Source organism: Podarcis liolepis (genome assembly GCF_965112155.1).
Source record: "Podarcis liolepis genome assembly, chromosome: 3".
Classification (NCBI taxonomy): domain Eukaryota; kingdom Metazoa; phylum Chordata; class Lepidosauria; order Squamata; family Lacertidae; genus Podarcis; species Podarcis liolepis.
In genome coordinates this window covers 94,306,870-94,378,958 of record NC_139557.1, presented here as the reverse complement: position 1 = coordinate 94,378,958, position 72,089 = coordinate 94,306,870, and the positions used below count along the sequence as shown (strand labels likewise).

Sequence of the window (72,089 nt, the reverse complement as noted above, 5' to 3'; positions counted from 1 at the left end):
CTGTGCTCACACCTGTTTTAAGATTTGTTATGGTTAGAAAAGAAAGCTGTAGGGATTCACTCTGTTTCTTCCTTGTAGACCCCAGCGGAATATACCATTAAACTGCAGGGAGGAGAGAGAAAGCCGTCAGTGCACTTAAATATACTTATGTCAAATCCATCCCATTCTTCCTGGCTTCTTTCCTCAATCTAGCCACCATCCCCAAGGGCTGGAGAACATTACAACCCATTCACTTTATATGAATGGGCACAAACAGACTTTTTCACCATTTCAATATGTCTACATTTGCAGGCATATCCTGTAGGCCAACTGAAACAGCCTTAATTTCAATTTGCTGTCTCCCACAGGGCTATGCCATTCCCCCCGAATGTGGAAAAAAGAAACCCCTCAATAGCCACCCCCCCACCTCCCCTCTCGGGTTAACGTTCTGATCAGGAAGTAAAATTTTGCTGAAGATTAATGGACTGCAGTTTTGATGCTTATAACAGGGGCACATGATATTTATTAAACAAGCAATGAACACATTGGCTCCAAAATATTGTCGTTTGCAGAGGTTTTCAGAAGGAACGGACAACAGCTCATTGGAACCACAAGCAGAACTGTTTTAGACTGCAAATGGATGCACACTTACCCAAGAGTAAGCTCCATTGAACTTGGTAGGGCTTACTTCTGAGTAGACATATTATATGATTGCAATAATTCCTTAATGCTGGTTTGGCTTGCTTTTCATTAGGACCGAAAAGGACAATAAACAGCATAAGTACCGGTGTGTGTGTGTGTGTGTGTGTGTGCGCACACACACACACACACACACACACACACACACACACACACACACTCTGCCCAAGTCAGGGATGATGGGAGTTGTAGTCCAACATCATCTTGAGGCAGCACATGGCGCATGCTTGCACTATGATGAGATGTATTGTATTTGCATTTCTATTTTCTATGTCTAGTGACAGACTAATTAAACCAAGTCAGCATATGCAAATGTTATACAAATATGTTTTCTCTTTTTTTGGTGACATGTTTCCTTCCCTTCCCTTCCCTTCCAATTTATCAATAGATCTATCAATCTACCTCGGCTTTACAGAAGCTAAGTTATGCCTTATGTGTCTTGTTTGTTATTATGTAAGTTTTGTTTATTTGAACAATCTCTTTTTAAATATCTATTTTTACTGATACTTATCCAAAGATATACAAAAGTACATACCCAATAAAAGGTATATTTTTAGAATACACCAGAATAAAAGAAATACTTTTAAAATCTAAAAAGGTACAGAAGAAAAAAAGAGAGAAAAGGAAAAGGGAAAGAGAGGGAGAGAGAGAGAGAGAGAGGGAGAGAGAGAGGGAGGAAACTAAAAAAAGATAAAGAGACTTCTGGTTCTCTGTCCATCAGCTAAATATAATATTCACTCATTAAAATCCAACTTTTCTATTTTACATAAGCTAATATTTTTTCAGTCTTCAAATCCAGATTCATTTTCTCTTTCTTGCAAAAAGCCCCTAGGAAGTTTCCAATTCTATTATTATTATTATTATTATTATTATTATTATTATTATTATTTATATCCTGCCCATCTGGGTGGCTCAATGTCAATAATTATTTCTTCTCTAATTAAACACATTAACTTTGCCACCTCAGCTAAGTCCAATAATTATTTGAACTATCTCAATGAGACGACACAAAAAACCCACCAAAGCTTTAAGCTGGCCCTGTAAATAAGGGGTATACAAAGGTCTCAGGCAACGTGGAGAGCTAAGATCTGCTCTGTATTTTTCCCACAATAATGCTTTCTAAGAATCATGAGAACCAGAGGATAGTCAGCCCCAGAGCTGTGAGCCACCTTGAGAGTCCCAAATAACAGAAAGGCAGGCTATGAACATGCAGTTTCATTTAAGGACACCTACTTCCCATGTGACTATCATCTTACAGGGAGAAGCAGCAGGATGAGATGCCTTTGGTCATGTGTGCCCCAGTTGCTTAGAAGACTCAGAGGCTCCTTGTTGGGTCAGATTAGGCGTTTCTCTGAGTTTATGACCTCCAGCTTCATGGTCAATAGGCAGAGTATACTCTGTAAAACTGTGGATGTGAAGGCATGTCTGCTTGGGGCAGTGGGGACTGAGAAAGAGAACAGAAACATCTTTGAACACAGGGGCATCAAACCTAAATATGAAGAATCCCAGTCAGCAGTGATGATAGATTTTGGAATCCTAGAGCAGCAGAATATATTTCAGCAAAAGTTTGGATTGAGAAGATCGCCCTATCACCTTTTCCTGAATATTTTCCTGGGTGATAGGTGTTCTTCTCTAGGGTTGCCACATTGGGGGGGGGGGGCAAAGGTGTTGAGCACACGGGTGTTTTGTAGCACATAGATTTCCCAAACAGGCTTCTTATTGCAGCAAGGGAGAAGAATTTGAACAAGGAAGATTGCTGGCTCCAGAATCTGCATTCCAGTTGGGTTGCAGATGTGAAACCCTGATGCTATCCATGGCCAATAGGGACCTTGTTGTGTGCAGCTCTTTCTGTATCAGGGCTGCCTAGTACATACTATACCTTTTGAGAAACAGAAGCAGCAGATCCTATGTTAAAATTGCTGGAGGTGGACAAGGAGTACTAGGAAAGCAATAGGGGCCATTGCTAATATTAGCCAGCTGTTGTGCTAATTGCTAGTCTACCTTGCAAACAGTGAGACAAAAGCCATTAATTTTCAAATAGGAAGCATACCCAAAAAAAACAAAGAAAGGTGTGGATGAGTAAGGAGTAATTACTGGGCTTTCTGTCTCACAAGCAAGTTGCTGTACAGTCAGCCAGAGCAGGTGATTCTGAAACCTGATATCTCAACAGCTGCAGACAGGGCAGCACATTGACAAAATATAGCCTGCCCAGGATGATCTACCCATGAAAACTCTCTCTGCATTTTGCTCCACGTGATGTGGAGCATGTTGCGGACTAGGCTACCACCAAGATGATGGAAAGAGCTAGGAAGAGATAGTCCCAGGTTTGTATGTTGATTCCAATCTTGGATCCTCAATGTACTCAGGCTTCCTGTAGCTTCTCTGGAGAGGAGCCTTCAGACTGGCAGCTTGTGGCCAAACCCGGAAGACTGAGAACCATAAAACCATGTCTCTGTAGCTTCAGGTACAGGGTCACAAGCCATTTAGCAGTGGTACGGTTAGAACTTTTGAAATCTAGGGCCTGCCCTGGCGTTTTACCCTGGTTCTGGCTTCGGTTTAACCATCAAGCCAAACCAAAAACCCAGGCCAACTGCCTTGACAATATAGGCCAGGTCATCTTAAAGACCTTAGTACCTTGTCAAGTTTACGAATGTCACGTATATTTCATTAACTGCAGGGCCAGCCTCACCCTTAGGCAGAGCGCGGCAGCTGATGTTGGTAGTTAGTGCAGCAAATGGTTGTTATCACCGCTGTGGTGGTGGTGGTGGGGGGGTAACATTTGCTTTGTGCCTCAGGCATCAAAAAATCTGGGTCAGGCCTACTTTTTTTGCTGCCGTCTCATTGGGCTCCTCTGGGGCCTTGCCATTACTACACAATGACTTTGGTACTTTTGAAACCCAAATTGGGGATTCCCTGTTTCTTTTTAAGACTTGTTTTACAGCAGGGATAACCACCACTGCCCCCTTGGCTGCCAATTGGTCCTATGGGACCTGCTAAAGGTCACAGTAAATAGCCCCTCATAAATTCACAGTGCACCAAAGACTCTTCTTGCTCAATTTATATTTGCACTGAATCAGCCTCCCCAACCCTGTTCATAGAAACCTGTCTTATACTGAGTCAGACCTTCATTGAGAGCAGAATTGCTTTCCACTTGTCATCTAGATACCAGGCATTTGGGTCGGCTCTAGTGTTCCCTGGATAAGGAACAGAGTCATTGTTGCTGCTACTACAGCAAACTGTAGAAGACTTACATGAACTTCCTCATAATTTGGAGTAGATGTTCCACACCCTTAATCCTGATATGTTTCTCTAACCATGGGAAGTGGAGTTGTGTGCTGGTATCAGCATATAATAAGTTAAATGCAAACGTTGCCATGCACATAGAATACATGCTTGCAAAGGGACATACAGGAAGGTAAGTTATGGGGCACATCCCTCAGTTAGACAGGTGGGCTTAGCGGCTAAACTTATGTGTGGCATTCTTTTGAGTTTTAGTAACCATGCGTTCAATCCTCAGTGGGGGCTTAACTTCTGTCCTTTATCTTTCAAAGACAGATAAATTAGACTTTATTGAGTTGCACCATGTGTGTTGGGCTTTCGGGGGGGGGGGGCTGAAATGAACAGAGGTTTTGCCTACTCCATATGGACATTAAAGATCCCATGGCACTTTTTGTAAGAGTGAAGTTGGTCCTTGGCCAACATTTCTCTCTTCCACTCACTAAGTTACCATTCTGGGATCCAGACAGGCTTGCATTGCAGTGGGGCTGTACAGCATATTGCCTGTGAAAGTACTTGGAGGTAAAAATAAATAAATAAAGCCTCCCAGTTGTAAAGCACAGAGCCAAAGAGCCTTACTTGACTATCGGTGTCAACAGTTTGACACGATAGCTCAAGGACTGCCTCTCTTCATATAAAGCAACCCAGACTGTGCATTCATCACCTGAGGCCCTTCTCTGTGTGCCTCCTCCGTGTGAGGCCCAGAGGATGGCAACACAGGTGGGCCTTTTTTGCAGTGGCTCCAAGTTTGTGGAATGCTCTCCCCAGGGAGGTTCATCTGGTGCCTTCACTACATATATTTAGGTGCCAGGCAGAAACATTCCTCCTCAACCATTCTTCAGCCTTTTAAATGTGTTTGTGGGAGGAGGGTTAATGTTTTGTTGTTAACTATTTATTTGCAATTTTATCTTGTATTTTTATCTTATGAACCACCCTGAGATCTGAGATCTTCTGATGAAGGGTGGTATATCAATCCAAATTATTATTATTATTATTATTATTATTATTATTATTATCTCAGCAACCAATGAGCGGATGCCATTAGCGTTGAGAGGTGGACAAGGACAGAGGATACACACACACAAACACACACAGACATATATATAAAGGTAAAGGGACCCCTGACCGTTAAGTCCAGTCGCGGACGACTCTGGGGTTGCGAGGCTGTCATCTCTGTCATCTTGCTTTACTGGCTGAGGGAGCGAGTTTTTGTTCGCAGATACCTTCCAGGTCATGTGGCCAGCATGGCTAAGCCACTTCTGGCGAACCAGAGCAATGCACAGAAATGCCATTTACCTTCCTGTCAGAGCGGTACCTATTTATCTATTTGCACTTTGAGGTGCTTTCAAACTGCTAGGTTGGCAGGAGCAGGGACCGAGCAATGGGAGCTAACCCCATCGCGGGGATTCAAACCACTGACCTTCTGATTGGCAAGTCCTAGGCTCTGTGGTTTAGACCTTAGTGCCACCCACATGTCGATATATATATGTCTATATAATTTGTATTAAATTTTCTGTTTTACAATACTGAATACTCATTTAAACGTCCTTAAAATATCAGTGACTCCCCTTCTTCTCTTTCCATGGCTCATTTTGCATACCATAAATCCCTGCATACTTTACATAAACTAAACCATTCAGTATTCCATTATTACATCCATCAAAGCTTATTTACACTGTTGAATTTATCTTAATGCTGCCAAGGTTTTAAAGTGTACACAATTCCCCCCCCCCCATTTATTCAATAAACATTTTCCAATCTTCTCTAAACGTAAGTTCTTCTTGTTCTCTTATCCTATATGTTAAGCCTGCAAGCTGCGCATATTCCACCAACAAGGACATAGGGGACTGATGAGTATTGCAAGGCATTTAGAGATGGCACAGGGACTGGTAGATGACCATTGTTCCGATATGGAGCTGCTGATGGTCCAGCAATGCTCTTTGTAGACCATGACATCTATGCCTATGCTGGATGACTTGACAGCCAGCAGTCACATATCTGGGCCATGATGGCCTGTCAGCCATGTGTCTGTGCTGCCATCTTGCCATGGCCTAGTATGAGTGCTGGGTCCCTCTCCCATTTGGTTGCCAGTAGCCTCTCTACACATGGACATCACCAGATGGGCAACATCGAAATCAGATTGATTATATTCTCTGCAGCCAAAGATGGAGAAGCTCTATACAGTCAGCAAAAACAAGACCTGGAGCTGACTGTGGCTCAGATCATCAGCTTCTTATAGCAAAATTCAAGCTTAAACTGAAGAAAGTAGGAAAAACCACTGGGCCAGTAAGATACAATCTAAACCAAATCCCTTATGAATACACAGTGGAAGTGAGGAACAGGTTTAAGGATTTAGATTTGCTGGACAGAGTGCCTGAAGAACTATGGGTGGAGGCTCGCAACATTATACAGGAGGCAGCAACGAAAACCATCCCAATGAAAAAGAAATGCAAGAAAGCAAAGTGGCTGTCCAAAGAGGCCTTACAAATAGCGGGGGAGAGAAGGCAAGCAAAATGCGAGGGAGATAGTGAAAGATACAGGAAATTGAATGCAGATTACCAAAAAATAGCCAGGAGAGACAAGAAGGCCTTCTTAAACAAGCAATGCAAAGAAATAGAGGAAAACAACAGAATGGGAAGAACCAGAGATATGTTCAAGAAAATTGGAGATATGAAAGGAACATTTCATACAAAGATTACCATAATAAAGGACAAAAGTGGTAAGGACCTAACAGAAGCAGAAGACATCAAGAAGAGGTGGCAATAATACACAGAGGAATTATACCAGAAAGATATGGATGGCTCGTACACCCCAGGTAGTGTGGTTGCTGACCTTGAGCCAGACATCCTGGAGAGTGAAGTCAAATGGGCCCTAGAAAGCATAGCAAATAACAAGGCCAGTGGAAGTGATGGTATTCCAGCTGAACTATTTAAAATTTTAAAAGATGATGCCATTAAGGTGCTACACTCAATATGCCAGCAAGTTTGGAAAACTCAGCAGTGGCCAGAGGATTGGAGAAGATCAGTCTACATCCCAATCCCAAAGAAGGGCAGTGCCAAAGAAAGCTCCAACTACCACACAATTGCACTCATTTCACATGCTAGCAAGGTTATGCTTAAAATTCTACAAGGCAGGCTCAAGCAGTATGCGGACTGAGAACTCCCAGAAGTGCAAGCTGGATTTAGAAGAGGCAGAGGAACCAGAGACCAAATTGCAAACATGCGCTGGATTATGGAGAAAGCTAGAGAGTTCCAGAAAGACATCTACTTCTGCTTCATTGACTATGCAAAAGCCTTTGACTGTGTTGACCCCAGCAAACTATGGCAAGTTCTTGAAGAAATGGGAGTGCCTGATCACCTCATCTGTCTCCTGAGAAATCTTTATGTGGAACAAGAAGCTACAGTTAGAACTGGATATGGAACAACTGACTGGTTCAAAATTGGGAAAGGAGTACGGCAAGGCTGCTTATTTAACTTATATGCAGAATTCATCATGTGAAAGGCTGGGCTGGGTGAATCCCTAGCCGGAATTAAGATCGCCAGAAGAAATATCAACAACCTCAGATATGCAGATGACACAACCTTGATGGCAGAAAGTGAGGAGGAATTAAAGAACCTTTTATTGAGGGTGAAAGAGGAGAGCACAAAATATGGTCTGAAGCTCAACATCAAAAAAACAAAGATCATGGCAACTGGTCCCATCACCTCCTGGCAAATAGAAGGGGCAGAAATGGAGGCAGTGAGAGATTTTACTTTCTTGGGCTCCATGATCACTGCAGATGGTGACAGCAGCCACCAAATTAAAAGACGCCTGCTTCTTGGGAGAAAAGCAATGACAAACCTAGACAGCATCTTAAAAAGCAGAGACATCACCTTATCAACAAAGGTCCGTATAGTGAAAGCTATGGTTTTCCCAGTAGTGATGTATGGAAGTGAAAGCTGGACTATAAAGAAGGTTGATCACCGTAGATTGATGCTTTTGAATTATGGTGCTGGAGGAGACTCTTGAGAGTCCCATGGACTGCAAGAAGATCAAACCTATCCATTCTGAAGGAAATCAGCCCTGAGTGCTCACTGGAAGGACAGATCGCGAAGCTGAGGCTCCAATACTTTGGCCACCTCATGAGAAGAGAAGACTCCCTGGAAAAGGCCCTGATGTTGGGAAAGATGGAGGGCACAAGGGGAAGGGGACGACAGAGGATGAGATGGTTGGATAGTGTTCTCGAGGCTACCGGCATGAGTTTGAGCAGACTGCGGGAGGCAGTGGAGGACAGAAGTGCCTGGCGTGCTCTGGTCCATGGGGTCACGAAGAGTCAGACACGACTAAACGATTAAACAACAACAACAGCCTCTCAACTCCACCGTGGTTGCAGCTACATGAAATGGGCTCAGTTAAACACAAAAAGGAAATATTTCATTATGTAAAATCTGAAGGTGTATTTTGAGCAAGCCCTCCAGTTTAGCTACACATTGCTCTCATTGGGCGAAGACATCAATTTCAGTTTCTCATTTTTTTCAATCTGAAATTTAGCTCTCTACGTCAGTTTGCATTTTTAAAAAAAATCTGCATGAAAATTCATCAGCATTTTAGTGTCACTTTCTTCCAACACACACACGCTTTTGTATGCTTAATAGACACATTATTGCAAAGCAGCATTCCATAGTAGAATGCATTTTTGCACGACATTTCACTAATATATGCACATATGCACACTTAACCCTAGTATATGCATTTTTGTACACATTACTTGCCAGAAGAACTATGTTGCAATATTCAGAGAAGTGCAAATTTCAAACGCCGGCTCTGTTTTGGTTCACATAAAGCTTTATGTAGCAGCTAGACTGGTGACTGGGAGCGGGCGCCAAGACCACATAACACCGGTCTTGAAAGACCTGCATTGGCTCCCAGTACGTTTCCAAGCACAATTCAAAGTGTTGGTGCTGACCTTTAAAGCCTTAAACGGCCTCGGTCCAGTATACCTGAAGGAGCGTCTCCACCCTCATTGTTCTGCCCGGACACTGAAGTCCAGCACCGAGGGCCTTCTGGCGGTTCCCTCGCTGCGAGAAGTCAAGATACAGGGAACCAGGCAGAGGGCCTTCTCGGTAGTGGCACCCGCCCTGTGGAACGCCCTTACACCAAATGTCAAAGAGAAAAACAACTACCAGACTTTTAGAAGACATCTGAAGGCAGCCCTGTTTAGGGGAGCTTTTAATGTTTAACAGAATATTTTATTTTAATATTTTGTTGGAAGCCGCCCAGAGTGGCTGGGGAAACCTAGCCAGATGGGTGGGGTATAAATAATAAATTATTATTATTATTATTATTATTATTATTATTATTATTATGTGTGAAATCGGTAAGTTTGTGTTTAAATGCAAACTGAATTGAATTTCTCTCCCATCTCAAGGAAGCAGATGGACTGGGCTTCTCATTTCTTGTCTGAATATGGGCAGAGGAAGTGTCTACAGCAAGAACAGTATTTATTCGCTGCAGCTGTAAATCCAGTGTCACTCTTTGTAAAGCAATGTATTCACTGAATTGGTCCTCAGGAAAATTGACTAGACCCACCACCTTAAAAATTTTCAGAACCGGCATCCAACTTTTTTCACTTCAGCCTGCATTTTCATTTGTTACTGTTTGTGTTTGTGCTGGCATTTTCTTTTCTATGTCTGGGATGACAACACTGTCAAAGAGGAGAGGATGCCTGACCTCTTCAGAGTTATGAAGGAGTAGGTCTGACATATCCCACTGATCACGTAGGCAAGGGTTAGAAATATGGCATGTATTGAAATTCCTTCTTCTAATACAGAAATGAAAGGTGAAGGAGATTTGACCCTCTTTGTAACGGCAACGAAGTTGGCTCTCCTCCCAAAAGGAAGAAATAAAATACTGCAAAGCAGGAGTGATGGGCCTGGAGTGACTCACTTTAGGAAAGGTCATAAACCACATATGAATTCTGACCCCATTATGAACATAGGAAGATGACTTATACCCAGTCAAGTTATTTGTCTGTCTCACCCATTATTATTCTCCCTGGCCTTTTTAATTGGAAAGATCAGGGACTAAACTTCTGTATGGAAAGTGGGTGCTCTGTCAGTGAGCTATGGTCCTTTCCCTTCCCATGTCTGAAGACCAATCCATCAGGCAACTGATTTCTTAAAATTGCTTTAAAGTTTTCTTTGAAAAATTGGAAAAGTTGAGCCTTCATCTCTACTATGGTACTATGGTAGAGTTCCATTAAGCTGCTAAACCATATTATAAGGTGTGGCCTTATATGAGGAAATCTTCCTCCGTAGAAATAAAAAAATAAAATAAAAACCCATCCATGTAGAAAGCTAGATGTAAGGAAGAAAAGTTCTACTACTGATGTGCTCATTTTATATATGTGAGTGTGCTCCCCCTTCCTTCCTTCCTACCTTCCTTAAAAAAATGGGCTGCTGACTTGAACATACCTGGAAAATATGACACCCCTTTCCAGGTACCCCCACTGAGGGAGATTTGGAGAGTGGCAACAAGGGAGAGAGAGCCCCCTATGAGGCCAGCCTGAAACTGATGTTGACATCCTTTCTGCACCAGGTTAAGAAGTAACTCTTATCCCAGTCTGTTTCCCCCCTCTCTCTTCCTCTGTTTTTGTTTTCTCAGTAGAGGCCCCCGCCCTGTGGAATGCCCTCCCATCGGATGTCAAAGAAATAAACAACTATATGACATTTAGAAGACATCTGAAGGCAGACCTGTTTAGGGAAGTTTTTAATGACTGATGTTTCAGTGTATTTTTAATCTTCTGTTGGAAGCTGCCTAGAGTGGCTGGGGAGGCCCAGCCAGATGGGTGGGGTAGAGATAATGAATTATTATTATTATTATTATTATTATTATTATTATTATTATCACGGTTAGATTTGATGGGGTTTTTTAATTGTATATGCAAATTACTTAGAGCAGTGGTTCCCAACCTGTTTTTGGCCATGCCCCGCCTAAGCATCTCTAAAATCCTGATGCTGCCCCCCATGACACATAATCCTTATTATTCAGAAAGTGTACTCCTATTAAAGTGGAGGAAGCCTAAACGGCCATTAACTTGGTTCAACTCATTCTCGAATTGCCCCCCTTAAAAATCAAATTGCCCCCCTGTGGTGCGTGTGCCCCATGTTAGGAACCACGGACTTAGATGCATTCTGTATTAGGTGACCAATGGATAGAATAGAGGTCATGGCATGTGGGGAGGAGTTTTTAACCCTTTCACCCTCCTTGGCAGAAAGGAGTATAAGAAGAGCTGCCTGTTCAAGTCTAGCTTTTCTCAGCCAAGGTCTTCATGAACTCTTGCGTGTCCCAATATCATTGATTGGCTTTTGGTTCTGTCTTGTTCCATGACGTTCCCTCGTGGTTCAGACCTGATTTCCTCTTTGGTTCTTGCGACTGGCTTGTCTCACAGTTCCCGGCTCACTTTGGACGGCTGCCCAATGCCCAGTCCTGTCACAAGTTAAAAATCAATTTGGAGAGGGTGGGAATTCCACCAGGACTGCAGGACTGAAGAAAGGATTAGCGCCCTCCTCCATATACTCTGCAGTCTCAACTCTGATTGCCTCCCCCATACTAGTCTCCTGTTGATTATTTCTTTTCAAAAAGCAAGACACATGAAATGTGAAGTTTCTCACATCATTAGTTTGGCTGCAAGAGCTAGCCTTATATTATCGCATGGTATATACTGTAGCAGATACCACAGCATTTTTGGGACATGCTGAATTAATCCCCGTGATCTTTATGGTGGGGGGAAGGTGTGTGCACTGGAAATGTCTCTCAGGTTTCTGACCTGATGATCCTAGACCTCCCAAGGAAGTTTAAACATATGCCTCACTGAGCTATGTGGGTATGAATAATTGCTCATTAACCACATGATACGTAAAGATAGTAAGTGGAATTGCATTATTATCTGTAATATGGTTTGAGAGTTCCGCAGTGCTTGGAAGTAGGTTACATATGTTCACCAAATTCCCCAAACATTATGCTGGTGTTCTAAGCATCTTCATAGGGGTGCTGGAGGAATGCCATCTTTGTGAATTCTGATATGAACTAATTCCAATCTGTACCTGCTGGAGGAATGTGAGGATCGGAACTTAGCTATCCACCTAGGCCAGTGGTGTCCAAACCTTTTTCAAAGAGGGCCAGATTTGATGAAGTGAAGGGCTGTGAGGGCCGACCAAAGTTGTTGACCTTTTTTTAGGATTGAAGTTGGTTTTTTTTAGGATTTTACCCCAGGAAATAAACTGCCACAGGGGCCAGACTTCGGATATGCCTGACCTAGGCCATATTCACACCATACATTTCAATTTAAGTAGGGATGGCTCTCTCCCCAAAAATCTGGGAACTGTAGTTTGCTAAAGATGCTGAGAGGTGTTAGGAGATTCCTATTCCCCCCTCAGACCTATAATTTACACAATAAATTCACCTTCTCAGGCAACCCCTGATGTTCCTGAATGCAGCCCCTAATCAAAGAGGAAGCTCTTTCCTATGTACCACTGTCGAGGAATATGCATTATGTGCTGATGTGAGAAGGGCAAAACCTGTGGTGGCATCCCAGCTATGCAATGCCATCCATTCAGAAGTGTACTTCATCAAAAGAGAACTGATATGGACTGCCAATGTTTTAAGACCATCTAAAATGACATTTGCTTGGCACCTGCTTTATATAATATAGGCAGGTGGTTAAAAATCTATTCCCCCAATCAACACATTGCGGCTGATTTTCTGAGCTGCTTTGGAACTGCTATTATTACGCTATGCATTGCTTTGTACTGGATTCTCTCTTTTACTGAATTTGTATGTAGCCGTTTTACTACATTTTTAATTAAAAGTTTAAAAAAGAAGTGTACTTGATGCCAATGCTTATATATGTTTTTGATGCCAAATAATGACATATCTGTTTGCCCAGGCATTTTCAGGGTTGTACAGTGCAATGCTATGTCTACGCAGAAATAATCCCTCTTGAATTCAGTGGGACTTACATCTACAGGATTGCAGTCTCTATGTGTTAATGGCTTAGGGTGAGAAGCCTGCCCTGTGGTTTGAACTGCTCTTGCCGTTTAAATTGGTTTTACGCTTTAGGATTGTTTTTATTCCTGTGCGATTTAATGTAATTTGTGCGCTGTACTCAGCCCTGGGATCCATTGTGATGAAGAGCAGGGTATAAATGCCCTTTAAAAATATCGAACAAACAAACAGAGCTATTTTAGCATCTCAGTTATAGCATAACAGCAGGCCAGCTCTCTTGAAAAGAGGATAATGTTTCCGCTATCGCGGCGAATGTTGATTAATTTACTTTCATTCAAGTGGAACCTAAGAATCCAACTTAAACTTTAGTTTGGGTCATAGGAAATATCATGCTGTTTGACCTTCGCGTTTTGCTCGGTGGAGCAGGCTAGAAAGGAGGAGGAGCCATGTAGCAAATAGCAAAGCCAGATTTTTCAAAGCATAAAAGAAAGGGGAAGGGGGAAAAAAGCAAAATCAAGAACAAAGGAAACAGCTGTTACAACTGCAAGAAGCTGCACTTACACTTTGAGAAAGTGAATGAAACCAATTACCTGCAGGAGTCTTCAAGTTGTAAACTGGTGTAATGTTTTCTCGGAACACATGTTCCTTCCAAACCACAGGATGATTCCAATTCAGTGACAGGCTTCCTGAAGAGAGTCTGTTTTTCTCAGAGGTGTTCTTTAGAAGTCCTTAAAGATGTCTCCTATAGCTTGCTCTTTCCATGCAAGTGAGTCAGATTTTGCACTCTTCCCCCCTTCAAATCCATCTGATCGGAAAATACCCATCAATCCCCACAACCCAATTTTTGGGGCCAATTCTTACATCATAGAGATGGCCAGAACCTCAGAAGGCTTGTTTTCTACTGCAAACTATTGAAGCCTCCAATTATTTTACTTTATTGGTTGTATAGATCGCACCAGCTCAAGGGATTAGGGGGCATAACAATTTGCTAATTATTCGACCTAATCCCTCCCTATCAGTGTCTTCCAAAAAAACCACAATGATTTGAATAAATAATATAGTCGGATGCGGGTGGGTTAAACCACAGAGCCTAGGACTTGCCGATCAGAAGGTTGGTGGTTCAAATCCCCGTGACGGGGTGAGCTCCCGTTGTTCAGTCCCTGCTCCTGCCAATCTAGCAGTTCGAAAGCACGTCAAAGTGCAAATAGATAAATAGGTACCGCTCTGGCGGGAAGGTAAACGGCGTTTCCGTGCGCTGCTCTGGTTCGCCAGAAGCGGATTAGTCATGCTGGCCACATGATCTGGAAGCTGTACGCCGGCTCCCTCAGCCAATAAAGCGAGATGAGCGCCGCAGCCCCAGAGTCGGTCATGACTGGACCTAATGGTCAGGGGTCCCTTTACCTTTACCTTGGATCTCAAACGTTTTGACTCCCGAACAAATCGGCTCCCGAATGATTGAAACCTGGAAGTGAGTGTTATGTTTCTCAAACTGGAAGCCAAGCATCTGGTGCGGCTTCCGATTGGCTGCAGAGCTTCCTGCAGCCAATCAGAATCTGCGCTTTGGTTTCCTAATGTTTTGGAAGTTGAATGGACTTCTGGAACGGATTCCATTCGACTTCCAAGGTACAACTGCACTTGAAACTTTGAACCAAAAATGCTACTCACATTAGCTCTGCTAGTCAATTAGGATCATTGCATTGAGGAAGCAACAGTCATCAAGATACATGAATTCTAGAGAAATGGGTAAATTGGAGCCACACTCAGTCACACTTAAAAGGCAGGGCTTTGGATCAAGTGTGGTGCAATGCTGAGCGTGTCAAGCTAGGACCTGGGTGACCAGGATTTTAATCCTCACTCAACCCTGAAGCTCACAGGGGATCTTGGGCAAGTCATGATCACTCGGCCTAACCCACCTCACAGGGTTGCTGTGAGGATAAAATGGGGAGGGGAGAACTCTCAAAGCTTCCTTCTTGGGGGCAGGGGAAAGGTGATATGTAAATCTAATTAAGTTAATAAATAATACAGACCCATTGAAATAAATGGGCCTTAAGTTAGTTGTGGAGTATGACTCCACTCGTTATTCAATCTGGTGTGTGTTGTGGGGGAACAGCATGAACATTTATGCATTCTTAGAAATGTGGACCAGTGTTCTCGAAGCTACAAACATGAATCTGACCAAACTGCGGGAGGCAGTGGAAGACAGGAGTGCCTGGCGTGCTCTGGTCCATGGGGTCACAAAGAGTCGGACACAACTAAACGACTAAACAACAAGAAGAAATGTGGACAGGTTGTAAATTTGGTACTATTTTTTGGGGGGGGTGTGTGTGTGTGTCTGTGTGTGTGTGAATATTAAGAAACTTTTGTTGCAGTCATTGTTTGGCAGTGGAGGGAAAGATAGAGGAATGTATATATTTCCTGCAATGCTTTGCCATCCCAGCATCATGAAGACAATGCACAGAACCATTTGTCTTGCTGAATCAGTGGGGATTAAACACACCAAACTGTGTTGATGAATGCATTCGCTAGCTATTATGATTCCTCGATGAGTTGCGCAATATAAGAAGCAACATGAGGTTTGCGAAACAGCCAGAGAAGTAATTAATCCAGGATACTTTATCGTTTCCATAAAACAATATGAAAGCACTATAAACCGTTGCTTTATATAATGCAATAGCATAAACAAACTCAGAGTAAAATGAGAAGAATGCGGATTGACAAGGTCCAGCGAGCTCATTGCTGGCTGTGAAACTGGATGCTTTTTCTACCGTTCTGATGAAGCTTGTACTTGTTTGTTTATTATTGATGTGTGCGGGACGAGGAGGGGGAAGTCCTGTTGCAGAAATCCTTGTTAGAAGATTTGTTAGTAGAATGCTGCTCATTGTTGAGACTGACTGGCAGCAACTCTTTGGGATTTCAGACGGGGGTCTCTCCCAACCCGACCTGAAGATGCTGGGGATGAAACTGGGATGCTTCACCACTGAGCTATGGCTCCCTTCCTGAATCTATTGTCCCCTTCCTGATAGTAGTCCTTTCCTGGGTGAATAATAACTTCAGGAGGGGTATTTTTTGTTTGGGGACACAGCACAAGTGGAAAAGGTTAAACCGGTACCCTCTCTATGTACTGTGGTCCCAATCCCTTCCACCCCTGCTACTTAGAAAACAGCACATGAGAACACTTGAGAAATATGATGATGCTCTTCATGTCTTGTCTGGTTTGGACCTGAGTCAGCTGATGTCTGGCCACACATCTCACATCTTGAAACTATGTCTGATGAGAAAGAAAATATAATGTAATGCTATATAATTTCTATCACCATCAATACGCTCCATGGATGCTGAATCTGGAAACCTTCCCAGGTTTCTCCTGCTACAGGTGCTAAAACACCCCCACCCTAGTGGCACTACTAATTTGGATGAGGGAGTTTCCAGGGATCTGGACACCACACAGAAACTTTGTTCTAAAGCAGTCTTGGGTTTCCAGATGTTGTCAGACTACCACTCCCATCATCCTTGAATGCTGCCCCTGCCCCGGCAGATGATGGGAGAGTTGTAGTCCAACAAAATCTGGGGACCAAGGTTGGGAAAGGCTCTCCTATAGCAGGGTGTAGAACCATTTTTCAGCCCAAAAGCCACATGCCTGGGTGACTTTCTGGGGGACCGGAAGTCAAAGCAGGCAGAGCCGACTAGTTTCTAGTCTCGCTCACTCACCTATCCCTCTTCAGCCTCCATCCAGGCAAGAAAGAAGCACAGACCCCCTGAAGTGTCCCGATTTAATCGGGACATCTCGAATTGACAGAAGCTGCGCCGGCTTCTGATTCCAATCTGGGATGTCCCAATTTTCCCGAAGGGCGCTGCAGGCTGTGCTGCGCCTGGAGAGGCAGGGTCCCATAGCAGGAGGCCAAATACAGCAAAAGTAAGAGAGGGGAGGGAAGGAGGGGGTGAGCGGGCAGGAGAAGAAGCAGGGAGGGGGGGCGAGCAATGGAGATGGAGTTGGTGCCCCAAACCTTTGTCACAAAACGCTGGAGGGTATGGAAGCATGATCGGAGTACAAAGGCATATTCCAGGCAGGCAAAAACACTCAAGGAGGGTGCAGAGCAGGACTGATGATGAAGGATGTAACTCAGGAGGGGACTTGTCCTGGGTAAAGCCCTGAAGGCCAGAAAGAGAAGCCCAGGCTTGACATTCCCCACCGGTGCCTGACAACCCTTTCAGGTATCTCTCTCGCTAGCTAATCTGCAGGTAGCCTCTTGAGACAGTTCAGGCCAGGAAGTCATTTTCATGTGGTAGGATTATGCAGGTGGTGTGAGCTGAAAGGGACCATTATTATTGTCCGGTCCTTTGTGTAGCTTCCTATTCTTGGTCTGTCCATTCCCACCCTACCCCCCCCCCCTGCTCCCATGACACCCTACATATTTGAGATGTCATCACTCAGCCAGATGTTGGAAGCCCCAGCCATCTAAATCCAATTGGCTATTTGGAACTAAATCAGGGTTCCAAGGGTCGCAACTCATGATGTGGAGGTTACCAGAATTAGGGATTATTCGTACCGAATTGTGCGTTTTTCTATTAATAGGTGTGCCTTGTTAATGTCGCAGGTGTTGGTGGGAAGTGTCCTTTGAAGCATTACCTAATCACCCTCTTTGCAAATCCCTGTAATCCGGCCCTCATAAAATGTACATGGATTATTGATTGAGAGGCCCTCGGGGATCGCTAAAACAAGGTTCAGCTCAAATGCCTGTGTGGAGCAGGAGGTGCGCTGCAGATTCGCTCCCTGGAATGTCTGCCAGGTGTCTGCCGTTTCGACTCCAAAGGAAAGGATAGCAGGAGGGAGGGGGTGAGGGGGGTCGTTCCCATCCAGGAGGACCAGACTGCCACAGAGGAGGGAGGCAAAAGACTTCAGGAACACGAGCATGAGCTCAAGGCACCGAATGTGGAAAGGTTATAGGGCTGGCTTCTTTCTCTCCATGGGATCGTTTCACGCGCAGCCATAAAATGAAAGAACAGGAAGATAGATAGATATATATCCCTCTCCCAATTACACCACATGACATGCATTTATGTCTCTGGCACATTTATGAGGAGCGAGGCTTCGCTGTGAGAGCAACTGCATAGGCATGTTGGGATCAATGGAGGGGCGGCAGAGGTAGGAAGCAGCTGAATTCACTGGATACCATAAAACTCTACAAGATACATGCACGATAGGCAAAAGAAAGGAGGCTTAAGTTTAGCAGGACACTCATGACTGCAGCTGCAAGATATTACGCTAATAACAGGAGGAGACTAAGAAGGCTCCCCAAGTCATAAATGTCTATAATTTGTATAGTCAAGGCAGTGCGATGAGTGCCCTCCAGGGTAGAGCACATGGCGGAGAAAATAGCTCCCAAGTGAGTTAATGTGAAACAGTAGATATCCTCTAAATTAGTTGCTTCTATTTTTATTTTTGCAATGGGAACATTTTTGTACAGAAAAATATGATACAGTGGAACCTCGGTTGTCAAACATAATCCATTCTGGAAGACCGTTCGACTTCCAAAACGTTCGACAACTGAGGCGCAATTGCCGGTCGGCAAAATCCATTGAAAAAAAATGGAGAAACACACCTCAGAAGCCATTCAACTTCAGAGGCGCGTTTGAAAACGGAAGCATTCATTTCTGAGTTGTCAGCATTCGAAAGCTGAAACGTTCGACTTCCTAAGCGTTCAACAACTGAGGTTCCACTGTACATAGCATCATAGCAGCCAACCCCTAGAGGCCACTGCTATTCAAATGGTGTCCACTCACTACTTCACGTGATTGATTATGTGTGGCGTGGCTAACTTGCCCCCCCCATATTTTATTCAAGTTGGCACCCCTGCATACCATTCTCTTTTGTAGCAGCCGCATTGCTCTTAATATTCCTTGTATAGTATTCTGTATATGGTTTTTCAAAGGCCAACAAGCAAAATACTAGACATGTATATTCAGAAGTAAGTCCAATTGAATTCAGTGGGAATTGAATACCTCATATTCATCATCTTACTATAGCACTCAAATTTTAAGAGCTTTCTGAGTTGTTCTAAGGGAAAACAGAGGCATGACAGGGTTAAGGGTTTTTTCCCCAGGTCAGAGACAGAGCTGCCAGATGGAGAGTTATGAGCTTCAAAACCACTGAGGCGGCCACCGAGGTGTGTAAGCATAGCAGAAGGGACATTCCTCTGTGTCCACTGAGCAGCCATCAAGGGGGAGAGGGGGCTACACACTTTGCCCAGAGGGAGACGTGCAGCTGCGACTGAAGAAGGCTTGGAGAGAGATAGTCTGCAATGGCTGGGGAAGAAATGCAACTTTCTGAACTGAAGCCTGTAAATGCCAGCAGATTCGCATGGTAAGCTGATGGGGCTGGAAGTCAGGAATGCAACAGGGGCCAAATTTGGAGTGAGGGAATCTTGGGGGCAGGGGGTGAAACTCACTACCAGCACCGGAGCTGGCTTGGATAACCCACATTTCCCACAAGGCCCCAGAATGATTTTACCTAATGATGTACTGACAGTCTTGAAAAAAATGGGGCCACTGCTTTTCTTCCAGTAGCCCCTGCCAGAGCAATAATGCATCACCACATTATGCTGCTGTAATGGCTTTTAAGGGAAGGGGTGGCACCAGTGTGGCTGCTATGAAAAGCTCCTGCAATTTGGCGTGCAGGTGAGCATCATCACCTCTCTTGTGCTGCCCCGCTGACTTCTACTGACAAATCCAATTTCTTTCACGATACCTTTGTCATTACACATCCAATCATTTTTTCCTGGCTGCCAACATCTGCTTTGTGTTGCCCTGAATAAGCATCATAATCACCGTCATTATTTATAGTAATGTGCTAAACTGTAAGAATAACCCATAAAGTATTGAAAGGGTTACCAAACACCTTCTGTAGTTCGAACAAATCCTTAGCTTAATATAGGCAGATGTTTAATAATGTACCTGCGTCATGATTATTAGAAAGAATTTGTCCAAAGGGCCTCCAGAAAGATGCATTTGCGAGTCAGGCAATAAAGTTGAAGATTTGAACTATAAAGGAGCATTTTCAAGTGTATCACTGACTCTGCATGCAGATTTGTGTCCTTAATCCTTGTGTTTCATAATACTTCAGTTGGCCCAATAAAATGGTGTCACATTAATATCCAGAACACCTCATTATCCTATTTTTTTCTCATGAGAACCCCATAAAACCAAGCAAGCAGTTTCCCCATGACCAAACACCACAATTGAAGCACTGTAAATATATAGGGGCACTTGGCTTGAAGGGAAATATAAAGGATATGAAAGTGTTTGATCTGCTCACACTTTTCGTTATTGTAATTCTCTAGAGAAGCCAAACAAGTTGCCATAAAGTGTGCAAAAGTTGTTAAGGCTGAGCTGAAAATTCTCAGAGGAAGAAATTTGGCTTGGTGTTTGTGTGTTTGTGTGTAAATTCTGTCCCCAGACCATCATGGGGAGGGGGAATGATTGCTATCTCCCCCTCCCAAAGCCCCCTGACAGCAACTCTAAGTGATCATAGAATCATAGGAATCTCAGCAGAAACATCCATGACAGATGGCCATCCAACCTCTTTCTAAAAACCTCCAAGGAAGGAGAGTCCATCCCCTCTTGTGGGAGTCTGTTCCACTGCTGAACAACTCTTACTGTCAGAAAGTTTTTCCGAATGTTTAGTGGGAATCTCCTTTCTTGCAACTTGACAGAGCCATCTTTTCCATAGATTGTAGTCGTGCATCGTGCCAGGGCGCTGGCCCCCCAGGGACACCTCAGCAAGTAGGGGAGCTGCGCAGTTTTGTCGGCAGCCTCCCCTTTCCCTGCACACCTGCTAGCTGCGCCCCATCAACCATAAGGCTGGCGGGTGTGCAGCTTCCCTCCCAAGCATCCTCGGGAGAAGAGTGATCCCCACAGAGGCTTAGGATGGAAGCTGTTCCCCTATCAACCATATGGCTGGCGGGCACACAGTTCCCCTCCCAAGCCTCTGTGGGGATCGTTCTCCTCCTGAGGAGGCTAGGGATGGGCGCAACTTCACTCCCAAGCCTCTGCGGGGATTGCTTTCCCACAGCAGCATGGGGGAGAGTTGCGCCCCCCCACAGATAGCTGGCAGTGTGCAGCTACGGCCACCCCAACACTATCCGTGTAATTTGGGGGCACTGGGTGGATATTTGCACTCCAGCGCCACATCTGCTAAAGATGGCCCTGCAACTTGAAACCATTAGTTCAAGTCCTACCCTCCAGAGCAGGAGAAAACAAGCATGCTCTCTCCTCCATGTTACAGCCCTTAAGATATCTTGAAGATGGCTATCTTATCTCCTCTGAGTCTCCTCTTTTTCAGGCTAAACATACCTAGCTCCTTTAAGTGCTCCTCATAAGGCTTAGTTTCCAGACCCTGGACCATCTTGGCTGCCCTCCTCTGCACACATCCTTCTCTGCACACATCCTCCTCTGCACACATCCAGCTGGTCAACATCCTTCTTAAATTGTGGTGCCAAAATTGGACACAGTATTACAGGTGTGGTATGACTAAGGCAGAATAGAGCGGTACTATTACCTCCCTTGATCTGGACACTATACTTCTGTTGATGCAGCCTAGAATAGCATTAGCTTTTTTGGCTGCTGCATCATACTGTTGACTCTTGTTAAACTTGTGGTTCACCAAGACCCCTAGATCCTTTTCATATGTACTGCTACATGTGTTCTCCATGCTATATTTGTGCACCTGGTTCTTCCTGCCTAAGTGCAGAACCTTACATTTGTCCCTATTGAAATTCATTTTGTTAGCTTGCAGTCAGTTCTCCAATCTGTTAAGGTCATTTTGAATTCTGATTCTGTCTTCTGCAGCATTAGCTACCCCTCCCAGTTTGGTGTCATCTGCAAATTTGATAAGCATCCCCTCAATTCCTTCACCCAAGTCATTTATAAAGATGTTGAACAACAACAGACCCAGGACAGAACCTCTAGACACCCCACTTGTCACTTTTTTCCAGGATGACAAGGAACCATTAATGAGTACTCTTTGGGTATGGTCAACCAGCTACAAATCTATCTAACAGTTACCTTGTTCAACTGAGACTGAGATGGTGCAGTCTAAGATGCCAACCACTTCTTCTAAGTTAAGGGGGTTCACGGAAGCCACCACCCACTCCAAACATCTAGAGCTAGCATTGCCAAATGCATAAATATTCTGGTGCTGCAGTCGCCCATTCTAAAGTTTATTTTGTCCTTTCCCCAGCATTCATGGGATGTTTCTTGGATACAGCCGGATGTTATTCGAGTAGGATGGAGAATACCCAGGTTCAAAATCCCCATTCAGACTTTATTGCTGGTTGCTTTATTCTTATAATGGATTTTAGGTTAGGGCTTTAATTCTGCTTTTAACATTGAGAGCAGCCCTGGGATCTCCAGGAAAGGATGGATGCCAGGGTGGGAAGAAGAAGGAGGAGGAGAACAACCACCACCACAACAACAATAACAGCATCAGTGGGTAACTTTTGGCCAGTCGCCATCGCTCACCGTTACCTAATTTACGTGGTTGTAGTTAGGATAGACTGGGATCAGATACACTTCCCAGAGAAAACTCTTTCTTCTTTTATCTTTTCACTAGGAGGAAAGGAATGATTTTTTATTTCTTTTGCCAAATCTATACTCTTCTGTTCCATTTACAACGATTTTACTTGTTTTATAATTGCTATGGTTTCATCTGCTTTTAAAATGGTATTTTCCCTTGCTGTAACCCGCTATGGGATCTTATGGTGAAAGGTGGGGTGAGCAATCTTAAAAATAAATAAATAAGTACTATAAACAAATAGGCGGTGAGCAGCCACAGTTCCTCACCTCGTTTCCTGATGCCATCTCAGAAGGCTTCACTTGATGCTTCCAACATCCTAATTAAGGGCATATCGGTGTCCCTTTGGGAGTAAGTCAGTTAACACACACCATACGGCATGTCACTCGCAAACCATTCGCCCCGAGAATGAGAAGAGGCTGGTGAATTCCCTAGGAAAGACTCAAATGTACCTGTTAATGGGCAAAGCGTTAAGATGAGTGGGGACCCCTCAGTTAATGATCTTAAGCTTCCAGGAAATGTCAGAACCAAAGACCTGTTTATTTATCTAATGCCCTTTCCGGTATCACATTAAGACTCCCTTCCCATTTGAAAGCACTCATAAGCAACAGAAAGTAGTTGCAACTAAATGACTTAGCTCTCAACTGCAATGTTATAAGCATTTGGGAGGGGGCTAAGAGGGAAGGGAGGAAAGCGGAAAGGAAATGTAGTAAAATTAAAAGGTGCCACCAGCTTTCTGTGAATGCTGTATTCATTGATCTCTAGATTTGGGTTGAATGAAAATGGCCTCCAAAAGTTCTCCACATTATTTGAAGCATTCAAGGTGGGGCAGGTGGAATTTTGTCAGATATTCTGGTGAAATGAAACAGGGAGAGAATCTCAGACATTTCCCCCTGGAAAATTCTCCTCTGGGAAATTCAGGCTCATGTATTGTTGGATTAAGCTTTATTTTCAGTTCATATTGGTGGATGAAAGAAGCCAGGGCTGATATAGGGGAACCGGGAAGAGTGAAGGGCCACCTCTGTTGCTTCCTTGAACAATATTAACATGAGATTAAACGATATTAAGACTGGTCCCACAGCTGGTGAACTTGGGCAGACCATTTCACTGAATGTTCTCCAGGAGAAATCCTCCCTACAGTTCAGGAGAATATCGAAAAAATTACCCCAGAGGAATTGCTTCTTGTTGGATGTGCCTGAAAGGAGGGTGGAGAGATGTATGTTGTGTGTGTAAGATCCTTTGATTTTTATCCTGACTGCAATGTAAAAAGGTGAAAGTCTACTCACTTTTGCAGCTGCCCCTGCCCACTTCCAATATGTGGCCCCCAGAAAGTTGTCCACAAGGACTCGAAAAGATTTCCCACCCTTTCTATAGAAGAAGGGTGGATTCTAAATTTTTAAAATAAAATAAAATAAATGATAAAACCAGTTCAAACTGGTATGCATAGGATTAGCAAATATAGCATAAGACAGGGACCGTGTACAGTGGTACCTCAGGTTAAGAACTTAATTCGTTCCGGAGGTCCGTTCTTAACCTGAAACTGTTCTTAACCTTAGGTACCACTTTAGCTAATGGGGCCTCCTGCTGCCGCTGCGCCGCCATCACACAATTTCTGTTCTCATCCTGAAGCAAAGTTCTTAACCTGAGGTACTAGTTCTGGGTTAGCAGAGTCTGTAACCTGAAGCATCTGTAACCTGAAGCGTCTGTAACATGAGGTACCACTGTACTTTTAATAGTTGTGTTGGTGGTGGTGGGGGGGGACCCAACATTAGGCAAAAAACCCCTCCAATGCACCACTTTAAAAACATCCAGGCTTCTTATCCTCCATCACATCTGATGACCTCATTGAAATGGACACCGAACATTAAAATGCCCTCAGTCAAACAATGCATCTCAGTTGAAACACAGACACACAGTTTGGTGAGAGTTCCAGCTTATTTACTTACAATTAATTATTATTATTTAGGTTTACACTCACAGAATAATGGGTTTCAGATATGAAGGAGGGAGGGGGTAAACAGGCTTTGTTTAATTGAGTGGGGACTGGTTTGTATGTGTGTGCGTGAGCTGGGTGTGTGTGTGTGTGTGTGTGTGTGTGTGTGTGTGTGTGGATTTCATCTTTACTATGGATGTGGCAAGGATTTGGTTTCCTCACTTGTTTCTTTAGCCTTAACCAATTCAAACACACTAATCTTTATTGTCCTGAGAGTGCAGCACACAGTAAAAACCGAGGCTCTGATCCAACACCAACAAGAATCGCAATACAAAGCCTTCGATTAGCAACAGTGAAACAGAATTATGCCTCTTTAAATTGCTTAAAAATAATAATACAAGAAACAATTCTTCCAGGGTAACATTTCAACTATTTATATGCTGCCAAAATCAAGTAACTGATATTCCACAGGTACCCAGTGTAAATTATAGGTAAAATGTAAACTGGAATGTCAACATCAATAATATTTTTCTTTTTCACTGATCAAGAGCTACAGTGCACTATTGTTCAGGATGTGCTTGTGTGCTTCTCTTGGGCATGTGGTTGGCCACTGTGAGAACAGGATACTGGCCCTTGAATATCTGAGAAAATTCTGTTTGCAGGTTGAAACTCTTGTGCCCAGAGTTATGTACACTTAGGCTGAGGTATGCACACTTTCCTGTGAGTAAATCCCATTGAACACAGTGGAGCTTACCTGTGAGTTGATATCCACAAGCTTGAACTGCAGAGGTTATTAATAGTGTTTTAATCCGATTGTTGTCAGTGCACATGGCACTTTACAGAATTCCCTTGGCAAAAAAATAAATAAGTGTTTAGGTCTATCACCCAAAGCAGCATATAATCCCTGCCCTTAAAACATGTCAAACACCTCAGAATTATTAATTTTCCCTATTTCAGGGAAAAACTTGTTACTGAACCTCACACTGAAACATAAGCTGGCACAGAACCCAATAAAAGAATAAAGAGGTGATCAAAAGTTTATTGACCTGCTAATAGTAAAACTACAGTAATTAACTGCAGATGGCAGAGGATCTATAAAGTTAGCCAACATGCTTTGGGACATTAAGGCTGCAACCCTATACCCATTCTTACCTGGGAGTAAGTCCCCTTGAGGTCCATGAGGCTTACATCTGAGTAGACATTATAAGCTTGCACTGTAAGGGATGTATGCGTTTAATTACAATTTTACTGTTTCAGTTAATATGCTGTTTTCATTTTATTATATAATATACCACTGAGGTATTGTTTTATTATAATTCAACTATGGTTTTACAGCAGATACCATTTGCCCACTTCTGCAGTCCTGGAACTGAAACAACCCCCTGCCCCAGTTCTCACAAGCAAAACCAGAAGACAAATATTCTCCCAACAGAGTGAATATTTGGTCTTCAGCATTGATCTCTGCTGTCTGAAATGGAAACGTAGGAATGTAAGAACACAAGAAGAGGCCAAAGGGTGATTTTTCACAGTATCATATTGTTGCAGGGGCCAACCAGATACCTAGGTGAAGCCCCCAAGCAGGACCTGAGCCCAAGAGCCCTCTCCCCTCCCGTGGTCTTCAGCTACTGGTATTTCAGAAGCATTGCTGCCCCTCACCATGGAGAACAGAGTATAGATATCACAGCTAGTAGCCACTGATAGTCTTACCCTCCATGAATTTGTCCAATCCTCTTTCAAAACCATCAAAGATGGTGGCCACCACTGCTTCTTGTGGGAACAGAATTCTGCAGTGCCGTGTTTTGTCAGTCCTGAATTTTACACCCCAAATCTATCTATTTATTTACTTCATCTTTCAACAGAAATCTCTCAGTTTACAAGTCCCAGCAAAAAAGCAATCAATATAAGAAATGCAATAGGAAAGCCACATTCAAAACTAAACAACGCTACTGCTAAAAGTCACAATCAATCACCACCATCATGACTACAGGATTCTGGTTAGAGGGTTTTGCAATGACCAGGCTGATTGCCGAAGAATTGGTGCTTTTGAATTATGGTGCTGGAGGAGACTCTTGAGAGTCCCATGGACTGCAAGAAGATCAAACCTATCCATTCTGAAGGAAATCAGCCCTGAGTGCTCACTGGAAGGACAGATCCTGAAGCTGAGGCTCCAATACTTTGGCCACCTCATGAGAAGAGAAGACTCCTTGGAAAAGACCCTGATGTTGGGAAAGATGGAGGGCACAAGGAGAAGGGGACGACAGAGGACGAGATGGTTGGACAGTGTTCTCAAAGCTACCAGCATGAGTTTGACCAAACTGCGGGAGGCAGTGGAAGACAGGAATGCCTGGCGTGCTCTGGTCCATGGGGTCATGAAGAGTCGGAGACGACTAAATGACTAAACAACAATAACAAGTACACATCTGGCCACTATAGTGCCCTCCAGATGTAGCTGGACTCCCACTCCCACTGGCTCCAGCAAGTATGGCCGTTGGTCCGGGATGATGGGAGTTGTAGTCCAACCAAGTTCAGGAGGGCTCCTCATTGCCTACATTTAACTAGCAGCTTGTTCCCCTTTCTGATCTTCCTTTCACACCCACTTGATCTCGTGCTCTTCCTTCTTTTATCTCCTTTGCCTAGGAAAGTAGGAAACAATGAAATGAGAGCTTGCCTTGGTTAGCTTCAGTTAAAAACCGATATAAATGATTTGGTGAAAAATGATACTTTGGAGTTGTGGAATCCACCCATGCGGACATTCTTGGTGTGTGTGTGTGTGTGTGTGTGTGTGTGTGTGTGTGTGTGTGTGTGGTGAAATACCCTTCCTGAACAAATATGTTTGAATGTGGGGTGGAAACAGGGCAATCTCATTCATACTTGCAAGAACATTCACACAAATGGTTCAGCACTTCCCCTCCCCCCCAAAAAAACTGGCAAAAAATGTGTCAACATTATTATGATGAGCAGCAGAATAAAAGTGTACTAAATAAAGCACGTCGAATTTATCTGGACAAAACGCTTGTGCTCAATTCAACATCAAAATGAATTATTTGTTTTCACATCACAGGGGGATTTTCTTTAAGTACGGATTAGCAATGGGCTGTGTAAAAACTGACCACCTGAATCATTCTTAGGTTGTCATTGCTGTGACAGTGGGAATCCTGGCTAACCCGGGGATAACACTTTGCTCTTTGGGAGTTGGTTTGTTGCTGCTGCTGCATGCTCTCAATAGGCAAGATCCAATACGCTCCCAAGCAAACCCTAGACTGACCTTTGACTCTTCCTCTGAAATATGACCATAAAAATAATGAGTCTGTAAACTGCTTTTGGCAATTATATCATTCCTGGAATGAAAGGACATTGTCATTAGCATGCGGCTTATGGACACCAGCTTGCTGGGCTTGGCTTGCAGCCAAGCTGGGAAAGGGAGCTGGATTTAAAAAACTGACACAGGTTCAATGGGATAATTAGGCAGGTTTTGTTTGAGTTTGTTGATCTAAATGTGCAAGAGATTAGCCTTTCCCCTTTCAGCTCTGGGTAATGATCACAGCTAACAGGTGGCAAGCTAATGGCAGAACATGAAAATAATACTTTGTTTCCTGGTACCTTTCTTTGTTGTTTTTCCACAGGGGATTTCTTCAACATCTTCCAACCAACAGACAGCATTTGGCCGTCCCCTTCATGTCCTTACTTCCTTCTTGCTTTTGGATAATTTCTTTTTCCTATCTGTAAAAAAGAAAAACACCATCCATACCATTCATTTCAATTTGCAGTTTTTAAAAACACACGCTCCAAAATATACCCCCAAATGACAAAGGTTTACAAGATGGTCCAAGGACTGCCTTTAATAGTTTAAACAGGTGTGAGGAACCTTTGGCCCTCCAGATGTTGCTACAGCTACAGTTCTCATTATCCCCAACCACTGGCCATGCTTGCTGGGGCTGATGGGAGTTGTAGTTCAGCAACATCTGGAGGGCCACAGGTTCCCAATGCCTGTTTTGAAAGTTCCCTCTACAAACGCAGATTGCAGCTGCTCTAAGCAGCAAGAATGGCCAGTTGCTACTGGGACTGGACACAACCAGGTAGGGCTAGGAGAGAGCCTTGTCTGAAATCTCAGAGAGCTGCTGCCAATCAGTACAGACAATACTGACCTAGATAGACCAATGGTCTGACTTAGTAGAAGGCAGCTTCCTATGCCACAAATGCCACTGGAGTGATGGGACATGTCAATATACACCATCTTTCCCAGGGATATTGTACAAAAATACATTGTTTGTATGTTTGTTTAATTTTAAAATTTTTCTGTTTTACAATTTAGAATATTAATTTAAACAACCTTAAAATATCAATGACTTCCCTTCTTCTCCTCCCATGGTTCATTTTGCATAGCATAAATCTCTGCATATTTTATATAAACTAAACCATTCAGTATTCCATCATTACTTCCATCAAAGATTATTTACACTGTTGAATTTATCCTAATGCTGCCAACGTTTTCAATTGTACGCAGTTCCCCCCATATATTCAATAAGCATTTCCCAATCTTCTTTAAAAGAATGTTCTTCTTAGTTCTCTTATTTTGTAAGTTAGATCAGCAAGCTGTGCATATTCCATCAGTTTAAGTTGCCCTTCTGCTTTGGTTGGGACCTTGTTCGTTTTCCATTTTTGGGCTAACAAAACATGGGCTGCCATAGTGGCATACATAAATAGCCTTTTTTGACACCTGGGAATTTCCATCTGAATTATCCCCAACAAAAAGGACTCAGCTTTTTGGTTTTGGAAAGGTGCTTTTAAACATTTTTTTCAATTCATTATCAATTACTTCCCAATAATCTTTTACCCTTTTACAGGTCCACCACATATGAAAGAACGTAGAAAAAGATAGATAGTTTAAATCAACCTTCACCAGCCTTCCAGAGTGCCTTCCATATGTTTTGGACTACAGCTCCCATCAACCCCAGCCAGCCCAGCACTGGGCTGGTGAAGATTGATTTAAATATTCTGATGGTTTGAAGACTCTGGTATTTAATCCCAAAGGCTTGACAGTTCAGTCATCATTTATGGGCTATGCAGTCAAATTCCACTCAGCCAACAGTTGTTTGCCATCCCGCTTGCAGCTTACTTTCAAAGACCTGAGAACCATTATATCACCATCACCCTGGAGCCTTCAGGCCCCTAAGCTAAACATGACCAGCTCTTCAACCTTTCTTGCTATCTCTTATCGTTGCTGCTCTTGTTTGGGATGCTCAGCAGCTTCTCAAATTGCACGGGCCAATGTTGTGCGCAGCGCTCCGGCTTCTGGGCCGTCGCCAAGTCCTGTGGAATAATATATTCCCAATACTTAGATAACATGTGCTTCTGATGAAGCCCTCATAAAGATCGCTTTCTTTTTAGAGCAATAATTTTTGTGTCGCGGTTGCCAAAGGCCTTTGCAATTCTTACCGCGCTTAAAGCCACAAAGAAAACCTGTAGGTAGATTAGGAGGAGAGAAGAACCCCTTTCAGGCATTCTTTGAATGTGTGAAGGGGGAGGGAGGGAGAAGATTGCACTGACCTCCACACATTCATCTGAAGGTCGGGACAAAGCCTACATCACCTTTCCCCAACCTGGTGCCTTACCAATTGCTGGAAACTGCAGGAGATGAGCCACTGCCATGATCCAGAAGGTTTTTCTTAGATGCTTTGGACTGCAATTCTCATCACCCCTGACCATTGGCCATGCTGGCTGGGACTTGGAGTACACACAGGGTTCTCTTAAGAATGTAAGAAGGTGCAGCAATCCTAAACTGAGTGATGAGATTTCACCCACCACTGGTAGCCATATCTATATGTGTTCACTCACCACACATAAAAGAAGTCCTGTGACACTTTCAAAAGTATATGGCCACATCAACCTAGTTGGCTTAGTCTGCCCCATTACTCACCTCAGCACTCAGAGAACAATAACTTACATGCCAATAGTGATTTTAATTCATTTGAATTTTTCACTCTTTTGACAAGGCAAGTATATCCTGGTGTTAAACCACAGGATTTTGGGTTTCTTAAAGTAGTTCGTGCCTTCCATTATGTTCTCAGGTATTTTTTGCTCACCATGCAATTGTCAAAAGCAAAAGTAATAACCAGATAGAGATATGAAATAGGGGGACTTCCAGCTAAATATAATGTGATGGACATGGCTTGAATGTATACTGTTGGAGTTATTCCAAGGCTATGTTATGTGAAGAAACAGGAATAGCTGATTCTTAAACAATGTCTACAGTTACCAAAAATCACAACATGGGAAGATAACTGACTCGTGTTGCTTTGTTTCAGTCCCATAGGATTCTCCCACAAAGAGAAATTAATACCATCAATTCTGAATTATGCTTTTAAAACTCCCACGGTTTAGAATGAGTGGTAAATAAGCTTAGAATGAAGGTTCAAAAGCACCTTCATGGTGAGAGAAAATAGTGTGAAGAAGGTGCTGTTAAGATCTGAAGGCGGAAAGAGGGAGAAAAAAACGTGCCACATCTTATGGGCTATTTCCACCTCAGGGCTTTCACCAAGAGCCTAAGAGATGGAGGAGAAATTTGACCTGGTCTGCATTTAAAGGTGAGCCTACCTTTGGCAAACTGCAGGTTTGGAGGTGAGGCAGATCACTGGTGCCACTGGGTGCTTGGGGAGGGAGTGGGATATTTCTTTGGTGAGGAAGTGTTAACGTCCCTTCCTGCACACTACTGTTCCGATCCTGCTGTTGAAGGTTGGGAAAAGATTCGTGTCTCCATCAATGAAGCATTCAGCACCATGTGCCATTGGCCTCTAGAATCCTGGATAACCCTCCTGCCTCCATTAATGGAGAACGGCAATGACTAAATTGCCGGATGGGAATTTGAACACACAAGTGGTGCAGCTGAATATGCTGGTGAGTCCACAACCAGCAGCTGTGGTTGAATGCACTGGTTGAGGAGCTTTGACATAACACATGGAGAGTGAAGGCATGAGACAGATGAGTACCCAGATGTGTATTTTACAGATGTTTTTCCCTATGGGTCTTGCTGATGAATGGAGGATCCCAGCTGCTCCCTGACAATGAATACACAGGTACCTTTCAATTTCGAATGTGTATTAATGTACAGCTTCTTCCACTATCTGGGGCTACGGTGAGTGGTTGCTGCTCACATGTAATTAACTGTGCACAATAATAGCTTAGAAGCAACCAAAGCCATTAATCTGCTCAGATCTGTTCAGATAAAGAGGGGATTTATTAATCTAGAATCTTCTCACTTTCTATCCAATACACATAGCCCCTCTTTTTAAAGAAGGCTTTGCCTGCTCGAAAACCTAAAACCATAAATATCTTCCACTGGGAACTCTAACAATGGTTTGAGATTTGGTCCAGGAAATAAATAAGCACCAGGTGTTGCAAGCAGCTTGTTTTAGAGGCCTCTATAAGAGATTCCGAAAAATCCTTATGGTGTCTCTGATAATATATTGCTTAATAATGTCGTCAGCTCCCTACACTTCCCCTTTAGAGGAAAATGATGGATGGTGATTTTATGTTACATAATGAAGTCATCCAATGATCTCCGTACTCTATAGAGGATTTTAAAGCAGCCCTACAAGGACACCAATGCAAAAGAGGCAATAAAGAGGGAAAACAGTAAATACTAGCTGATTGGATCCAATTGTCATACTCAGGAGGCGACCCACTGAAATCAACTAGCTTAATTCCATTTATTTCAATGGGTCTACTTCAGAGCATTTTTGTGTGTGTATTGCTACAACCCTGTGTGTTTTAGAACTGCAAGGCTGCAATATGGAGATTTTTGCATGTGAAATGTGAAGTTTTCCATGGAACTGGCAATAGGGGGGAGGGGGGCTATAAATAATTCTACTAAAAAGATGCAATCTCTTCCTCATAGAGGAAGAGCAATTTAATTCCAAGAAATGAAAAGACTGAGCACATGTGTACAGTCAAATTAGATGCACTTACGCTCAGCGAATGTGTTATACTGAATGTGTTGGCAGGGGGAGGGGGGCTGCAGGCGTGATCCTGTTCTTTCCCATATACACATCAACTGTTCTACAATATAATATGCGTACAAGACAAGAGTAATCTCGAATCAGAATAAAAATAAGCATGGAAAAGCAAATGACAGCTTTTTGATCCAAGATAGTATCAAAAATCCCAGCTTTTTTCAGGGACACAGAAAATTAAAAACATGATTTGGTGGACATTAAGCTTGATTTTCTCTCTCTCTCTTTTTTTTTCTTTTCGAAAATTCTTTTTATTTTATTCCTGACATATACACCAACATAAAAAACCACAAACAATCCAAAAAGGATAAAAAAGAAAGAGAGAGAAAAAGAAATAAAGCAAAATACAAAGGCACAAAAAAGTCACATAACAAAAACGTTTGATTCATACAGTTTTGTTGAACTGACTTCCCTCCACCACGGTTTGAGCTGTATCCCAATGTTTTCTTCTCCAGAATCTTTTTACCACTTTTATCTCTACATCGCCGGTTTTATATTACCCCTACTGTAATTTTAATATTTTCTAAATTTGTTTCCATGTATGTAATGAATTTGTTCCAATCATTAAAAAATTTGGTGTTTTTCTGATACCTGATCTTCTGTGTCATTTTTGCTAACTCTATATACTCGAATAACTTAATTTGCCATTCTCTGATAGTTGGGATTTTGGGTGTTTTCCAGTTCTGCGCTAACAATATTCTGGCTGCTACCGTTGCATATTGAAACATGGTTTGATCTTCCTTCTTAATCTCATCTCCGACCATTCCTAAAAGAAAGGCTTCAGGTTTTTTAGGGAAGTTATATTTCAAAACCTTTTTTAATTCATCGTAAATGAGACCCCAAAACCTTTTCACTATTTCACATGTCCACCACATATGGTGGAAATCACCCTCCTTCTTTTTACATTTCCAGCAGGTTTTGTCCCCTGTTCTATACATCTTTTCTAGTTTCACTTGAGTGATGTACCAACGATACATCATCTTTTCCATATTCTCTCGGAGTCCAGCACATGCTGTGAATTTCATATCTTTATTCCAAAGTTTCTCCCATCTATCATAATCCAAATTGTATCCCAATTTTCTCAGTGAAATCAACAGGGCTTTGAGGCTGCAATGTTGTCCCCACTTACCTGGAGCTACATTCTAGTGAAGTCAATGGGACTGACCTCTGAGGATTGTGCAGCAAATTGCTTGACCTTAATTATGGAATCCTCCAAAGTTAGTTCTGCAGAGCCAGTTAAATGCATAGGACTGTACCAATTGTTGGGCACAGGTATAATAAATTTCCCGAATGTTTAATCTTTGGGCCAAATGAAATGTGATGTTAATTCCATGAACAAGTGCTTTTTTGCAGGGCTTTTTTTTCCAGCCGGAACTCACTGGAACTCAGTTTACAGCACCTCTCAGGTGTCCGCCACTGCCATTAAAAGAGAACTCCTGGTGAGTTCTGGCACCTCTTTTTTAGGAAAATAGCACTGCTTTTTTGTTTGTTTGCAATGCCAATGGAGGCTTAGCTCCTGAAGCAAATAGTAGTTGTAGAGGAGGGAAAGGGGTATAATTCCACTGTCTCTCACCTGTATTCCCAGTGCTGCTTTTCCTCACCCTTCCTGATAGATACACACTAACACACTCTGCATATGACTTACATTTGTGCAATTAATATCACCTTTATTTTGGCCAGTCCACCCATCTCTAGACTTTCTTTCAAATAAATTTAAATAGGATTGCACCATGAGGCTGCAATGCTAAATATGCTTTTCTTGGAGTAAGACCCATTGAATTTAGTAGGATTTACTGCAGGATGAAAACACATAAGAATGCACTTTGGAACACTCAGGTGTTGCGCATACTTAACAAAAATCTGTTTCTTCTTCATGACAGAGTAACTGAAGGTTGTGTTTAAAAGAGCCCTGGAGTTTAAAGCAGGAATTAGACACCCATTAAATGGTTTAGTAATTATTTTATTTTATTTGCTTATTTTCGTCAAAGGAGCCCAGACTGTTTCAATTCAGATTCTTTAGTTCATGGGTCTTTTGGTACCATTGTGTCTCTCTGGTTGACTAATCTGGTGGGGAGTACATTTATTTGAAAAAACAATGCTTGAACATCCAACCATTGGACCTGATGCCTATAAAATATTTTCGTTAGGTCTGGAGCCTCTCAGGGGTAAACTTACAGGTGCTAAAGACAGAACAGCTGCAACAAGTGATGGATTTAGGGAATGGGGCTGCATTTTAAAAACCAAGATGACCAAATGATACATTTTACAATCAAAGGCTCAGCTTATGTTAAAGATTAGAATGCCTTTATAAATGTTTCTCTTCTTCCCTTGGGGCTTTTAAAAATCAGCAAAAGGGCAGCTAACTCAAGACTAATGACCAAAGGATGTGTCTATTACTTGCAAATTTCAGACTCACCGAAAGTGACAGGATAAACTGATTAACATATACATGTATATGTATATTGACCAAACTCATAATAAATGAGAGCTTCAAGCTAATGATATGAGATTATTTTTTCTGAAAATTATTTCTAGCATTTACATTGCACTCTTCAATGCCTAATCAAAGCAACATATATTATATGTTACATTTTATTATATATATTATAACATATACTATATTATTATTATGCTACATTATTGTTATATTCTTCTTCTTATATTGTTATGCGCCACCCCAATCTCCAAAGCAGTGCAAGATTCCAGGAGTCCAGGCACTTACTTGGGGTTCGTGTTTCCTTTGCAAATGGAAACACAGCAGAAACTGTGGTGTCTTTATCAAATATATGGTCTATTTACACATATATACAATCTGAGCCTATGATGCTGGGGCTTCCAGCTTTACACTTCAAGAGCGACCCGCTTCTCCCACGGCCACAGTCCTCAATTCATCCTGTCAGCCCACATGGTGCTCTGATCCCCCATCCGCAGCTTGCCATGTTTAACAGGCTGACACTTTTCAGCTGGGTCTCATTTTTCTGGAGAAAATCTGCAGCCAAAATGACAATTATGTTTACTGTATAAAGGGGTTAAGCCTCACAGAGAGATTAATTCCTAGAGATAACATCTCTGTGATGTCATTTCCTGGGGAACTTAGACAAAGGATTTTAAGCCCTACTATTTCCTCCTGACCTCTTTTTCGTTTGCCTGTTGATGGGGATGGGCATGTTGTTTGCTCTCTCCAGAAAGCAAGCAGTATCTTAAGTATGTAGAAAGTAACTTATAAGTATCACTGCACTGCCTGCTTCACTGTTTCTATGCTAAATCCTGACAAGACTTACATGTGAGTAAACATTTCATGATTGTAATAAAGGAAACTTTGTTTGAATTATGTGTATGTTTGATCATTTCTGCTGTAAATTTTTGTAAGTGTCAATAATGTTTATTAGTACTACGATGGTTTGTAATTTACTTAGATAGTTTCCCAATGAAGTATGTTTAGAAAGCATAGAAACATTTATTAATAACCATGTATTCACTAGAAACCAACAGTTGCTGGTCTCTCGGCTGAGCTAATGGAGAGGCTTGCAGACCAATCTCTCCCTCTGCCATCTATTCCCTGCTATAAACATCAGAAGGACACCCATCACTCTCTGCTTGTGCTCCCTTCTTGGGCATATTGGTCTACTGTCTGTAAGGAAAATGATGAGTGATGTATGTGGTTGGGTTGACTCAGCATGTCTGTTCTTATGTTTGTAAGAATTATCTCCGTGCAGTTTAATGGCAGAACTTAAAGAGAGAAACAGCTATTTATTTATTTATTTTGGAGGAGTGGGGAAGAACCACATTAGTAACATCAGTCAAGCTAAGAAAATGGTCCGCACAAATCTGGATATTGGACTGTTAGCATTTTTCCCCCCATTTTGAGAAAAATCACATGGCTTGCCTAATTTATTTCTGATTTTTCTTCTTCTATAAATAACTTTTGTCAAGAAAGCAAAGTCCAACTGTATATTTATCATGTTGGGTTTTTAACCCCCCCCCCCCACCAAAAATGCACATAGTAATGTCCTTATATCATATTCTTCCAAAATTCTTTTATGTACTTTATAAACACTATTAATCATGCAGAGCACATGTTGGTGGTGTTAGCTGAAGCACGCAACTTGGGTTTGGAAAGTTTGGAGTCATAATGCTTTTGATTGTAAAGTCAACATCTCTGCATTTACCCTATCAAAACAAATGGCTAACTGGCCTCCTTTTTTATTTATTTAAATGCACCCCCCCCCCACACACACAGAGAGAAAGTAGTTTTTTCCAGGAGACCCCATGTGTTGGCTGAATCTGATATCAGCAAAAGGAAACATGGAGCAACATGCATAACATCAGAAAAAGCTGAATGGGAAGGATCAGGAAAAGTATTTCCTTAGACTACTTCAGGATTATTTGATAGATGTATTTCATTGACTCTTGCCAGCCACCTTAAGAGTGCAGATACATTAAATAAATGCTAAACAAATAATAATACATATATAAGGAAATGTCAGAAGAATGAAGAAGACAAATGGACCCATGCCAAACTACAGAACAGAAAGCATTTCTTTTGTACAGGATAATTCTGAGAATCCACAAGCAGTCTTAAGAACCCCTCTCATCACATCCATTCTCTTTCTGCCTTTCTCTTCTGGAATTACTATTATTGATTTATATACTACTTGCATTCCAAAACGACTTCTAATCAGTTATAAAATATCCACACACAATAAAACAATTACATCAAAACATAAAATATATGCCAGAATAAGCCCACTATAAAGCATAATTCAGAGGGATGCACGGCCAAACAGGTGTGCCTTCAAGAGCTGGCAGAACGCCGATACTGATAGAACCTCCCATGTTTCAGCATGGAGGGCATTCCACGACACTGGTATTGCCAGTGACAAAGCCCACTTCTGTGATGCCACAAGTCAGTAGTAGTAGCAGCAGTAGTAGTAGTAGTAAAAATAATAAAAACAATAAATATTATTTATTACTTTTACCCTGCCCATCTGGCCGGGCCTCCCCAGCCACCCTGGGCAGCTCCCAACAGAATATGAAAAACATGATAAAACATCAAACATTAAAAACTTCCCTAAACAGTGCTGCCTTCAGATGTCTTCTAAAGTCAAATAGTTGTTTATTGCCTTGACATCTGATGGGTGGGTGTTCCACAGGGTGGGCTAAAAAGTGTGTCACCAACATGAAAAGTTTGGAAAGCTCTGCTCTAAACAACGTTTCTCTTTCTGTATGCTCCCTTTCAGACTGCGGACAAGGGAACAAGTATCTGAATATTCTTCTTATAAATAGTCACAACCCTCCCTGGCCCTGCTTCGCAGCCTCCTTGAGTGTTCTTGCTTGGCTAGAATGTGCCCTGGAACTTGGACAAAGCCTCTTGCTTGAATGTGGAATGGGGTGGGCGGGTGGTGCCATTTTGTCACCTCAGGTAGCAAAATGTCATATCCCCCAACATTTCTCTGATGAAAATAAGGACGTCCTATTCCATCATCATATTAACAATAATTTTATTATTTATACCCCACCCATCTGGCTGGGTTGCCCCAGCCACTCTGGGTGGCTTCCTACATATATAAAAACATAATAAAACATTAAGCATTAAAATACTTCCCTTTCCAGGACTGCCTTCAGATGTCTTCTAAAGGTTTTATAGTTACTTATTTCCTTGGCTTGGGGGGGGGGGTCACACAACTCTATACCCTCCAACATTTCTCCGATGAAAATAGCCATATCCTCCCAACATTTCTTTGATGAAAATAGGGACATCCTAAGGAAAAGTGGGACATTCAGAGATCAAATCAGAAACCGGAACGGCTTCTGTAAATCCAGGACTGTCCCTGGGAAATAGGGACACTTGGAGGTCTGAAATGTATTGGGTCTACCTGACTCTATCTGCTACAACACACTCCTTCTTTCTTCAATGCAAACTTCCACACCTAAGCACTTCTTGTCAGAATGCTTTTACGATTCTAAAGTGCCACTGCATAGGAAGAAGAGATGTATCACAAGAATATCGTTTCTGCACATACGGCAGAGATATGTTTGCCCTCACTCCCCTCTTAACAAAGATGACTCAGGAATTTTAGTTGCTCCCCAAAGGAAGTCATTTGAGGCCTAACAGTCTGCAGGGAAGGCAGGAAGCTTGGCCTCATAAGACTGCTCCTCTCCCAGCTACTCCTCCTTGGAAGTTTGCAGCTCCCTCCCTCCCTGTATGCTGTGTGGGCTTTGGTGTGTCTTGTTGAAGGGGCTGAGTCGTAATTTTTGAGGGAGAAATCCTTGAGTTGCCATAGGGTTGTCCTGTTTTTCTCCTACTGCTGGGACTAATTCAATGGGCAGTCTGGGAGTTGTGTGGTCTGGTAGTCATGGTGGACATTGAGCATGGGCAGGTAAGGCAGTGGGTGAGGAAACTAAGGCATTATTAGGTTAAGGGCATCTTTCAGGGATCAGCCAGTGATTTATACCTGGTGGGACTTGTGGATGCTCTTTAGGCCTGACAATTTAGGCAAACGCTGTGCAGTATGACCTGAGTGCATGTGTTGATTTCATAACTGACACTTCTAGCAAGCAGGAGGTTCTCCCCATAGCTGCCAACCGTCCCTTATTTGGCGGGAAAGTCCCTTATCCCAGCGCCATGTCCCACTGCTGTCCCTTATTGATGATGTCCTTTTAATTTCCCGGGTTTCAAAGGAAGCAGCTCCTCTCTCTCCCTCCCTGCCGGCCAGGGAGGAGGGATGCTCCAGCTGTGTTGCTTGGCTGCGTTGCTCACCCAATAAGGAGTCTAAGAACGACGGGGGGTGGGGGTGGAGGTTGCATGCCTTGTGCCGATCAAATCGGCCGTGTTGCCTGGGAACTCGCCTTTGCTCAGTGCTTCCCAGCGGAGAGGTGACGGTGGTTTTCCTTGCTGCATCCCCTTTGCCGGGTTGCTGCGCTGTGGGAACCACCACTTGAGGCTTCGTTTGGCTGCTGGCTGGGCTTTCTGCCTTTGGCTCAGAGGGGCTCAGAAGCTGAACATACCTGTGCTGGGAAAATCCCTTATTTTGGCTGCTGGTCCCTTATTTTCGAGGCTGCTGGTCCCTTATTTTAAAATCTGTAAGTTGACAGCTATGGTTGTCCCCCCAACCCCACCCTGAGCTGGGAAGCCACAGGCTGAGACTGCATCACATGCCTCGAAGGCTGGAGAGATGCTTCTCTACTAGGATTAGCTAAATCCTTTCCTGCCTCTACTTCTTTGAATTGGTTAATTGGGTTAATGTAGATTGGCAACTCTTCCCACTTGTTATATTCTAATAAATATAACCAGTGCTTTTTTCTGGGGGGGATGGAGGGGTACGCATTCCCCTAAATATTTTGTGAATCTAAGTTTGGCCTCATTGAGGGCCAGTATTTCAATACAGTGGTACCTCAGGTTAAGAACTTAATTCATTCTGTAGGTCCGTTCTTAACCTGAAACTGTTCTTAGCCTGAAGCACCACTTTAGCTAATGGGGCCTCCCGCTGCCGCTGCGCCGCCGGAGCACGATTTCTGTTCTCATCCTGAAGCAAAGTTCTTAACCTGGGGTACTATTTCTGGGTTAGCTGAGTCTGTAACCTGAAGCGTCTGTAACCCGAGGTACCCCTGTACAGTGGAACCTCGTGTTATGGATGGGATCTGTTCTGGAGGCCCGTCTTTAACACGGAACAGACGCAAGCCGAAGTGCTGGGTCTGCGCTCCTGCGGGGCGTGATTTAGCACTTCTGTGCATGTGTGAGTGGCAAAACCCAGAAGTAACCTGTTCCGGTATTTCCAGGTTACTGCGGGACGCTACACAAAAACACATATCCTGAAGCGGATGCAACATGAGGTATGACTGTACAAATAGAAAAAATGAGAGTACCCCTAAACATTTTTTTAAAGAAAAAAAGCACTGAATATAACCTTATTCCAATGCTATCTCGCATGAGTCTTCTTTTCAGGTGCAATATTGACATCAGTCTCAACAGACCATTCGCTTACAAACCGGCATCGTAGAATCCAATGAACTGTCTGTACTCAGCTGTATCTTCAGCTGAATTAATATGAGGAATATAAAAAGTGGAAAGTAGCACAGCTTGCTCTATTCCTAAGATCAGGGACAGCAGGCCATATGGGAACCTTTCATGAGTTTGCCTTCTATCTTCCCCTCCCAAGATTATTGTCTTCCTTGCACAAAGAGCTTTGCAGGGATGAGATATGCTAAATGCACAACAAGGATTTGTTATGCAAACGTGCAATGCGAAGGCAGGCGGAAGCAGAAGGTACGCGTGTAACAAGGCGGGATCGTCATCTAGAGGAATACAATCAAAGTAAATCTAGGATCCGTAAACAGCATATAATTAGCCAGTGTTTTTCTATTTGCTTCCTTTAATATGCAATTGGGGGAAATGCAATAAAATGTCAAGGACTCAATTAAACAGATGGTTCTACGCTGCTTATTTGTCTCCACTGTATTGTTTGCGTCAATTAAAGACAAAGCGCCTTGATGGAAAGTGACTCACAGATTCCTGTAAAGCAGTTTTCTTAAGAGAGCATGTGGGGAGGGGTGGGGAGGGGGGAGCTGAAGGAAGAGGCCTCATATCATGAGCTTTTATTAGGAGTATTATTATGTCTCATTAATTAATCTGGGCATTGCTCTAGTGACGTCTTGGGCTCATTTCACAGGAAAAAATTAGCCTCGATCGCCAAGTTAAAGAGACAATTACAGGAAGGCCAAATTATGCCTACATTTCATTCCCTTGAAGGCAATGGGCCAAGTTCATGTCAAATCCATAATAACTGGACTATCCCCCACTAAAAACAGCTCCTGTGGACCTACGTCACAAGTCATTTGTAATGTACGCAGAGGATGTATTGATCTTCCTTGAGCTTCCTTTCTCATAAACTCATAACAGCAGAAGATGGGAGTTGTAAGCAAGCTACTTCTGTTTATGTACAGGCAATGCATCAACCCCCTTTGGGAAAAAATCTAATAAGTCACAATTAACAAACAAAAAAGGCTGTATGGCCTTTAAAATTTATTTTCCCCGTTCCAAGTGGTAGTTAATTCACAAAATATCAAAGGAGCTGCTTTGTCACTGCAGAAGGCCAGCGAGTGTACTCAAGGTTTATTTTTATCTGCCGTTCACATTGTCACGTTTGCCTGGCTTGTTCTCCGTTAAGGAGTTTATGTTTATTCCCTCTCACCCCCCCCCTCCTTTCTAAATAAAAAAGCATACTTGACTGTTTCAGGCAAGTCAACTGTTTTGCATATAAGGTTTCCAGATCTGCACTGGATCTGACAACGCTGTATGTGCAAAGAACAAATCTCTTTTCAGGCCTGATCAGAAACAGAAGCTGCCATGCCTATGTTTCTTGTTTCCTTACAGTACAACCGTATGGCATGCTTACTCAGAAGGAAGCCTAATGAGACTTACTTCTGGGTAAGTGTGAACTGGCATTTCTGTAACATTTCTGGCTGCATTCTTGAAGACTGACAACACACTCCAAAACTTCGGATAACCCCAGCCAGCATTTTCATGTAGATGTTAAACAGCATAAGGGATAAAATCAAACCCAAGGCTCTTATGGGGCTGAAGAGCACTCTCCAAAAACCAACCTCTGGAAACAACCATCCAAGTAGGACTGGAACCACCACAAAGCAGTGTCACCAACCCATAATATGGACAGCTGCTACCATGGTTGATGCCATTGAAAGCCACTGAGAGACTGAAATAATTAACAGAGACAAATTTCCCCTGTCTCTCCTGTCAGAGGTCATCATACAGGGTGACCAAAGCAGTTTCTGGGCCAAAACTGGGCCAAAACCCCAACTGAAGTGGATCTAGAAAATGGTCTGAAGAACGACCACATCTGGCTTGAAACAGGGAGAAGATGACTGTCTCTGCTTCCTTTCATAAATGGTGACTGAGATCATGCAGTCATCCAAACAACTTTTGGAATATTTGCATAGGCATGCCATATTGCTACTTGGACCCATGGCAGAGCACACACAAAACTTGCCATCAGGAGAAGGAAGGAAGAAGAAAAATAGGCAGCCACACAATTGGTAGTGAGGCAGGTTGTCCCTTATTCAAGGCTGAACTTAGCTCAGTACAGTTTCCACAGTTTGTTCCCACCCACTTCACTTTTCCTGATCAGCTGTAAATTAGGAAGTATAAGAATAATCTCCAGGCCTGACTCAAGGTGAACACAGAGACACAGAGGCCTTTAAAAACCAAACTGCTTATGGCTCCTAGCAGCTGGCAGACAACCTCCCTTTATTCACTTTCCCTTCCCAATTCAGGAATAAATATTGTCCCTGTAGAGCTGGCTTGCTGTTCTCACCCTGTCAAGATTACACTGTTCAGCTCAGGCAACAAATTGAACCTCTTTTTTTTTTTTAATTTGTATTATTTTCCCTCCAGTATCCCATTTGCCTCTTTCCACTGCCAAGAGTTCGTACTTCCTATTATAACACTGAGAACAACTTAGCTACATGGATCTGATTCAAGTTCAGTCCCCCAGAGGTGCAGCAAGCTGAAAATGAACTCCATCCTCATGTAAATTTTCGATGAAGCTGCACATTGATTTTGTTATTGCTGGCCACCCAGATCACATTTGTTGGATCGCAGCGATAGAACTGGTCCATTACGTTCGGTATCGTTTACAGCTACTCTGTGCACTAACTATCCTCGGTTTTTTTGTCTTTGGGGAAATGGAGGCAGGATATTTGCCATAAAATTACCACCGTTTGAAATTCCCCCTTGCCACGCTCTCTCAGAGACCTAGAGGCATGGCCCAGCTGAAATTAAGCACTTTTAAATCTCACTAGCTTTAAGGTACATAGGAACCTAGGAAGATGCCTTTTACAGAGTCAGACCTTTTGCTCACCTAGCCCAGTACTGCCTACGGTGACTGGCAGCAGCTCTCCAGGGGATCAGACAGAGGGCATTCTCAGCCCTATCTGGGGGATGCCAAGGATTGAATCTGGAACCTTCTGCATGCAAATTCTTGAAGATGAATATGGAGCAGTAAAAGACACGGAGTTGGACCCAGTCTGGATTCCTAACCCCACCTACCAGGGAGTAAGGTAAAGGTAAAGGGACCCCTGACCATTAGGTCCAGTCATGACTGACTCTGGGGTTGCAGCGCTCATCTCGCTTTATTGGCCGAGGGAGCCGGCGTACAGCTTCCGGATCATGTGGCCAGCATGACTAAGCCGGTTCTGGCAAACCAGAGCAGCACACGGAAACGCCATTTACCTTCCTGTCGGAGCGGTACCTATTTATCTATTTGCACTTTGACGTGCTTTCGAACTGCTAGGTTGGCAGGAGCAGGGACCAAGCAACGGGAGCTCACCCCGTCGCAGGGATTCGAACCGCCGACCTTCTGATCGGCAAATCCTAGGCTGTGTGGTTTAACCCACAGTGCCACCCGCGTCCCCTACCAGGGAGTAAGCCCCATTAAATTCAGCAGGGCTTCTTTCCAAGCTGGTGTGCATAGAATAGCACACTTTAGTTGGTTGCATTTATGTTCATGCTGAAATCAATGGGATTACGTTAAGTTGCAAGTAAGTTGCCCCATTGATGGGACCCAGTGACAGCTAGCTGAATCCAACCCATTATTTGCCTACTGCTGGCATGGCTTTAGGTGGTGTACATAACTAGTCTCTTGAATTTTTTTCCACCCTGTCTATAGGCAGAGAAATGGCTGAGAGATTATTTCACCAGATTTCTCTAGTGGGAGGAGAAATTCTCCACTTGTTTCTTGAGGGTAATTGGCAATGATAAGGGCAGCAACTCTTCATTTCCCCCCTATAGATTTTCATTGACTGTGTTGGCAGCCCAGCCACACCGTTCTGCATCCTCCCCAATGCCACAGATCCAGCCTTATTCCAAGGCACTGTGGGGAAAGGTGCACAATAATAATGATTTCAAATTAAAAAATGATTTTAAAATGGCAGCTTATATTCAGAGTAAATTCTGCAAGGGGCACCCTCCTCAACCCCGGGACATTCTCAGAATTTTTCTCAAGGGAGAAAAAAGTCTTCTCTGCAATTTCAGCTCAATTCTAGTTCTAGCTCTTACTCTGTTGACTTGCCTTCAAGAAATGACGCAAGACACATGTTTTGTATTATGCTTACTATTTACAGTGCAAACATATAAGGACCTGAGAAACTGACAGATTCTCCAATCCCTCTTATTTATCTGTTTAATGTGTTTATATCCTACCTTTCTCTCCGTGGAGCTTGAACAGGCTTACATTTCCCCTTCTCATTTAATCCCCACAAAAACCTTGTGAGGTAGCTTAGGCTCAGTGAGGCAGTGCGACTGGCTCAAGGTCCATTGAGCTTTATGGCTGAGTGGGGATTCAAACCCTGGTCTCCCAGGTCCTAACCTGATGCTCTAACCACTTTACCACACTGGCTCTACCTATTAGTAGGTGCAGTGACTGAGTGTAGTGGGCCTTTGTCATTTGCCTTTGCCTGCGTTCTGATGAAATCAGCGCCGCTTTTAGAATGCGATTTGCAGTCCGCTGGCCGACAGGGTGCCCAGTGGAGAAAGTGTTTATAAGCAGGGCAGCTGCCGAGCTTCGCGAGTTGACAGCCGAATCCTCTGTCCCAGGTTTCCTCTCGAGCCCCTTTGCATTCTTTACGGTCCCCTTGCTGAGAGGCTGAGCGATGGAGGAGGTGTTTACAGGCAGAGGTGACGCAGAACCTGCACATGCTCTCGGCCCTGTCCCACAGTTGTAAAAGTCATCAAGTAATCCCATGCTTCCTTGCAGCAGGAGATGTCAGGTGATATGATGAAGATGCTGACTGGTATGCACTTCTCCAAAAGACCAGGAAGAACATCTGTCACCAACATTTCGACTTCAGCTGCCGCCGCACCTGGTTGCTCTCTCTGCAAGTTCCTGTTGTATTCGCCTGCCATATGCTCAGACATCCGGCCGTTGCTTTATAATTTCTCTGCTCCTTATTGTGGTCAAGTCATTTGCCCAAGGAAAGCAGAAAAAGCACTTAAGTGAATTATCAAGTGCCGCCCGGTGTATTGTGCGCAGCAGTTCTCATGGGTTCGTATTAACGTTTTGCATACCGTATTTTTTGCACCATAACACTCACTTTTCCTCCTAGAAAGTAAGAAGAAATGTCTGTGCGTGTTATGGAGGAAATGCCTACGGGTGGCATGCCTACGGATTTTCCTCCTCTAAAAACTAGGTGCGTGTTATAGAGCGAAAAATACGGTAATTTCACATAAGGATGTCCGGCCAATGGCCCATCTAGTCCAGCATCGGCTTCTCACAGTGGAAGCCTGCGTGAAACCTGCGAGCAGGACCCAAGCACAAGGATAATAGAATTGTGGAGTTAGAAGGGACCACAAGGATCTTATAGTCCAACCCCCAAAGAGTGCTCTCTCTCCCCTTCTGTGGCTTCCAGTATTCAGAAGCATCAGCGCCTCCAACTATTCCCCAACTACTTGGTGACAGAAATGGAGAAGCAACGTACATTCCTGAGATGTCTCCATATCATGTCAGATCATTCATGAGGATTGAATGAAATCTCTTACTGACTTATAGTTGAAAGCAGCACCAATCCCCCATTCCTGTTAACGAAGGAATGGATGCACCAGCCCTTTAAAGCCCACTATTGTGCAGACGGCTTCTGTTTCCTAAGTCCTAATGGAGGACATATTCATCAAGCATTTACGAAACACTTCCCAGGAAGAAACTGCTAAATGGCGATAGGAGACAATGATTTGTTTTTTCAAAGGCATTGTTAAGCACCATTCCCGTTTAATAATAACCTATAAATATTGCAGATGAAAGTGTCGTATTTTTGAAACCATTATTGTTTCCCATTGTCTGAACTCTGGAATGACTGCATGTGAATCATCACTGGCTTATTTGTTCATTCATTACCCAGAGGAAAACAACAGCCCCATATCTCCATATCTTGGGCACAATAAGCTGACACATAATCAAAATAAAGGATGCTAAAGCCATTCAAAGGGTTCTCGTTCCATAGAAACTGCTCTTTTCTCAAAATGCTGTTGATTTATTTTTTTTAATGCAGAATGGCCAATCGTGGGACACCAAATATAGCAAATGAATGACAAATGTAGCAGAGAATTCAGAAAGGACACAAGGGAAAAATGAACTGATTTGCTTGTTCTTTGGGAAGTAGCATGTTATATGACACAATACACTATAAGAATGTCTGAATCCTATGACAAAGGATGAATCATGAGGATAATGAGAATAACGTGGGAAAGAAGTGACCAAGAAATACGCTAGTTAGAAGCAATGTGAAAGGCCATTAAATGAGAAGCCAACACACAGTGGACAAGCAGATTGTTGAAAGACATGGTCTGGACCTTCTGAGAGTAAAAAGTTGATATTTGCCATCTGATACAGCAGCCACTGAGCATATTTCTACACTTCTGTTAAAAATTGTGCTTTTTTTTACATTTAGTGAAACTATGTTTTCTGTGAGGCTGGTGATTCTTCCACCAGCTCTAAAGCTGCTTTTATCATACACTTTTTTAAAATGGATAGACAGTGGGTAGCCATTGGCAGATGGAAAGCAGGAATGGGGAATCCAAATGTTGTTGGACTACAACTCCCATCAAGCCAGACCATTGGCTATGCCAGCTGGGGATGATGGGAGCTGAAGTCCAGCAACATCTGGAGGACCACCAGTTGATGTAGAGCTTTGAATTATGGGTATTCAAAGCAGAAACTATTGTTACTGCCAGTACAGCTTATATATCTACGGGGTATGTGTTTATCTCCAATCCCTCCCCACAAATAATCATGCACTGGATCACAATACATTTGGCGAGGCCAAATTGAAAGTGGGGGGAATGAGCACTTTTCTGGAAATGATTTGGCAGTGACAAAAATGCAACACATTCCCTTTGTTGATTTTTTTTTTTTTTTTTTTTTGGTGGGGATGTTGCTCTGAAAGGGGCAGATATGTCATGCACATTTGTAATGAGGATGACCAGTGATCCAGTAATGTGATCAGTTCATGAAAGTTTGCCTGCTCTCTTATTAGTTTTCATTTGCCCTTAGTGGTGGCATTAGGCATCCAAAGGGGATTCACTATTTTGTATTGTGATGTCATAACATGTGTTATGGAATCGCTGATTGGCCAGATGCACTGAAAGATGAAGAAAGAAGCAATAACTTTAAAAACTGTGCCTAAGCAGGGGAAATGAACAGCAAAGAACAGGCATGGGGCAGGGAATGAACATTAAATGAGAGTTTGGACATGTTTCAGCTCCCATGGAAGTTATCTTTTCAAAACAATAATAGAAATGGGTGAAAATTTGTCACAGCAAACATTAGTGTATATAAGAGGTGCTCAAGGGATGATACTTGTTTTGGATTTTCTTTTCCTTTGGCCTGTGTTCTTTGTTTATGAAAAGGACCTGGCTGCTAAAGTTATTTCATGGCATGTGGCATCTGTCTGAGTAGCTTTCTACAGAAACCTACAAAAACAAGGACTTGTATCTGGTTCTGTCATGGTTAGCGCCTGAGATTTATTATGTTAATAATATCCTAGATTTCCCATAAAGGTAACAGAAGAAGTACTCATTTTTATAGCTTTGGATAAGTCACTTGCATGGCTCATGATTTAGGCAAGTAATAAAACTCTTTATGAAATTTATTTGGAAAAAATAGTAGCTTTTGCACGTGCTCAGTAGCTGTTTTCCAAGTTCAATGCCTTGTCCTTTTTCATCTTGTTCCCTTCAAACTCTTTGGAATTTGCCAATCAGATTTCCATCTATTTAATCTTCAAGGAATTTTATGGAGAAGAAGAACAACGCACGCATATATAAGAAACTTGAAATAGTAATCCTATGCATTCAACATCTCACCCCATTCCCTGGTTTGAGGTTTTAAAGGGTTTTAAATGGATCATGTCAGGCGCGTTTCGCACCTCAGAGCAAATGAGCTTTCGTACATTGCTGAAAGTAGGAATTATAAATACTGGAGGTGCTAAGAAGGCCTTATGATGCACTGGTTGACTGACCAAACCACTAATGGTCCCTCATCATGCTGGAAAATAGTGACCACAGGGTTCTGTCCTGGACCCGTTGTTGTTCAACGTCTTTACAAATGACTTGTATGAAGGGGATGCTCATCAAATGTTCAGATGACATCAAACTGGGAGGGGAAGTTAATGCGACAGAAGACAGAATCAGGATTCAAGATGACCTTAAGGGATTGGAGAGCAGGGCCAAAATGAACAAAATGAATTTCAATAGGGACAAATGTAAGAACCAGCTGCACAAATATAAGATGGGGAACAGTTGGCTTGCCAGTGGTCCATGTAAAAAGGATCTAGGGGACTTAATAGACCACAAGCTCAACATAAATCAACAATGTGATGCAGCAGCAAAAAAGCTAATGCTATTCTAGGCTGCATGAACAGAAGTACAGCATACCAGTCAAGGGAAGTAATAGTCCTGCTGTATTCTGCCCTGGTCAGACCACACCTGAAGTACTGTGTCGTGTTCTGGGCACATTTTAAGAAGGACATTGACAAGCTGGAATGTGTGCAGAGGGGACCTATTATGATTAATGGATCCATCTTAGTCATAGTGATTGTTTTCAATAGGTCTGCTCTGAGTAAAGGCTAGTTTAATATTACCCAGCATTTGGATGGAATTGTCTGATTGTCTTGTGGCTTATGCCATGATACATTTCTTACTCTTTCAGGTGCCACAAGACAATTTCTGATATCTATCTAATGTTTCCATTGGTCTTAATTAGAAATACTCACACTGGAAAAACATATCTCCTGGATTCATAATCACCCTGAAGTAAACTGAGAGCATTTTATGTATAGTCATTGAGAGAGTGTTAGTATCCCCCAAAGCAAAACAAAGTAACCAAAAAGTGCCTATTTCCCTTTTCACATGTTGGCAGGATAAAGCCCACTGGTATTGCGCTGGGCATATTGAAGGGTTTTACAATGGTGCAATCACATATGCTTGCTCTGTTATGGGCTCTGCCACACCATGTGATCAAGGAATAAAGGTACTTGTGAAAAGAGGGACACCTACTGGCCATGTTTCAGAACATACTTATTGCTATCTATCAGAGGCCACCAGATTCTCAAAATACAAGCTGACCTTGTCAAGGGAAGTGAACACACTTGTTGGTGGAGGCCTGTTATTTTTAAAGAGCCTTTTCAATAATTATCTGTGCTTGGCCATGAAACAGCAAAAGACTAGACCATGGCAAGCAGTCAGGGGCCTTCAGAGAGGTGGTGTCCCAGGTTCACTGGTCTAACCTCCTCTTGGCACCAGCTAAAGATCTTATTTTCTCAGGCTCTTAAACCTGAAGGATAATATTTTAATGATGTTTTATCGGTATGCCTGGTGTACAGTTTCATAACACTGTCTACCACCTTGGAAAAAATTGTAATAGTTCTATAGAAGGTTGCCCACAAATTTGCCTTCCAACTTCCAAATAGACTACTTGCATGGGATATCCAAGAGACCCACATATATTTTTGAAAATTTGTTGGTTGCCTAGTATTCCTCCTGCAGGAATGTTAAAGCAGCTCCCATCATCCTATCATCCTTGACCATTGGCCATGCTGGCTGGGGCCGATGGGAATTGTAGTCCAACAACACCTGCCGCAACACAGGTTGCCCATCCCTGTTTCAAAGCATACTGTTTCAAAGCATTCCCACAGAGAGGGAAGTTTGCTTTTCACTGCATTTGCTTCTCTGCTCTCCATGCCCAAGGGCAGAGGGGCTAATAAGGAGTCTGTTTTGGAGCTGGGTGGGTTGCAGACCAAGGGAGGTTTTTGAACTGCTGGATACCAAACCTTCCTCTTCCCCAACTTGCCCCCGGGGTGTGTGAGTACAGGAACTCTGAAGCTGACATACTTACAGTGATACCTCGGGTTACAAACACCTCGGCTTACAAACACTTCGGGTTACAGACTCTGCTAACCCGAAAGTAGTACCTCGGGTTAAGAACTTTACCTCAGGATGAGAACAGAAATCGTGAGGCAGGTGGCGCAGCAGCAGCAGGAGGCCCCATTAGCTCAAGTGGTGCCTCAGGTTAAGAACGGTTTCAGGTTAAGAACGGACCTCCGGAACGAATTAAGTTTGTAACCAGAGGTACCACTGTATTTCCCCTACAGGGGAAATAACACACTTCCAGGGTTAGACTGATGTGAGAAAACACTTGCTGCCTATCTCCTCAGAAAATGGAGGCCTTCTGGAGCTTCTGTTGTAGTTATACACAAGGTTTACACCTCATAGTGCTTCCCCGACGAGAGCAAGCCTTCGTTGCTAAAGCATAACAGACAGGCATTGGTAGCTGCTTTGCCCTTCCTCCACAAAACTATTTTAAGCAGAACAGACAAGAAATCTAGGAGGATGGAGTGAATTGCCGTGTGTCACACCCACCCCACCACCATCTTAGAAACAGCACTCGAAACAGAATCCACCCAGGGGAGCAGAATGGTTATATTTAAAACACAGCCACTTTCAAACCGTATTGTATCTCTCTCTACGTGCCAGAAATGGTAATGAGCTAATGACTTGCAGCCCCTTTCCGCCACCAACTAGTCGAGCTGATGCAGTTGGATGTGAATCCATTTGGACCCATGGAACGGGCTTTGCTCCAGCCAGTTTTCAGGTCAGCGAGCAGAAACCTAGAGACATAAATGTCAAACTCTCTTGCAGGGCAGGTATGTCATCATATGAGTTTGTCCTCTTTGGTTTTTGTTAAATTAAATCAGAAAAAGGCACTAAAAAGGAAGCAGAGAAGCTTATTGAAGTTTTCATGGAGGAGAGGGCTATTGATGGCTGCTTGCCACAATGGCTATGTTCTGCCTCCATAGTTGGAAATACTAATTGCCAGGAACCACTGGAAGGAGAGAGTGCTCTTGTGCTCAGGTCTGGATTCTGGCTTCCCCACAGGCATTTCAGACCAGGATGCTCGATTAGGTGGGCCATTGGCCTGATCCAGCAGGCTCTTCTTATGTCAGGCACAACAGAGCTTTCTTTACTATATCAGTTAAATATTTGTTGAATATCCCCGAACGTATCGTTGATGACTCTCTTAAATTGCCCAGATGTGACAAGCAGGCATTTGGGATAACACGGATGCATTGTGAATTTTGCAAAAGAGGGTGAGAGTGATATCCAATCTGGGTGTCCCACAGGTGCATGAAGCTTTCACTCACACAAACGGGACTCTCCTTCCTCTCTTTTCCCCTGCAGACCCCATCACTTCTCCTCCAGAGGGTCAGAGATCTTCTGGAGCAGATTGATGTAAATAAAAATTAAATGAGAGAAGCTGACAGAATTAGCCTTTCTGCACTGACTTTATCAACACAGAAAACCCTGTAAAGTTGGCATTGGTGGTTCCAATTGGTGGTTTTTCTAATTTCAGTGGTGACCTATGCAAGGCCAAAATTTGGCATCTCCCCATGTGTTGCTTTCCGTTTTGCTCAATTCACTGTGTAATAGTTGCAACACTGTGTTGCTCCCATAGGTACTGCCTATCACCTTCCTCCTCCTTTGTCTCTGTGTTTCCCTTGCAGAACTCAGCGAGGGGGAGAATGGGGATGAAACTTGAATTGATTGGCTCTGCTTGTCATTGTTTCTGGCTCCACCTGTCATTGACTCTGGCTCCCCCTACTGTTGGTCTCCCTTCCTTCCACCCTACCATTCCTAATGGGCACCAGCTCTAGGTTGTAGTAGCCATTATATAGAAGCACATCCCATTGGACATAATGGAAATTCTTTCCAAATGACGGCTACGGTTCAACACAGAGCTAAACATATTTGAGCTCCCTGACTGCCTTGGGCTTCAGCGTGCCCAACTCTGTGTCAGATTTAAGTGCAAGGGTCTCTTCTTCTTCTTGGGGGAAGATTTTGGAATACATTTGGCCCTGTATTGCCACCGCTTTTCTAATCCAGCCAGCCAATTTCTCCAATTTCATCTTGGGGTGTTTCCTTTCATCTAAAGCTAAAGTCATCTAACCAAAAAGTATAAGGTTGCTCTTTGTGCATGGAAAAACCAACAGCTCCATGTGGTGAGCCCAGGGTAGCTGTCAATTATGATATAGCAAAAGCCTTGGCACTTAAGGAACACAGAAAAAAACCCGAGGCCATATTTAGCCTTGGCAAAGCGGGTGCCATTCCCAGTGGGAGTTATAGCTGCTGACTTTAGAACTGGATTTGGCTCATGGAACTCACAGGGTGGTCGGGTAATTAAATTCAATGGCGGTTCAGTTTGTTTCTTGAACGCTTAGCAATGTGTCATTTGCTTCTTCCTCAAAGAAGAAATGTGTTGCATAAACAAACTGGTGCATTTTTTATTACCAAGCCTTTTTTATGAGTCTGTGCATGTCTTGAAGCATCACTGATGCATCTGAAGCTGTTGGAGAGGACAGGCAACTGGAATTATTTGCTGCTTCCTCCTTATTAAACTGTACCTGTACACACACACACACACACACACACACACACACAGCCACTGTGGTCTCCCATTCAATGAATTCCATTGTAAATGCCCCAGTATAGCATAAACCTCCTTAAAACACATAAAATTATTGGCTTCCAAGACTAGTTTTAGTGAATGAGAACTCTGTCTTTTTAGTCTTTGCTTAAAACACAGGTATTTGGCTTGGAATCCAAACTCCCAACTCAATTTTAAAAGGCTAGGACCAAGGAAAGTTGACACGGGCCGTGTCATGTTAATTAAAGAAAGATTTTGCTCCTTTACAGCCAACAGGGGTATTGTAATGTTGACATACAGATGCTAAATAATTACGAGTCCATAAATAATATGGCATATTAGAATGTTTGGTCTGTGATGCCAGAGAACGGGGCAGCGGTGGGTGAGGTGGGGGGATAACCAGGGTAAGAGGCATGCCTCCAGGTCACCTCCACAATAGCAGGAGATAGTCTGGCAATTGCTGCCCACCACCTATCCAAATAGTTGAGGCTGGGTTGATTTGTACCCACAAACACTTGAAAGGAGGATGTCTGGAATGATCCAGTTTTGACACGTTGGTATTTTATTTAGCCATAAATGGGGATCAACTTAAGAGTGCTTACTCTCCCTCGAGACTAGACCAAGGAAAATTAGACAGATGTGCATGGAAAAGTGGCTTATTGATGAATTTGGGTTGAGCAAATACCACACAGCCATATTTCCATGAATATTTGATCAAATGGAAAGAAAGAAAGAAAGAAAAAAAGAAAAGAAAAGAAAAGAAAAGAAAAGAAAAGAAAAGAAAAGAAAAGAAAAGAAAAGAAAAGAAAAGAAAAGAATTTTCTTTGGAATTGTTTGTGGCCTTTTCAGATCACTGGCCATGAACATTCCAGCGGTAGAGTTTGCCACAACAAGCAAATCCTGCACTTGGATGTTCCCACCAGATATGCCATATTGGGTACGTAATTAAAAACACAACAAGGGCCCTGCTGGATCTGGCCAAAGGCCCATATAGTCCAACGATCTGTTCTCAAAGTGGCCGACCAGATATCTACGAGCAGTGTTTTTTTCTGTGGGGAACGCAGGGGTACACATACCCCTAAACATTTTGTGAATCTAAGTTTGGCCTCATTGAGGGGCAGTATTTCAATATGAGTAGGAAAATGAAAGTACAGTGGTACCTCGGGTTAAGTACTTAATTCGTTCCGGAGGTCCGTTCTTAACTTGAAACTGTTCTTAACCTGGAGCACCACTTTAGCTAATGGGGCCTCCTGCTGTTGCAGCGCCGCCAGAGCCCGATTTCTGTTCTTATCTTGAAGCAAAGTTCTTAACCTGAAGCACTATTTCTGGGTTAGCGGAGTCTGTAACCTGAAGCGTATGTAACCTGAAGCGTATTTAACCTGAGGTACCACTGTACCACCAAACTTTTTAAAAGAAAAAAGCACTGCCTATGGGAACCTTGTCCTTCTCTGATTTTGTCCTCTTTCCCGAAACTGGCATTCAGTAGCATCTTCTCTGAACCTGGATATTCTAGTTGGGGAGTGCACACACATGGACACATCATTAACAGACCCATCCTCTGTTAATTTGTCTAACCCCAGCTCCACCCCTGCCTGCCTTTTGAGCAAGTCATGGAAACATAGCTTTATGCCTCCTCATTTGAGATGCCTGATTTAAACAATGTTTGCTTTTATTTTTTTAAAAAAACTACAGCATAATATTTTGCTGTAGTTTTATTTACTGCTTTCTTACTAATATTTTAAGCTTTTACTGTTGTTTTATATTTATAATATATTTTATATTTCTCATTCTGCTTTAAACTGTAGGTTATGAGTCGATGAAAAAACGAGAGAGATATTATTCAATTAATATCCCACCCTTCCTCCCAAAGGAGCCCAGGGTGGCAAGCACATCATTAAAAATATCATTAAAATTGTTTTTTTTAAAAGAAAAGTTCAAAACATTCTAAAAAGCACCTTAATTCACATTCTGTAAACTAATGATGTCATAGGGGACTCCTGGTTGCACAAGGAGGGATTGTTTTCATGATTTCCACTGACTCGCTTCCTGTGCCATATTCCAAACCGTTCCCAAGCATTCTCCTGACCCTTGGAATTGGCAGAAGTGGAGAGGGGCTCAGAAGGCTCAGAAGGAAGGAGGTGGCAAGAAAGCCCTGCTTCAGCAGAACCCAGGTGTTTGAATGAACATAAAACATTTAAAAGCCTGCTGGGTCAGAACAAAGACCCATCTAGTCCAGCATCCTTTTCTTATAGTGGCCAATCAGATGCCTATGGGAAGCCCACAAGCAAGATCTGAGCACATAAGCACCTACTTAAGATTTCCAGCAACCTCCAATGCCAATTATTACTACTACTACTGCTTGTTGTTGTTTAGTCGTTTAGTCATGTCCGACTCTTCGTGACCCCCTGGACCAGAGCATGCCAGGCACTCCTGTCTTCCACTGCCTCCCGCAGTTTGGACAAACTCATGTTGGTAGCTTCAAGAACACTGTCCAGACATCTCGTCCTCTGTCGTCCCCCTTCTCTCTTTCCCAACATCAGGGTCTTTTCCAGGGAGTCTTCTCTTCTCATGAGATGGCCAGAGTATTGGAGCCTCAGCTTCAGGATCTGTCCTTCCAGTGAGCTCTCAGGGCTGATTTCCTTCAGAATGGAGAGGTTTGATCTTCTTGCAGTCCATGGGACTCTCAAGAGTCTCCTCCAGCACCAGAATTCAAAAGCATCAATTCTTCCGCGATCAGCCTTCTTTATGGTCCAGCTCTCACTTCCATACATCACTACTGGGAAAACCATAGTTTTAATTATATGGACCTTTGTTGGCAAGGTGATGTCTCTGCTACTGATTCATACACCACCTTCTAAATGATATACTGTATATAATTTTTATTTGGTTTTGCATATTTAAGTTTACAAACATCCCACAACACATCCAAAGTTACAAGATTCTCCTGAATCTCTGAACTCCCCCCTCCCCCTCCATGGGTTCTGTTATTAAACCTTTTCTACTGCATCTTTTTTACATAATCAAGTTTTTAATAACTCCATTGTAGCCATAGTTCTCCTTACATTACAAGTGTTATTGCAGTCCTGCTATTGTTTTCAACTGTTTACAGTGGTTTTTAAGATAAATGGTAAAATTTTCCCATTCCTTATTAAAGTTTTGGTTTTCCTGGTTCTGAGCTTTCCGGTCAGTTTTGCCATTTCAACATAGTCCAACAACTTCATTTGCCATTCTTCTCTGGCAGAGACTTTATCTTCTTTCCATCTCTGAGCTAACAGCATCTGTGCAGCTGTTGCCGCATACATAAAAAGTCTTTTCTGCTCCCTTGGAATTTCAGCACCTACAATTCCTAATAGAAAAGCCTCTGCGTTTTTTAAATAACAGTTATTTTAAACATTTTTTTCCATTCATTGTATATCATTTCCCAGAATGCTTTTATTACCTTACACGTCCACCACACATAAATCACCTTCTAAACCACTGTTTCAAGGTGATTTACACATAGTTTAATAAATAATATGTAGGGGTGTTACTGTGTTCAATTTGGTTGTGTACTTTTTAGTGGTATGCTTATTGTTAATGACTACATTTGTTATGTTTGTAGTTATGTAATTCTTTAAAAGTTATAAGTTGCCTTGAGCATGGTTTTAACTCTGAAATGCAGCATACCAATAAAATGCTTGCTTGCTTGCTTTTAGCTGAGATTCCTGCATTGCAGGGGATTGAACTAGATGACCTTTGAGGTCCCTTCCAATTCTACAATTCTATGATTGACTGAGTGAACTGCACTTAACTCTGCCTGGTATTTCAGCCCACATGTCTATTGGCCTTTGAATCACTTGCTTGTGACACAAACATTCTGTCTAAATTACTTCAATTTGCAGGAAAATATTCTGTTGAGAGAAGAGTTACATTCACCTTAACATATTTACTGGTGGCCTTGTACCTGGTGTTGGTCAGGAGGGGGAAAAAGTCAGTACAGTTTTGAAAGCATCAGTCTGCCATCTTTTTTTTTAAAGTTTTTATTGTTAAAATAATTCAGCATTAATACACACATATTGTGAACATACAAACATACAAACATACATTTCATACAATCCTTTAAAATGTTCAAACATACCTACACTCAATCCCACAGATAATTCCTTTTCCCATCACCATCCACCACCCCTCACCCCACCTTTGTGTTAGACTTCCAATCTATTCAATTGCAATTTCTTTCCACTTCTATTACTTTCTTTCACATGCCTTTAACCTAATTTCATGCTTCTTTTTCTATTACACATTGTTATCCATCTTATTTAGTATTCCAGTATTTAAAATGGAACTTGTTTATTCTAATAGGAGTTCTGATTTTTCAATATGGTTTTGCAAGTATCCTTTAAACACCTTCCAGTCCCTGTCTATCTTCTCTTTTGAGATCCTTCCAATTTCTCCCATTGTTTTGGATATATTGTAGTACTCCAATAATTTGACAAGCCACTCTATTTTTGTCGGTATCTGCCATCTTGATTCAACATGGCACCCAATTGTACCGAAGCACAGAAAACAACCTGCCCCTTGATCTCAGGAGCCACCATGCAAAATTTGGTTAAAACATCTGAAGAGGTATCCAAATGCATAGAGAACACGACAGAGAAGCAACTTCGCTCTTCCCCAGAAGAATATGAATATCGTGGCATTCTGCATCTGAGTCACCAGTATCTCTATTTCTTCACCAGTCTCTTACGCAAAAATCACTCTCGGCTCGAGAAGCAGCTGGCTTTTCCCAGCCTGCTGTGTGTGGCCTGGCTCCCATACTTAGTCTCCAGAACCATTTAATTACTGCGCCTCCAAGGGTCAATGCTTGGCTAATGAATCCTCAGCACCAAGGTATCCCTTGCCCTAATGAGCGGTAATAAAAAGCATTGAGTTGACAAATGCAACCTAAAACTCTGCATCATTTCACTGCATCTGCTTAATAAGGGCCCCGTCTGAGATCAAGTTACCGCTTGCTCAGCCAAAGCGTTGGGTTTGCATGTGAGGTGGGAGTATCGAGAGCCATAATATGGAAATTCCTCGCTCATATTCCTTGCGATATTGTGCGATTACTTAATTCGTTTAGCTGAGCGAGGCCGATCACTCTGCCAACTGTTTTCAGAAAATATACCACGACGCTAAGCAACCGGCCCCCTCACAAGGGCGACGCAAACAGTATCGCTTTTCCTGTAACTGAGCTATTAACAGTTGCTTTGGGGATTTCAAAGAGAGCCCCAGATAATGTTACCCAGAGAGATGGCTTTGATACACACTTTGTCCCCAACAAATGAACACGATAGCCGAGTTCTGAATACCAGCATTTGTTCAAACGTGGTCGGAAGACTGATGGAAGCAAGCATGGTTTTTCCTTCAAGTACCAGCAAGACACGCTATATAATTTCCAGAGATGCTTCAGGTTGACCGCAGCTCTATTAAATAGCTGGGTCTGATTCTCCATTGGGTTTTTTTTATTGGGGTATGGAAACCAGGCTATAAAATATGCATGCAGGGTTGGCTCCAGAAGTTGGCAAGACTGGGCATTTGCCTGGACCCCGAGATCTGCAGGGGGCCCACTGCCTTCACTATACTATCATTCCCACTTTGCACAGAGTACACGGGAAGATAAGATGCAGGCTAAGAGAGTTCACAGTTTGGATGTCCTATTTCTAAGCACAGTGGCTATGCTTCTGAATAGCAGCAGGCTCTTCTCATGTGCCGATGTACCAAATGCATAATTTCGAAAGAAGCTAAGGACCAGAAGAGAGGGAAAACAAACACAATTAGGCAGAGACTGAATGGAAGAAATTAGTCGTAACACATCATAGGCATGTTTTAAAGGGGGAGAACTGAATTAATCTTGGCTAGCAAAGAGTTGCACAGACAGGAAACAATAAGAGGAAGAAGTGAGAAGATGGGAAACCGAGGAAGAAATATGAGGCTTTACAAGCAGCAGAGAATGAGAAGAATGCAAAGACCGCAGGAGAAATTGGAGAAGGAAGATAAGCAGGAGGTAGAGAAGGCATATATCTTAAGGAAGGTAAGGAACAGCATCTAAAACTGGATGTGCAAAGCAACAGATAACCATTGAACAGTAGAGGTGCTGACAGGTTTTAGGGAGCTCTAGACCAGGGGTTTTCCAGCCCCTGCTTCACCCCCAACCTGGCTACTCTATTTTTGTTTTATTTTGCTTTATTTAACAAAAAATTATATACCGCTTCAATGCAAAATCATCCAAGTGGATCGCCTAAAATAAAATATACATTAACATTATTGATAAAAGTCAGTTAAAAATGTGTTCACCTAAAAATAATATCAAAGTACACAGAAAACCAACAGTTTAAAATATGCATTATGAAATGAAATTGCACATTAAAATAGATGTCAGCTTTACATATCTGAATGGACTTGTTTATGGACAATTCAAAGTGTTGGTGCTGACCTTTAAAGCCCTAAACAGCCTTGTGCCAGTATACCTGAAGAGCGTCTCCACCCCATTGTTCAGCCCAGACACTGAGGTCCAGTGCTGAGGGCCTTCTGGCAGTTCCCTCACTGTGAGAAGTGAGGTTACAGGGAGCCAGGTAGAGGGCCATCTTGGTAGTGGCGCCCACCCTGTGGAATGCCCTCCTGTCAGATGTCAAGGAAATAAACAACTATCTGACCTGTAAAGGTAAAGGTAAAGCGACCCCTGACCATTAGGTCCAGTTGTGGCTGACTCTGGGGTTGCAGCGCTCATCTCACTTTATTGGCTGAGGGAGCCGGCGTACAGCTTCTGGGTCATGTGGCCAGCATGACTAAGCCACTTCTGGCGAACCAGAGCAGCGCACGGAAGCGCCGTTTACCTTCCCGCCGGAGTGGTACCTATTTATCTACTTGCACTTTGACATGCTTTCGAACTGCTAGGTTGGCAGGAGCAGGGGCCGAGCAATGGGAGCTCACCCCGTCGCGGGAATTCAAACCGCCACCGACCTTCTGATCGGCAAGCCCTAGGCTCTGTGGTTTAACCCACAGCGCCACCCACGTCCCAACATCTTGTATATATATATATATATATATATATATATATATATATATATATGCAAGAATGCACAGCAGAAACAAGAGCCTTAAAGCTCAAATACAGTCTACATTTTGTACAGTACCTGGCTAAATAAATGATAGCAGAGTGAGAAGACTGAACAGACATACATTATTGCCAACAGCTATGAATCTCATGCAATCAAAAATATTGCCCTACTTTCTGTCTCTCCTTTGGCTACATACAACTGGAACAGTATTAGCCAATATTTCAAGTGAGTTACTTGCAGTCAAAATGGATTTATTGAAAATAAATCATGCCAGACCATTCTAGTTTCCTGATTAGATAAAGTGTCTGGCTTTGTAGACAAGGAAAATGGTCTTGATATATAGGCTTGAACAAAAGTATTGACCTACTGGCTTATGTCTGGCTCATAGATAGACTCCTTCCATGACTTGCTAACCACTGCCTCATGTGGTAAAGAGCGTAACTGCAATCTCTTGGGGAAGAACCTTCTTGGTTCCACCTGCCAGGTTGGTCATTGGCCCCTTCTAAGTTGGAAGGGACATAAGAGGACTTCTTGTCTCCTTGGTGCTTGAGCAACAAGGTCTACCTATCTGGTATGCCTTGTGTTGGGGAAAGTTGTATGTCACTGGTAGAACATCTGCTTTGTGAACAGACAGTCCTAGGTTCAGTTCTCAGCATCACAAGGGACCCTTGTCTGAAGCCCTGGAAAGTTGCAACCAGTCAGCAGTGTTGCAATGTGTTAGGTTGCCATATTTCAAAAAGTGAAAACCTGGACACAAAAGTTGGTGAGCTTTTTTGGGGGGGTGGGATTTTTGAGCTTTTTTTTGGCAAAATCTAAAAAAAGATTTTTTTTGAGCTTTTTAAAAAAGGAAATTCAACCCCCCCCCCAAATAATCAACACTTCTGACATGGGTTGCCCAGACATTTTTAATGATTTTTGAAAATTCCATCTGGAAATTCTGGATGTATGGCAGCCCTACCATGTGCCCTCTTTTTCCAGGACATGTCCTCTTTTTCAGAGTAACGTTTCTGCCCAGGTGGATTTTTTAAATTTGCCAAAATGTCTCTGGCTATACTTTCTGGATGAGACATAGACATAAATGGTGGCTGAAGTCTTGCTTTCCTCTTTTCTTCTTTTGCCCCCTCAGCAATATATCACAGCTTCTATAGCCTATATATAGTAGGGGTATTTAAAATGAGAGTCCTCATAGTGTCCTCTTTTTTGCTCTTCAAAATATGGCAACCCTAGATAGATGATATAGAACTTGGTGGGCCAACGATCTGACCTGGTATAAAGGCAGCTACCTATGTTCCTATGCAGGGCTTTTTTTTCCAGCCGGAACTTGGCAGAACTCAGTTCTGGCACCTCTCAGGTTGGTGCCATGAGGGAGGTGTTCATGGTGAGTTCCAGCACCTCTTTTTCTAGAAAAATAGCATTGTCCCAATGTGTATCTGATCTTGCTCTTTGATCTTGAATTCTCTGTTTTGGCCTACCCTTTTGCACTCTGATTCTGATTGCTCTTTAGTCTGGACTCCTTCCTTGTTCTGCCCCTGTCTTCTGGTTCATTCTCTGATCCTGACTGCTCTTTGGCCTGATTCCTGGTACCCGGTTCCTGACTTGCTCCAGACGGCTGCCCAGCCCTGATAATTGTTTTAGAGCAGTGAGCTGCAGTAGGTGGACCTCAGGGGTCCTCCTAACTCTAGAATTCTGTGATGATGGAAATAGCTCTGAGCGTCAGTGACTATTTTCCAGAAACAGGAAGACGTTTCTCTCATGTGTAGAGCAAAGCTGGCAATCCTATTAAGACATAGCAGTAGAAAATAACTGAAACCAACCTGTGCAACCCCCATATTCCTCACTGAGATATTTTATTACATGGATGAAAAATTAGTATATGGTGTTTCATTACCAATAACCCTGAACTTCTGGTGAGACCTTATTTTTCAGAATAACACATTTGTCTTTCTAGTAATACTTATTAACCTATGCTTCAAGGATTCTTCTTAGTCTAGTTTGTTTTCCAGTGCAGTAAAATTGTGAACTGCCACTTTCCAAATGCCTCTTAGAACTTTTCAGAAAGCTGGATGCAGAAGTCAAGCTAAGGCTGTGCACAGGCTGTAAGATTCCCCCTGTATCTCTTTCTGTGTCACTCTGTACTCTCCTCTGCTCTGACCTGTAATTCAGGTGCTCAGCTGCTGTGTATAAAACAAAGCTTTGTGTTCCCCATTCGCTGTTTTCATCTTTGCCATTAGTCACGTTCCCTCTTAATCTTTGGTCACACCAAAACTGCAAAATCTTTGGTCACCCCAAAAATGGACACCAGGCCTGATCCTGACTTCCCACACCCTTGGCAGACCATTTTGAAGAGTAGACAGAACCCACCCACCTGCCAAGCACCTGACACTGCAGGTGCATGTGGTGAGGACCGGCTGTGAATACCAAATAGGGACCCTATTAGGCAGCGGGACAGAGGTTCCCAACGCCTAATTTGGAAGGTACAAAATGAGAAAGTGGTATCTGCAGAACTCATAGTATTTATATTGATGGCAGCTCATGGGGTAATAACTAAAAACTAGGAAGCTGTAGAACTTTTGACTTTTTATTGCTACAATGAGCTGTGGCATATATCCATTGTAGAGAAATTGACTTACCAACTTAAATTACCTATAGGCAAAGATGAAATATTTGATTTTTATTTCGTGCAGCATGTTTTTATCTCATATACATATCAGGGACATATGCAGCCATCTTTATGAAAGCCATTCCTCACGTTATGGAAAATAGATTAAAGTATAGAATAATGATTAAAGTGTGGTTTAATGATGACATATAAAGAAAATCCCCATAAGCATATATGCTTATGTGCCTGTAAAGAGGGGAAATATGTTAAAGACACCACCTTCTGTTAGTAATTATATGATATGATGCTATTTATTAGTTTTCGTCTTGTATGTTTTTGTATTGGGCGGAGAATTTTTTTATTTTTATTTTTTCTTTAAAACTCTGTAAGACTAATGTAAGGATTTCCCTTTTCTAAACTGGCTGCTAGAAGCACCTTGAAATGGATCCATATGCAATCTCAATCTCATCCTCCACACCAGCCCTGGAGGCCCATGTCCCCTGCATCCACAGCAGTGTGCAAATTCCCCAGTCGCCCTCAGATAATCACTACCTAAAAAGCTGCATTATGGCTCCACCTTCTGGCCTCCAAATGCGTACAGAACATTTCGGAAAATCCACAGAGCCTAGGAAACTGGGGTGGAAAGGCATGCATATGGCAACAGTATATAGGGGAATCCAACCACCTTGAGATATTGTTGAAAAGGGCAGGAGACGGGCATGGCAACAACAGGAATCAGGACACAAATCTATCCGCTCCTTGGGCCAGCCATGCATCAGGCACAGCACAGCTTCCAATGGAGTCTTGTAGACCATGATGCAAAATCGTATGGCCATCAGAAGATCTCCGGGGGCCTCTGGATGTTGTTGGACCCCAGTTCCCATCAGGCCCAGCCAGCATGGCCAATGGTCAGGGATGGTGGGAGTTGTAGTGCAGCAACATCTTAGATACTCCTGCACTAGTGGTAATATTGTAAATAATATACCCTTTGTTCACACAAGTCTATCCAAACTGACATGTGTTCTAATCTGTTTCTGACTTAATTATTGGTTTTAATTTGATTTGAACTTTTGAAATACTTCTTCTTAACATTGTTTTTTCTTTTATTGACCGTTTTAACTTGCTGTGTGAACAGCTCAGAGGTTCCATTTACAGTACAGTGGTCTATAAATTCTGTTAAATAATAATTAAAAAAAATACATAAATCAATCTGGAGTTACAGATATCTATATAATTACATGTGGATTCCTGTCTTTCTATCTTGCATGGATTTTAGTTTGATGAATAAGTGTCACACACCTCCTGCTGACCTTTATATTTCATTAACTTTGGGCCACACTACGTACAAACTTTTTTGTTTCTTTCTACATATGTTGCATGTGTGTCAATATAATCACGAGGAGGATGTTTCCCAGATCTGTTGGTGTGGGCCAACTTATGGTTAGTCTTTAAGGTAACACAGGTCTCTTTGTCTTTCAAATTAACACAGCTTCCCCTCTGGAATGTACTGCGTATTGCACTGTTACAGACTGCCCAGCAGGTGGTAATATTAGTCAAACCTTTTACAGACATCGCCTCCCGGTACAGTGATACATTGCTTCTGATTTTTATTAAGCACTTCCATTGAAAACCGACGTTGGGAAGTATTTGCTCACATTTGACCAATTGTAGCCCAGGTTTTTGAATCATTAATCTGTCCGTGGGGTTTTGGTGATGCTTGTTCTGCAAATGGACGCGAGACCCATTGTCCTTACGAGGTCTTTCCAGTATATAACAGAGCCAGGAAAGATGCCAAAAGTAACTTCTGAATGAGAAAAGTTCTGAAAAGTCAAACCTTTCCTTTGCCTTTTTCAAAGATGGATGCACACCAAAGTTGATGTGGGTTTTTTTTGGGGGGGGGGATATTAATACCATCTGCCAAAAGCTGAATGTCTTAAGTGTCACTGAAATGACTGAAATTTAAAGATACCCTTCACAGTTAAACTCATAAAGGCCTGTTTAGAGATGCCAATTTCCAACCTGTATATTTTGTTCGTTTCCTTTAAAATAGCATTCCAGGCTGCAATTGGGACAGTTCTCAACTAAAGAGTTATGCTGGCAAAAAATAAACAAACAAACCTTTATCTGCACTATGTAACTTCCTTGACCTCTCCCCTCCCCACCTTCCCCCTAAATCTGCTCCATAGATTCCTTCAAGTCTCCAGAGCAGATTTAGGGGCCACACAGGAGGCAAACAAGGAGAGCAGGGAGTTACATTGCAGTTACAAGTCAGAGCTAGTGTAACTCCTAAGTTGAATTTATTCATTATTAAATTTCTAGCATGCTCTTTCCAAGGCAGCAAACACCAAAGTGACAAAATAATACAATTAAAAATACTTGTCAGCTGCCTATTTAGTAGGTTTACCCAGGTTTGATATCTATGAGCCAAACTGGGAGAGGCAGCAGCTCTGCCTTCTTTTGCCTTTTCCCTCAGTTGTCTCCTCTGCCGCCACTCGCTGCCTCTTCCTCTGTGCCCACCTGCCCCCTTTGCCATGGAATCTGCCTCCTCAGTGCCCGCCTGCTGCTTCAGCCATCTCCTCTGAACCAAGAAACAGGTGGGTGTGGCGGGTGGTGGCAGAGGAGAAGGGTGCAATGGCCAGCAAGCATAGAAGGGGCTGGAGCAAAACGTAGTGGGCCACCCGTGATCGATGTAAACATGTGGGAAGTAGTAGGAGAATTCAACTAACTACAAAGAATACAGTGAACTATGCATAATAGGAGCCATAGCCACCAAATGAATATAGGCTAGGGCCACTATGTAAATAGCAATACAGTTCTCGAAATAATATAGGATGAGGTCGTGGAGATTTTACCTTGTTTCATTGTTCTTAAAACACCAATAGGAGAATATGCATGGGTGGTTGCTAATAACTCCCTATTGTCCCAATTATTCCTACTTGACCTTTCTTCCATTCGGGAAAAGTATCATTCCTGTAAATTCTGCTCAGATTCTGTAGCATGCCACTGGGCATATAAGTCCAAAAATCAGGAGTTTTTCATTGCTAGAGGAGGGGTGAAAAGCAACTTCACATGCTCTTCTCTGATTTCCCTACTCCAATCAAGTTGATGATCACTGTTTAGCTTCTCAGATCCCCTAGATTCCAAAACAAAGGCACATTTTTAAAAAAATGTGAGAGACCTTCCCCTAGTATTCTCCTGGCTACCTTGCTTCTCCCATTCTCCTGCCGCCGCCTTGTACTCTCACTCTCTCTCGCCTAGACAACGTTTGCACATTTGACATAAAAAGACTGGCTTGTTTAGACAACTGACTTCAGTGTCTGAAGATGGGGAGTTGAATTATTTACTAGATGACTCAGTGCTTGATGACTAAATTGGTACTTGGTTCTGCACCTTAGGGATGGAAAAAGAACAAGAAATCTAATAGATACGGTGCCTTGCCATGCTCGGCTTGGGGACTGCATTATTGCAAGGCACATATAGTTCACTAATAAAGGAATGTGGAAAGCAGACGCATGTGGCTGATAGGATTACTGGAAGGCATTTTTGAAACAAATGCATAGGGTGGAAATTGGCCTATGCTGTAGATAGAACATTGCATGGCATAGTGGTTTATTAACTTCCTGGTTAATAAAGTTCCTGGTTCCTGAAACACTGCTATACCAGGGGAAGCGAGGAGGAGGAGGAGGAGGAGAGAAACTTCCCTCCCTCTATGCAGAGGCACCCTCTGCAACAGCAGGCAGGTTAGTATTAGTTAGGGAGGAATTCTTCTGTGGCTCAGATTACAATCTGTACCAGGGAAGAACTATTAGGGAACAGGCATCTGGTTCAGCAAACAGGTACGCATGTCAACGCCACACTCTAATCTGGGCATGTCCAGGTTTTGACAACACCATCAGCATTAGCATGTACAGTGGTACCTCCGGTTACAAACTTAATTCATTCCAGAGGTCCGTTTTTAAGCCAAAACCGCTCGTAACAGGAGGCACGCTTTTGCTAATGGCGCCTCCTGCTGCTGCCGCACTGCTGGCACGTGATTTCTGCTCGCATCCTGGGGCAAAGTTTGTAACAAGGGGCATCTACTTCCAGGTTAGCGGAGCTTGTAACCCGTAGCGTTCGCAAGGAGGACGGTACATAACACAAGGTTCCACTGTATTATCAACTTTATTGTCGCCTTTGCCTTCTGCTATTGTGTTTGGAGGGCAAAGTACTTTAGAGAAAAAGGAAATACCAATAAAATATTTTTCAGAACTTATACTATCAATAGCATCTACTGGAGCCGCACAGCACCGATTATGAGCTACCACCTTAACAAACTATAGTTCCCAGGATTCTTTGTGGGAAGTCATGACTCTATAAGATAGGAGGATAACATTTTAAAGGCATTGTGCAGATGGAGCCTGGTTTGGCCCTGTAGCTGCATCTGTGTGCGTGTGCAAAAGAAGTGGATAATGCCAATGAGAGATCTGTTGCCTTTGCCTATTACCTTTGCTAATGCTGTGGCCTTTGGTCAGGTTCCATTGCTGGTCTAAGAGAAGCAACTGGTGTTTATTTTTTATAGACTGTGGGAGAGGCATCCATCATTTTTTTGCACTCTGCCATCCCAGGGCTGCTGTGTTAGCCAAAGCAAACTTGTTTCTGAGGCTCTGAGCCACCACACATATATTCCCCATGTGTGAAGCAATCCTCGAGGCAGCGTGTCAGACAAGAGTACTCTAGCTCAGTGCAGTCAAGAAGGAGGCAAAATGTCTCATAAGCTTTTACACAGTTCACCAGTTTGGCAAGCCTTATTCATGCCTGGCTACCCATCCACTTCTCGACCAGAGCTGCACAAGTTGGCCAAGCCTTCAGGGAATGGAGATGCCATTTTAAAAGGTCATTCAAAGGGCACAATGGCCATTTGAGTTCCTGTTGACTGTACTTCCTCCTGAGGTCAGAGCAGACAGATGGAAATATTGCTGGAACTATATTATTATTTTTAAAGCAGGGTGGGTGTTTACAAATACCTAAACATTTGACCACTTGCTCCTTAGCTGTTCTCCCATTTCTGTTCTTAAGTTTTCTTCCTCTGTTTCTGATTTTCTTAATATATCAGGGACCTCATACAACCAGTATGGTACATTGATACTTAATGCAGAAATAAAAGAATGTCACGCAATACTGAAAACCTTGAATCTATGGCCAGTTTATTCTTTGCACCATCATGATAGCTCCCAAACAAGAGAGCTCTACAAGGACTAAACTGATCCACCAATAGACCTCTCATCTTCCAGATGATAGTAATAATAATGACAATTTATTTCATTTAGTAATTCCTCCCCATGAGGCATCTCAAAGTGATTTACAATATCACAGCATTTATAAAACACACACACACACACACACACACACACACACACACACACACACAATTAAAACCATTGTGTATATTTTAACAAGCTAAACACCCATTATTAATATGAAAAACATTTTAAAGCAATAACAGCACATGCAAAACATTAAAAAAAAAGAATGATCACAACAACTCACTAGTCTTGTGTGGAAATTATTAAGAATCATTCCAATTAAGCGCAGCTGTCAAGAACAAATAAAATGTTTACAAACCCATTCCTACATTTGGAAACTATGCTTTTTACTGTTTCCAAATTTCCATTTTTAGTGTTTTCTCCTATTTTGGAATTGAATTTGTATCTCTGAAATCTCTCTCTTCTGCTCTGCAAGTTTGCAGTAGCTATCAGCTGAAAGTAATAAAAGTTTGCTGTACTGCTCTCTGCTTCCCCTTCTGTGTTATCACTAGGTTTTGGTCCACTGTATTATGCAGACTGTGCGGCGCAGAGATTGAAGAGGTTAAGATCACTGTATGCAGCCCCTTTCCACAGCTAATGTAGCAGCCCATGGCAACCCCACCTAATAAGTCCCAGCTGACCTTGGCTGAACCGTCTGACAGAAAGAGTGTTCACCTCTGTCCGTAGATATCCATCCATCAGATACTTCTTCCATCTCTTGCAAAGGCACAGCAACAGCTAGAAAGTGACTTTGTGGAAAGAGATAAGCACTTCCCTTTCATTTGCTACAGAAGGTGCTTGCATAATTCTCTGAACATTAAAAACAACAGCACACCAGAGTTACACCAGCCGTGCCTTTTGTAGGAAAGTCAAATACTTTGGCTAGTGGTTTGACTTCTGAGCCCTTTCTATCCTATTGATTTAGGTAATATGGAATATTTGAAGCTAACTCAGCAGGGATTTTCCAAGCTCCCTTCTTGCTGTACTGAAACTTTGTTTTAAATTGTCACACACACACACACACACACACACACACACACACAACCCCATGCCACCTCCTACCCACACCTCTGCCATTGTTTAAAATCACTTTTCCTCACCCCTTTTTCAAACTTCTGATTCTGTTTAAAATTGCCATTTTAAAACCTGCCTCCTTTTTTTGTTCCTCTTCCTCACCCTGACTTCTTGCAAATGCAGGATTTGTGATGCGACGCTACAAATCCTCCAATGGGGGGGCTATGTGCGATGACGGCCTTACATTTTTATGGCTATAGGAAGAAACAACTAGGTTACACCTCAGGCAAAGTCTTTTTAAACAAAAAAGGTAAACACCAGGTGCCTAGACACCATTATGCTAGGTGCCTGCGGAATTTTAGATGTCAGTTGATTCCAAAGGGCTCACACTGCAACACGAAAAGCATAATTGATTACCAACTATGTTCAGGAGGAAGTGTAACTGGAGCCCTTGCGCCTTCAGCAGTTTTCTGCAGGGTTTATGCACCTTCAGCAGGGTTTATGCACCCTGACACATTCCAGTACTTGCTTTCTGAAGCAGTTCAATAATGTCATTCTTATACTATACTTAATATTTATAGCTCTTTCTTCTATTAAAAAAATGCTTAAGAGCAGATTGCAGTACAAAACAAGGAAGATACAATGTGAAACAACAAATACAAAATATAAAATACTAAAAATGATTCCACATTTTGGCATCATGGCTGTTGTCTTTTTGTGTGTGTTCCTTAACATCTCATTATGCTGATGGAATGGTTTTTCCTTCTAAGGTTATCAGCATCCAAGATGTCAAGGTCTCACATGACTGTCACTAGGAATCAGCAAAAAGCTCTAAGCAGCTTACACAAAACTGGCATGGGGTTGCATCTTGCACTCCTCCTCCTCCTCCTCCGCCTTCTTCTTCCACCTTTTCCCACTCAAAGTGACTTATACAAATTAAAACAACACACATGAAATTCAGAAATCTAACATGTTAAGGATAAAACTTAATTGAACTATAATAGAATTAAAACAATATAACAACAAATTATTAAAATACAGATAGTAAAAACAGCACAGCACTGTTAAAAGCCCTTTCCTTAAAATACCCCGGACAGTTCCCCAAACCTTCAGTCGACTTACCGGTAAGTTAGCCATGCCTATTGATTTCAATGCACCTAACTCAGGGTGTGATTTAGTTGGATACAAACCTGAGATAATATAAAGAAGGCCTCTTAGAACTACAGATAGTAAAAATCAAAAGTACAAAGTCACTGTAACTAAGAGTTTACTTTTCCACCCTCCTCCTGTGCAATCATTTTCTTTTTGTGAGGGAGGAGACTGTCTTTATAATGTGGTTTGGTGGCCTTTTTCAAATATGAAAAATAGAATAAATAAATAAATGAATAAATAAATAGGTTTTGGTACCTTTTTTTGAAGAGCACGAACAAGATTTTCCTCCATACCAATGGTAATTCCCTTCTATTACATTAGTGTGGAATTATTATTATTATTTTGATACACATATGGAATCAGAGCAAGAAGAGTCCTAAGTGAAGACTCACTCCTATTCAATCATCATCACTGTTTTTTTTACAAATCCTAAAGGCCAAAAAGGTGCATTGTCCCTGAAATGCCACAAAGCCCACACCATATTACTTCCTTCCCAGCTAGAAGAGATGTTTAAAAGAAGCAGAAAACCATATATATCACATAGAGAAATCTGTAATCTGGCCAAGGCGGTAGCAGAGAGGAGAGAAAAAGATCTATAGTCGGTCACATTTGCCAGCACAGGGGAGAGATAGTGCCTCCTATTTGTGTCATCAGTAAGCTTTCGTGTGCAGTAGACCAATGAATGGAGAGCAGTGCCACAAACCCATCCGCCTCAGACACACCACTGATGTTTATCAAAGTCTTAGCCTTTTCCAAACATGGGTAATGAGACAGAGCAAAATAGTTCAGGCTGAAATGTTCTGCTCTAGCTCTAGCATTTGTTTAAACACACCCTTCCTCTCACACATGTATGAGTAGCACATCACCAAAAAAAGAGGACCAAAAGTGATACTGATTTGCATAACATTTGTATGTGCTAACTTCCATGTCTAAAATGCACACTTAGAAATAATTGCTATTATCTTCATAGACATACAATATCTCTCGCTATACCTTGGAAGGCTGCTGGTCTTTGTAGCTGCTCAGTCAGCTGAGCTAATTGTGATGGGCAATTTCAAGGTCCCTGAGACTCACAATTCCTACAACTCTCTACTTTTAAACTGGACTTGGACTAAGTAGAATCTTGGAATCACCGAATCATAGAATTGTAGAGTTGGAAGGGATCCCAAGGGCCATCTAGTCAACCCCCTGCAATGTAGGAATCTCAGCTAAAGCATCCAGGACATTCATAAAATAGAGGACTGACCTCTGTAAAGGAGGACACATGGTCCCTCAAAGTGTGTGTGGATATGTGCAACCACATAAATATGGGTGGATAACGAAAACTTGCAACTGTTTGGTGAGAGGCTGGATTTAATGAAGCACAGCTTGCTCATTAACAGGCTGATGAACTTCTCGTCAAAGGCAGACCTGGCCTATGGTTTTGCTGCCTGAGGTTGAGCAACAAATGGCCCCTCTGCATGTCAATATACAGAGGTCTGTATCCATCACTGCCAATCCAGTCACACAACAGCTTCCTCTCCTTTCCCTACAGTCCAATTGCATCATCAAAATTGGCTCCACAGAGTGGAGGGACACAGTGCAGCAGATTTGGAGGAGAGAAGTCCCACTGCATGAGTGGAGCTCCTCTTGTGCAGTGTAGGATACAACCCATCATTCCCAAAGCCTTAGGCAGGTGTCTCATTTACCTAATGGTAGGGCCAGTCTTGTAATGGGCTCCGCCCCACCCTGCTACTGAATATATTTACAACTGCACTTAGCTCTCTCATGAAGACTGCAATAGCAAGTGGTGAACTTGTTTAGGGGAAGTTTTTAATGCCTGATGTTTTATTGTGCTTTTAATATTATGTTGAGAGCTGCCCAGAGTGAATGGGGAAACCCAGCCAGATGGGTAGGGTATAAATAAATTATTATTAATTACTACTACTACTACTACTACTACTACTACTACATGGATGCACGAGCCACCCAGGGTCAGACACCACAGCTGGAACTTCTATGTTCTACAAAGAAGCCTTTTTAATAGAGTCT

At 42.6% G+C, this 72,089-nt stretch overlaps 2 long non-coding RNA genes across 3 annotated transcripts; both read right to left on the bottom strand.

Annotated features, from left to right (window-relative positions):
- Positions 1-23,677: 23,677 nt before the first annotated feature.
- Positions 23,678-25,219, bottom strand: LOC310703689. The gene is made up of 3 exons (XR_014524312.1): positions 25,195-25,219; positions 23,794-23,895; positions 23,678-23,702 (listed from the first exon to the last, which is right to left on the bottom strand). It is a non-coding gene; the product is annotated as an uncharacterized lncRNA (long non-coding RNA).
- A 1,742-nt stretch (positions 25,220-26,961) lies between these two features.
- Positions 26,962-68,775, bottom strand: LOC310703695. Of its 2 annotated transcripts, none has more exons than XR_014524320.1 (3): positions 68,534-68,775; positions 28,041-28,160; positions 26,962-27,073 (listed from the first exon to the last, which is right to left on the bottom strand). It is a non-coding gene; the product is annotated as an uncharacterized lncRNA (long non-coding RNA). The 2 variants fall into 2 exon arrangements; XR_014524321.1 differs by having other exon boundaries at positions 68,568-68,775.
- Positions 68,776-72,089: the final 3,314 nt, after the last annotated feature.